The sequence below is a fragment of the Lactuca saligna genome, chromosome 8 (assembly GCF_052625555.1).
Source record: "Lactuca saligna cultivar CGN05327 chromosome 8, ASM5262555v1, whole genome shotgun sequence".
NCBI classification, from domain to species: Eukaryota; Viridiplantae; Streptophyta; class Magnoliopsida; order Asterales; family Asteraceae; genus Lactuca; species Lactuca saligna.
In genome coordinates, this window is record NC_136424.1 from 17,711,554 (window position 1) to 17,783,642 (window position 72,089).

At 38.4% G+C, this 72,089-nt stretch overlaps 1 protein-coding gene and 1 pseudogene across 1 annotated transcript; one reads left to right on the forward strand and one right to left on the reverse strand.

Moving 5' to 3' along the window:
* Positions 1–24,984: 24,984 nt before the first annotated feature.
* On the forward strand, positions 24,985–25,802 carry LOC145011533 (uncharacterized). Its single transcript, XM_078970270.1, has 3 exons — positions 24,985–25,114; positions 25,191–25,296; positions 25,457–25,802. The coding sequence occupies exons 1-3, from the start codon at positions 25,082–25,084 to the stop codon at positions 25,621–25,623; spliced, it is 306 nt and encodes a 101-aa protein (XP_078826396.1). The 5' UTR covers positions 24,985–25,081; the 3' UTR covers positions 25,624–25,802.
* A 4,666-nt stretch (positions 25,803–30,468) lies between these two features.
* LOC145008449 (mitochondrial import inner membrane translocase subunit TIM23-1 pseudogene) lies at positions 30,469–31,022 on the reverse strand (annotated as a pseudogene).
* Positions 31,023–72,089: the final 41,067 nt, after the last annotated feature.

Consider the following 72,089-nt stretch of genomic DNA (forward strand, 5'->3'; position numbering starts at 1 on the left):
ATTAATGTAAATAACAGGTTCTTCTCTCATGTTGTGCCAAAAGACGGGTCTACCCAGGCCTCAAGAATGTTGTTGTAATGGGAAATTTATAAGGAAAAAGGTTCATTTGCATACTGTAAAAGCATGCAATCATAAAACATAAACTTCACAGAGACAAAAAAAAAGTACCAGAAGCTCCTATTCGATTTAAATAGATCAATGTGGCAATGACCATCCCCGTGGTAATACGCCCATGCCCCATTTGGCAGTTAAAGATTATTTCTGTCTTAAGATCAGCTCTTGAAATTCTATCAACCTATAAAGATCATAAAACACAAATCATATATAAAGTATAATCTAAGTTAAATATTTTCATTTTGTTAAATGAAAATAACACTCACTAACGTATCAAAATCATGTTCCTTGGGTGATTTTTCATCTGTTGCTGGAATGCGTTCGTAGTCAACAAGGAATTTTCTTGTTTGGATTTCTAAATAGACCTACAATAGTGAAAGGAATTATGAAACAGATATTCAAAATGAACATTTAATTTCATAGTATGGTGAACCTGTAGTGATGTTTTGACAGAGTCGGTGTGACTGGCTCCCATTGATCCACTATTTGACCATCTGGTAGTTCATCAGTTACTAGGATCTTATTTCCATATCTGTAATCGAGATAGGTATTGAGATGATAAGAAAATGGATATCAAACACAGAAACATGTTAAAAAGAATACCTTGCAGCTTCTAGCAATATGTCTTCCTTTAACCGGTCTTCCATTTGCTCCACCCTAGCCCTATTGATACCCTATTCATAACTTTCCTTCAACCGGTCTTCCATTTGCTCCACCCTAGCCCTATTGATACCCTATTCATAACATCAAAGTTTAGGTATAGAATGGGATAAATCAGCATGTTTATGAAGAAAAAAATATAGAAAAATACTGTAAATCTGAAGTGGAAGTTGGGATTTGAGCAGAAAAAATAAGCACACACCGTGTACTCAAGATTGAAGAAGGGCAGAAAATCGTTGAAGACTGGGACGACTGGTCAGCGTGGATCAGAAACCACGGTGGAATCGGTGTTCCGGCGAACAAAAGCTGGGAATCGTGGTGGGAGGAAGAGCAGGACCACCTCCGATCCACCGGTACAGTCGGTCGTCTGACGAAAATCCTCCTTTCTCTCCGATTCTTCATTTACCAATACAGTATCGTTTACCACCTCAAAGTCGTCCAAAACGATAAATCAATCTTAGTGTACGCTCTCTCATGGCTCGTAATCGTTTTTGTTATCGCATTATTGAAAATCATGTCCATGGGTAGAAAGAAATTCAGCGCGGATTTCCAATTAATGAGAGCCCAATCTAGTGGAGTGTATAATTAGGGCTTTTTCTAACAATTTCAACATCGAGTGGGAGATATGGTGGTTCCAGTAGGTAGAAGTGAGGGAAGAAGTAGGCAGCAATGTCGGGAGGGGGACGGAAGGAGCGTCCATAATTTGGGCAAGAGGGAAAGGAGAAAAAAAAAGGAAGGCGGGATTTTTAATTTTTTCAGAATTTCATTTCCCCCTACTGTTAAAGGATGGAACGCGCATTCCATTAAAAATTATAAAGTGACATCCTTAGACGACGCGCATTTTATTATAGGTGCCCTCCGTGTTTTTTTTAGACACTAATTTAAGGGCGCGCAATAATGCGTGTCTTCTATCCTTAAATTTTTTTGAAGAGATGACATTTTTCTAATGTCACTCTCCTTTGCGTAACATAGATCAATGAGCGTCGTATTTTGCGCGTCGTAAAAGGCCTTTTTTCTAGTAGTGCGTACTTTTCACCCCATGACAATGTTGGATGGCTTGAAGCAGAGTCCAATGATGAGCATCAAATCCCTTTGGATGATCATCACACAGAAGGCTTCTCGGATGGATCTGACTTCAAGCCAGAACTCAACAACCTACCCCAAGTAGGTTAAGCCCCAATTAATAACCCCCGACCAACGTTTCAGGGTCCCACACCCTTGTGGGCAACAAACTTGAATCGCTGGAGTAACGAAAAAGGTTAACCCTTACCCTACAACGGGGACCGAAGCTTCTACAACATAAGCGAGGGTGGCTTGGCTGATCGAGCCCTACCCATCTTGGTTCGTTGGATTGCTCGGAATGTAGAGCAAGGTCGGGCAACCATCGACCGAGTAGTGGAGATTGATGCCAACACTGGTGTCAACACGGTCCGCATTCGCCATCTCGAAGAGACAATGGAAAGGACCAGAAGGACTAATGAGACTCTGTAGCAACAGGTAGATGCCTCCCGCGTTGAAGTCATAGAACTCCTAGTTCGCTAGAGGGCTCATGAACGACACCTCCAAGAAGTGGTTCATCAGATGGAAGACCTTAGGGTTCGCTCGAGGAATTCCCATCGCCATTAAAAGATGTCTAGCACATCTTTTCTTTTGATTAAGGAATAGCCTTTCATATCTATGCTCTATGAAGCACTTGTCTGTAAAATATTCCTATCTTTCACTACAGTATCTAGCCTTCTAAGTTGTCAAACATTTTCCCTCATATGGTTTGATGTAAGACCTACTGTTAGGTCGTTTTTCCCGAACTCGTTTACATCAGTAATAACAATAATATTGGCAGTTATCTAATCTGTTGGAAAAATCTGTACTCTTGTGTTTTTCCTACTCTTCCACTCTACTGTTATTTCAAAACATACACTCATTCAACTGTTGGACTATGGCGATTTAGCCCATGGAACACTCTCACCATGCTTACAATTGATTTTAACCACCATGTACATATTTCCTTTAAACTTATAGTTGAACGATGCCTCCTCGCAAATCAACAAGGCGCAATCCTTCGAGTACTCCAACTCCAATACCACCTCCTCCATAATTCGGTGTGGCAGCTCTGAATGCTACAGTGGCTGCGGCTGTGGCTACGGCCATGGAACAATATCACTCCACTGATGCCAACAGAGGTGGAACCCCTATTAACTCTACTCAAGGTGAATTCCTTGTGCGCTCGAGACAGTGGTCCTACAAGGACTTCACTAACTGCAAGCCAAAGTCCTTCAAGGGGACTGGCGGAGTCATTGCCCTCTCGCAATGGTTCGAGAAGACGAAGTCGGTCTTCGAGATTTGTTCCTGCCCGGTCATGAGTAAGGTCAAGTTTGCCGCTTGCACCTTTGAGGAGAAAGCCCTGACATGGTGGAACAGCCATGTCAAGTCACTCACTCTTGTAGTGGCAAACGACATGGGCTGGGAAACTATGAAAGACCTCATGATTGAGGAGTACTTCCCGACGGGCGAGATCCAGAAGTAGGACCAGGAGCTGTGGAGCCTAACCCAAGGGGCAAGATCCAGTTGTGCCTTGGTAGAAGGCTACTTTTAGTAGAAAATATAGGATTTTCTAGGGGTTACAAACTTTTACAAACACTTACAAACATTCACATACTTTTACTACAAACTTGTACTTCAAACAACGGTTCAAACATTTTGATACAAACATAGACATTAAATACTTATGAACTCACCAGCTTTAATGCCGATCTACGCTTTCAAAATAACTTGTATTCTCAGGTCACCAGTAGACAGGTAGCGATGACAACTTTTGGGAAGATGGAGCGCATTCAAGACTCATCCTATATTTTGATTTATGTTTTGGTGTCTTATATACTACAGAACACACTTGTATTAAAATTATCTATTTAATGTAATGGATGATGTTGTTTACTTGCTTACTATTATACTGTGTTGTGATACTGTACAGGACGTCCTCCGCCCCAGAACGTTTCCGCCGTTCTTGGTTTTGGGGTGTGACACAATGTGCCGGTTAACCACATTGGCTCCATTGATCTATGATTAACATCAAGTTACCCTTTGCCATACATTGTCAGTCCCAGATTAGTGTGTCGGTTAACTACACACGCTCCATTAATACTTAACAAAGTGCAAAGTGCAATTTCATGGATTAGCACCATTTTCACATTTTTCCTAAAGTAACTAAGATTGGGAATTTAATAAAAGTTTAGTTACTATATATTTATCATTATAATTTTAATGATGGAGAATTAGTGTCATATCCTACCTGTTCAGCTAACGACCCTCCACCAGTCAATGAAGCGGTGGATGAGAGTGGACACCCATTAAACCACCATTTTATATGCAGTAACCTTATACCCCCCCTTATCGACCGACTTTGTGAATGAGGCCTACTAATGGTAAGACGGACTGGCTTATATATATATATATATATATATATATATATATATATATATATATATTATTAAATTTATAATACTATAAAGTATAAGGGTTGAAATTTAACTTTTAAAATTCTAGGGATTGGAATTAAATTTTTATTTAATGAGACTTTGCTAATTCCAAAACTTGAGGTCAAGACTTTGAAACTTGTTAGAGTCTTCACATTCATAACCTATGAGTTTAATTTGATTTAATGATGAGACATTTCATTTTCCATAACTTGAGGACAAGTTATCGAGGTCTTTAAACATCAATTAGATCATTTTTCTAACAACTAAATTATCACATAATTCATGATCTAAATAAACTCATAAAAAAGACAATTATAAATCAACAATTTTAAAACAATTTGATTTATCATATAAAACAACAATTATTTTAAAAAGTTTGACAATTATCTTGTGGTTGGATAAGTACAAGCACTAGCATATCATAAAAAACATTTCTAATGATCCAAAACAGTTTGTGGTAGTGTTCCTAATCCAAACCAGGCTAAGAAACTCGAAATTCTGCAAACAGGGCCTTCAACTCGTCAAGTGCATGAACTGATTGGCCGAGTTGCCCTGTTTACTGAGTGGACGCGTCGAGTCTGTTTATGTATTCGGCTAGTTCACCAGTCAGATGTAAAATTTTGACCTTTTTTCAGCTTTGAAAAACGAGTAAGCATCAAATATAATAGAAAACAATCCTAGGCTCTGATATCACTATTGGGTTTTGAGCACTATAACACTCCTATGGTGCACATGCAACCCTAAATGCTTTGGATGTATGTTTTCTCTAATTATACACGCATTTTGTTTTTCCAAAGCATTCTCCCTATCTAGCATACAATTGAAGTTATATAACATAAAACTTTGGTTTGGATGCTTACCTCTTGAGTAGGGTAGAGTTCTTGACCTTTGAAAGCTTGGGCACCTTAAGTCTAATGCCTCTAATGGTTCACAAACACCAATATGCAAGAGGAAGCTTTACAAGAATATGTTACTTGACTCCAAAGAGGGTGTATCTGATTTTCACTTATAGGGTTACTATTTATAATGTGGCAAATGCTGGGGTTACACTTTCTAAACCCTAATAACCCATAACTTTCCACATTCTCATGCTCCATGGGTTTAACCTCTATAGACTATCCATGGATTAGTTTATTGGTTTAGCCCAACTATAAATTCATGGATCATTAGCCCACATTACAAGAATCATTAATTACATGATCAATCCTCATATATTTAATTAGTATCTTTTGATCACAAAATTAATTCCAAATTAATTCTTGATCAATAGTAATTAAATAATATTAATATATTAGTCTTGTAATATATTAATAAATCACAAATAACCTTCTTCACAAAAATCCATCCTATCAAATTGCACCGGCGAAGGCAACCCAAAAGAGTCATGCTACTATCGGGTCAAGTACATCCCAATTATAGTTACGGGCTTAGACACCAAATCCAACACTTGCCTCTTTATTCGACCACCTCAAAGCTCAGGCTCCAACTGCTGAAGCATATGATGCTCTCACTCTGTAGATAAACACCAGTTTTCAGAAGGTGTTTGATCGACTCTCGACATTTCAACCTTCAGCTTTACTTGCCTCGGTTGAAGGACAATCCGATGCAAGACGGGGAGAAGGCCCAAGCAAAAGAGATCAATAAATCTATTGGAAGCCTACCTCAGAGTTCAAACTCCGAGATGAATCTGAAGATGACTCTATTCAAGTTGTTTTCACAGATACCATATCTGATGATGATGATGAAGACGTCGAGTACATTACAAATGTTGTGGCAGGTATTCAAGCTCCAAAGAAACTTCTAGTGAAAGTTATTTCTGAGGAAGAGAAAAGGATATGGTACGCTGTCTCATAGCCATCATTCTTAGCTGATGTTCTACAAAGAAGCAGTAAAATGGCTAAGGCAAAGACTAAGCTTGTAATTGAAGCATTTCGAGCTACTCAGTCGATGTTGCCTCTAATTCTGTCATCAAGAATAGCTCCAATTGATGAAGGTTCTCCACTTCGGAAACCCGACAACATACCAGAAGAGCCTCTGATTCCTCCACCTCCAGAGTTCACTATTGATGAGAACATGCAGCATGTTATTTCTGTTCTCCACAAAAAAACAAGACAAAGGCAAAAAGCCTATCTCGAACTTCCACAGCTCCGAACAGACCACCCAAAAGTCCGAAGGTTGGTCTCAAGCTCAAATAGATCAAGCTCTTGAAGAAAACATTCGAGATCCAAGCTCTCAAAGATAACCCCAATCCAATGCTAGGGCTTTCCCCACTCCATCGAGAAGGAATAATCCATGACTTGGACATTATGCCATTCATGTATTATGATCTACCAACTCAAGATTCAGACCAACTCGATCGTCCCATCTCTACCTACGGAAGGTTCTACATCAAATTTGCTCCTCTCCACCCAGAAGATGATCCTCAAATGATCATCATAAATGAAAAAGAACAATTAAAGACATTCTACTCGTTGAACACACGTCCCCCAAAAGAAGTGTGGTCTCGGAAGAGGATTACAAAAATATATGGGTTCGAAAGAAAAGTCTTAATAAAGTTTGACTTAGACTGATTGTTAGATCGCTACAACGTTTATCGGAACAAGTCGAAACAACTCACCATCACGGACGCTGACTTCCCCTTGATTAATCCAAACGACATCTTGACCAATACTGCACATTTGCGAACTCGTCAAGACAGTTAGATGAGCATTACTGCCTACAATGTTGCAATGAATTTCCTGAAGAATAATGTTGCAGAATTTTGTAGATGTGACTTTGAATTAGCTCATTTGTTCGGAACTGAAAAGTTCTTGGCAAAAATTGATTACAAGTTGCCTGTAGCTGAAATTTTAGCAGAAGGACCAATTGATGAACGTATGTTACGGTATGTCTACTTTCAAAAAAAGACAAACAAAAAGGACATCTTCCGAGTCATTGGCAAGCATCTCGTCCCCTCCAAATCTCTTCAAAAGTTCATAAAAAAGGCAGCCAAGTCAGAAGCCCTAGAGCATGTGAAGTCTAAGTTCATAAGTCAACTTTAATGGTATCTTAAAGTCCGAGATTAATTCAGAGCTTATATGTTCATCTAAGAAGAATCCAACTAAGTTGACTAGATTGCTAAGATCACTTAGGGGGAGATTGTTTGAACCTGAAAAGTGAACCTCTGGCAATCACAAGTAATGAAGATCCGAAGTCAGCAGTTTCCGATATGAGTGAAGTCCGAAATAGAGATAGAGTACGAGATGGATACTATTATGAGATGCACTGAAGATTCGAGATCGGATTGTTTGTTTGAACATTTATTATTTCTTTTCTTATTTGTGATGTAACAGTCCATAGGACTTATCTTTTGTATATCTTTTAGATGATAAGTTGTCAGTGACTTATTATTAACCAGTCCTAAGAATATATCCAAGTTTGTATGATGTTCCTCCTTAGCCTACTTAGGGAGTGATTTGAATGAAATGAATACCAAGATTGTTACTCTAAAGATAGCAAAAATTCTCTTTGTTTTATTTTCACTTTTCCCTAAGGTCAAGATTTTGCTCAAAAATTCTTCTTGTTCATTTATTTTCTTCACATTAATTGTACTCCCAATTTCATTTAATATTGCGTACTTTGTTTAATATTTCATTCAATTCCTAATTTGTATTACTAGATTCGACTGGAACCATTTATTGAGAGCGGACATTGATCTTAAAGATTAACTGAAGGTTTGAGTTTTCAAACCTTGTCCTTGCGCATTAATTACTTGTATTCACACCCTTCCCTTTCGAATTGGAAGTACCTGAAACCATAAAGCACAAACTGTAAGCATAAAGCTTAGTGAGTTCCCCAAAATACCACCTACCATACATATCGTGCATATCATACATATCATACATATCATAATATCATAGAGGGTGCTATGTGCCAACCATAGTCTTTCCATTATGCCACAAGCAGTATCATGGTCTTTCCTTGTCAAGCAAGGGGCCAAAACCATGTGTCTTATATATAAGTTCTAGGAGCCACCTTTGGATCTTCCATGCAAGCATCACCAATAAAACTAACATACAATCTACAACTAACTATTAACTTAACTTCTAGGGTCCAAACCCTGGCTTTCATAAAGATTTGCCAAGAGCCACCTCCGAGTCTTTCTTACAAATGTCAAGGGCCACACCCTAGTCTTCCAATAAGATAAGCCACATGAGCCAAAATTGGTGCCTTCTACCCATAGTACACTGAAGAGACTCACCTCAATCCAAGATAACCAAATACTTGAGTCATTGCTGCCGGAATCCTTGCAATTATATCCAAAGACCTACCCACTTGCATCATAATCCCAATCCATTGAATGAAAATACAAGGCCCAATAAGGCCCAAAATAATCAAAGTTTAACCTTGTTAAACTCTTGGTCAATGATCCATGGTTAACAAGTAAACATTAAGAAAAAAGTCTAACAGGCTGAGTACGCCCTGTGTACTCAGCTGGTATGTCCAGAGTACTACCTTTGGGGTTAGTACGCACAACATACTAGATGGGTACGCCCAACGTACTCCCCTGAACCTGATCTGCTTCATTAAGCACTTAATCACTTAAGCCAAAATGTATAATGCTCAGATCTAGCTCCAAAACATGTCTTAATCCATAAAGTTGCTAATTTTGAGCTTTTACATGGCCCAATGAGTCCAAAATCCAAGTTCTTACTTTACAACATCATCAAACAGGCTAAAAAACATGCATGGGTTGATATTACCATCAAGATGACATTTTTATGCATTTGGGACACCTAAAACGTCCAAATCAAGTGTCCAAACCCTTGTGACAAGCTTATGGATCTACAAGCTCCCCTCCAAGTGATGATTCTTCAAAAAGCTCCAAACTTTTCAAAGTGTACAAAATACTCCAAGATTCTTCACAATGGCTTATATTCGGGTTTCATGGGTGAAGGGAGTACACCCTGCGTACCCTTAGTACACTCGGCATACTCGGGAGACATCTGCGATCTGGCCAGGCGCTACGCCCCACGTACATGACGAGTACTCTCCGCGTACACGACGAGTACGCCCCGTATACTTGATGAACCTTCTACACCACTTAACTTCAATTAGCCATAACTCCTTCGTTCTAAGTCCATTTCCAATGAAATTTATATCCATGGAAAGGTGACGAGAAACCCTTCACTTCTAACAACTTACCCCTGACTTAAAACATCCCGAACAAAAACCCAAAATTCATAAAGGACCGAGTTATCAAATTACGATTATACCCTTGGGCTCTGAAACACAATCGAACTCTTGGATCATCTAATCTATAATATCCACATCCAAAAAGGGCCAAATCCTTTCATCCCTAAGGCCCTAAGCCTTATTATAACTGATGTTTGGGCCACAACCCCGAATAATGAAGTGATTTAAAACCAAGTGTTACATAACGGGTGTTGATGACCATCCCCGGTTTAACTGTCTTGCGGTGTTATTGAATTATACTGAACGGATCATATGTTCATTTGAGCAGTTCATTCCAATCATTTATTGTATTTTTTATCCTCGTTTGCTGCCAAGGAATCCCCGAAGCAACTTGTTGTTCCCAGTTATCCTTTTGGTAAAACCCGTGTGGTCGTTTCGTAGGGTTAGTATGTGAGGATCAACAAGATGGCTAACTAAGGATATATTATCTTATAAGACATATAGGTTATATGATATGGTTTTCATAATAGTTTGTTTTGCACGTTTGATAATTATATATTATTATCATAATAATATTGTAAGATTGAAAACCTTATGTATCTCATCAGGTTTCCTAGCCTAACCCACTTCGTTTACATTCATCACATGTAGCGGTGTTAAGACTGATTTGAAAGGGATGATGAATGATTAAAGAGAAGAATTGCAATAGAGCTCAAGATCGTAGGTATTTATGTTGTAACTATGTTGTGTATTGATTCGGGCATCCTTATATTTTTTTATCTTGAAACAATATCTTTATTCAAAGATAGATTTTTTTATAAAAGGAAATAGTTTCCACAAAATATTTTATTATATTGAGATTTTCGGAAAACAAAGATGTTATGGTTTCTCAAAGTGTAAAGAAAAAGTTCTTTTTTTTTTTGTTCTGGGAACTAGGGGATGTCACATAATTACTGTGAAAAACATGAAAAAAAGACTTGGTCTTCGAGATTTTCAGGATAGAGAAGACACGATCAACAAGAATTTCGAGGCAGAAGATTATGTTGATATTATAGGAATTCAACTTATAGTCGTTAGTGTTTTATGTATAAATAGGTAGATTATGTCTCAAAATCATGCACACAATCTCTCTTTTATCACTTGTATTCTACAACTAAAAACATGCTACTTGTACTAATTAGACTCAATTAATAAAAAATTATCAAAGCGGTCCATATATTTCGGCTCTTGAGGTTTTGTATCGGCGATCTCATCCAAGTCAAGGGTTTTCCTTGTAATTCTTGTGTCCAGCACCTCGAAATCTTGGTTAACACCCCGAATGCAACACCACAACTTTTACTATTTCGGATGTTTTTTTTTTTTGCATTTTTTTGTCCAAAACAAAATGAATGATCGAAAATGAACAATTTCGTCTATATCCTTGTAAATTTCATAAATATGCATATATCCTTATAAAACTTCAAATTATATATATATATATATAACTCACATATATACCCTAATGCTTAATTTAACAAAACCAATTTATTTAAAAGTTAAAAACATTATCTTTAAATTATATTATAACTATTACTAAAATACTCATTTGCAATCCCTCCTTTAATCGATGTCCTTATTCGTGATATGATTATTTCGACCTAATCCTTTGTCACTTTGTATTTTATATAATCGATTAGCAAAACCTGGTAATTGCATATTCCTAATTGATTGTAGCGGCGAAACGTAGTGACTACATATTCGATAAATTAGCAAAACCAGAATAAAACCTAATGGTTGCAAATTCGATTAATAAAACCCAGAAATTGTAAATTCCTAATCAATTAGCAAAACCATTATCAGGTCGTAAATAATTATATGTATAAAGATATCGATTATGTGAAGGATTGTGTATGGGTATTTGAGTAATTTAGTTATAGTCTATTTTAAAGATAATGATTTTAATTGACAAATAGATTAATTATCATTAAATTAAGTAATTGAATGTATATATGAGTTATTTCTAAGGAGATAGGTATATTTATAAAGATATAGAAGTAAATATAAAAGTTTATAAGGACGAAATTCTCTAAAAAATAATAATAATAAAAATAATAAAATAATGAAAAAAGAAAAAACTACGAGTGAAAATGTATTGTTTGTAGCTTTTCATAAGGAATCCTAAAATTCTAAAACTTCTAAATAAAAGAAAATAATTTATGAAATTACTAAACTTGGAAATTAATAACTCCGCAAGCAATGGATGTTTGGCTACACAACCATAATTCAAAAAATGTTACTTTTACATAAAATTAACTCTAGGTCAAACATCACTTCTACCAAAATAACATGTTCACTACAAGAAAAATGGGTAATAGCGGCGACAAAAACCGTCAGTAAAAACTATCAAAGTCACCGGTAAAGGTAATAGCAGCGACATGTCACCGGTAAATGGTTGTCGCTACCGCCCTGTCACTATTGATCAAAACGTCACCGGTAATAAGACTTGTCGCCGCTAATTCTGTTGTCGCCGGTAATAACCGTTGTCACTACTAATGCTCCAATCGCCTGTAATTCATCCTGTCACCGGTAATAACATTTTTCAGTTTTAAATTTTTTTAATCAACGATTTTGATGCAAAAAACCTGATACAAGTTTTATAATTACAATAAGCTAGTACCAAAGGGTCACGACAAGTCTAACATATAAAACGCAAACTAATTATCCGACGAACCATCATCTCCGTTGCCGTTGTTTCCTCCATGATCTTTCCCCAATTGAAAAAATACATAAAGCTCATCCCTACACACCGGTTTATTGAGCATTGTCCGAAGATTTTACAACTAAATAATAAATAACAACATATATAAACTTATAAGTTCAATTATCAAACCAAATGAACATACATTTATTGATGCCAAAGTACATTGCAAATTTTAAACTATGGACAAAAAAACAAAGTGAATTGCTATTTCTTGCACTAAAACATACATACAATTACAAACACAATTACCAAATCAACATGTGTTTATTGATGCCAAAGTACATTGCTATTTTTAAACTACGGACAAAAAACCAAAGTATATTGCTATTTCTTGTACTTGGGGCAAAAAACCACTTACCAATGCTTTTAGCAAATAATCACCACACACCCAAATTACCAAATCAACTTACACTTATTAAAATTAAATAATCTTGTTTTACCTGTGGTTACTGTGTTAACTGTGGTGGTGGCTGCGATGGTTATGCAATTGGAGGGATACCACAAGGTGTTCGGCTGATGTCTCTGATATGGCCATGTCGTTCACCTAATATTCTCTCAAAAGTAGCTCTTTCTTGATTGGTTGTTAACTCTCTTTCATATTCCGACCATTGTGTTTGTTCTAATAGCTCTTCCACTAATTAATTATGTGTTTTCCAAAGGGAAAATGACTTGATAGGGTAAGATATTTTTTGAAATGTACACATTTAGTCCTTATTCTTTTTTTCTTGAAAAATAAACCCTTATACTTTATTTTTTGTAACAATGCAATCCTTGTGACCGGCTATACCTGGTATACCGGTCATATACATATTTTCTTTTAGGGAAAATGACTTGATAGGGTAAGATACTTTTTGAATTGTACACATTTAGTCATTATTGTTTTTTTTTTTGTAAAATAAACCCTTATACTTTATTAATATGTACACATTAGGTCATTTTCACCGAATTCTACAGGTTTTGCTGGTGTGGAAGCACAAGTAGCACTAAATAGCAATTAATTAGCTTAGTCACCAGAGGTGGGTGATCCTCCAGCAACAAGAAAAAGGGCGTCGACCCTTCTCTTCCTCGTCTCTTATCCTTCCGGTCGAACAGCAACAGCCAAACACCATTTACATGTTGTGTTTCTCCGATCTGTCTCTCTTTGCCTCCAACTTTGAGATATGCTGCCAGAAAAAGAAGAAAGAATCGATGAGGGGGCTACCAGAGCAGCTCCTCGCCGCCAACTACCGTCTGTACTTCCTCCTGCCTCCCCCTTCAATTGTAACATCCTGAAATAGAAAGAGTTGAGTTGAAGGGCAAAAAGTGTAATTTGGGAAGGGGTGGAGAAAACCCTAAATCTCGGCGTTGAGCCCTATATAAAGAGCATTATGTTTCCTCCCCAGCCTCTTTACCACCCCCTTGAGTCCCAGAAACCCTAAAATCATGGAGAAGCACCATTGTTGAGTGGATTGGAGCTTGGAGAAGTAATTGTTGAAGAAAGTTTGGGGTTTTGAAGGTGTGGAGCAAGGGGCTTTGCTTAGACCTGAGTTTCCTTGCAGATTGGGGCGTTCCTTTAAGGTAATATCTCGTTCTTAGGCCGTTGTTATCTTGTCTCTTCATTTTGGGGTTTGAGGGAAGCTTATCTTGGGTGATATTGGAGTCTAGAGGTTAGATCTGAGGTTGCTACCTCAGATCTGGAATGGAGGAGAGTTGGAATGCAGGAAAATCCTTGTGTTGAGTGTTGGATGGAGCTATCTTGTCCCAAACCTTAGCCCTAATGTGCAAAATGCATAGATCTCTTTGGATTCACGTAAAGTTTGCCACTTTACGTGATGGATGAGTTGTAGGAGGCTAGATCTATGTTTTGGATCAATTGCATGGTCTGGAACGCTTCTGTATGGATTCAGACCGGTGGTACTCAGCGAGTCACATGGGTGGACTCGACGAGTTGCTTGAAGATGAGCTGAGACTCGACGAGTTGGAAGAACAACTCGGAGAGTTGGATGAAGATGGCCTGAAACTCGGCGAGTTGTATGAACAACTCGACGAGTAAGTTGATGATAGCCTTAGACTCGGCAAGTCTGTTTTTGGACTCGGCGAGTCTTGTCGAAGAGTCCAAATATTTTCTGGTTGAGTCGAGAACCGGCGAGTCAAGGGATGACTCGGTGAGTTGTGTGCGAGTGGACTCAGAGTTGTTGGACTCGGCGAGTTAGGTCGCGGATTGAGTGAAGTTTTGAGTATGGGAACTCGGCGAGTCATAGGGTTGACTCGGCGAGTAGGGTCAGTCAGGGGTTGACATTGACCTAGTATTTGACCAAGGGTTAACCAGTGGTTTCCAGGGGTACTTTGGTAATTATTGATTATGGTTTTGAGTTTAGTGCATTGGTGGCTATCCAGTGGTGGAGATCGTATCAGTGATCGGAGCAGCTTGAGTTATCTGTTCGGTCGGCAGTTTCAAGGTGAGTTATCCTCACTATATCTATAGGGTTTAAGGCACCAAGGCTGACCCTTTTATCGGATGGAAATCTGGGTAATTGTCTGTTGTATGATATTGCGGGATATGGGCCGGAAGGCGTTACGTTATGGGCTGGAAGGCATTACATGTTGTGGGTCGGAAGGCAATGCGATGTGGACCGAAAGGTCATGGCCTGGAAAGGTGTATGTGCGTAATTATTATGTTGGTTGAGTCGTAGGGTGATGTTATGCTAGTGATCGGCTAGGCTAGTATCTTGGTTAGGGTAATGATATGTTATGTGATCTGTTGATCGATTTGCTAACTGTGAACTGTTATATGAGTATATGTTATGTGCATGGTTGTCTGGTCTGGATTGTAACCCGGTATGCATGGTTGTCTATGTTCTTTCATGATATGTATGCTTTTTATGTTGCGGGCCGGAAGGCGATATGTTATGGGCCGGAAGGCAATGTGTTATGGGCCGGAAGGCATTATGCTATGGGTCGGAAGGCGATATGTTTTGGACCGGAAGGTTGTGGCCTGGAAGGGCGTATATGTGGTTGGTATTTTGGGGGTATCTCACTATGCTTTCGCGCTTACACTTGTGGTTTTTATGTTTTCAGGTTCTCAGGAGTCTGTGGCAAGGCAAAGGCGTGGTCGTACCGTTCCTCGCATTGGTGTTTTATGAAATGGACCTGGGAAATACTCTGTTTAAATAATGTATTGAAAACCTTTTTGTAACAACGTTATTTAAATGGGTTGTTTTTGAAAAGTTTTAATTGTTTTGAAATTTCGGTCGTTACAAGTTGGTATCAGAGCCTTCGGTTGAGCGAATTGGAGGAACACTCGTGTGACTCCAGTCTCAAATCGAGGAGGGTTTTAAAAAGAGGAAATAAAATGTTTTTTTTTTAATTAAGTAAAAGGAGGACGCGGAGGTACGATCAGTCGGAGCCAGTAAGTAACCCCAAATTACCATTCATGACATTTGTTTTATTGAGCTTTGATAGAACAGCGTGCTAGTGTTAGGCTAGGGATCTTCAGGATTTCATGATAATGTTGCATGTTTTATGATGCATGCTAGCCTATGGTTTTCCTCTGTTGAGATTTCCAGTGTTCCTCTAGGAGTGAGGATCGAGCGCTTGCTATGAACATTTGTCGCTAGGGTGTTGTGGTAGTACTTCATACAAATATGGGTAGGTGTGGAAGGTAGTATGGGCCCGTACTACTGAAAGCACAAGACCCATACACGTATCGGGGAAACCATGACCTCTAGGGTTGGGTTGAGAGTTGGTTCCCGGGATAGTGGGAAGAGGCTGAGGTTTCCTAGTATATTTTCAGTATGGAGATTTCGAGGCATGCTGGAAGCGGATCTGGGTCAGGATAGGGTGCAGGAGGCGGAGTTGCGGATGGGTCAGTACCGCCCGAGGTCATCGGTCAGATGAGTACGCATGAGTTGGATGCGAGGAATCGGGAGAGCCTGCATGATGAGGTTGCTGCATTGTTCAGGGCCGAGCTGCCGGAACTGTTTGGGTCGATCAAGACCGCCATGGTGGAGTATTTTGATGAGTGCTATGCGGCTCTCACGGAGACAGCTGCCGCGACGGCTACAGTGGCTGTAGCAGCGGCAGGGGGAGGAGCTAATAGGGATTTTCAGTATCGGGACTTCGATAATACGAAGCCTCCCACCTTCGATGGATTTCAGGACCCGATTGTTGCTATGAGGTGGTTATCGGACGTGGAGGGGTGTTTCTTCACGTGTTCGTGCCCTGCTGATCTGAGGGTGAGGTGTGCTCTGAACCTGTTAAGGCTCGAGGCGAAGGATTGGTGGTGATTTACCACGGGGTCATACTCGGATGCACAGAGGGTTGCGGTTTCATGGGATCAGCTCAGAGAAATGTTCAGCACTCGCTATGTTCCGCAAGATGAGAGGGAAAGATTGGCTTAGGAGTTCCTTGAGCTGAAGCAGGATTCGGAGTCGGTGACTGAGATCACTAGGATGTGCTCTGAGAGGGCGATGTTTTGCCCTGAGTTCGCTTCAGAGCAGGCTCAGATGTCCCGATATCTGAGTATGCTCAGGGGGGGGGGGGATATCAGACAGTTTGTGTCTGCGCAGAGGTGCGAGACCTTGTTGGAGTTGCAGGAGGCCGCCAGACGGCGTGAGTTAGAGATTGAGTTGTAGTTGCGTGAGCCGAGGCAGGCTCCGGTGCAGTCGCTGCCGGTGCCGAAACAGTCCAAGACCGTTGATGTCAGAGTGGGGGATCTGAGCAGCCACACTTGTGGGAAGTGTAGGGAGAGTCACACCGGAGTGTGCAATTCCAGTGGTGCATGCTGCAAGTGCGGAAAGGAGGGGCACTATGCGAGGGATTGTCGGCGGTCAGCGCCGGTTCGGGATTTGAGGATTTGCTATCATTGTCGTCAGGTTGGACATATGAGGGTCAACTGTCTACAGCTTTCCACAGGTCCGGTGCAGGCTCCAGCACCGGCCACTTTGAGGATTTCAGGAGGAGGTCAGGATGGAGCGGAGCCCCCAAGGGCTCAGGGTTGTGCTTATCAGCTTGCGGCAGAGGAGGTCAGGGTAGTGCCGGATGCAGCTGCGGGTATGTTTCTTCTTGATGTCTCGTTATCTTGCGATTATTGTGGTGTATTATTTGTGCTGGTATCTTTGTGTGGATTTCGATGCGGTATTCGTCGTTTTGCAGGTTGAGGTTATGGTTATGGATTCGTGTTTCGGGTTTTCGTCTTGGTATCCGTTATTCCTTGAGGGTTTGGCATGGTTATGGATTCGTGTTTCGGGTTTTCGTCTTGGTATCCGTTATTCCTTGAGGGTTTGGCATGGTTATGGATTCATGTTTCGGGATTTCGTCTTGGTATCCGTTGTTCCCTGAGGGTTTGGTATGATTATAGTTTGGTGTTTTGTGCTATCGTTGGTTATCATTCGTGAGGGTTATTAGTGGAGATGCGGCATTGGGTTGAATGTCGGGTAGCATCTGCAGTCGTGGAATGGATAATTTGAGATCAGATTCTTTTTTTTTAGCGGATTGATCAGTGAGGAGATGTGTTTTGTTGAGGGTTGTTTATGCTTGTGGGAAGCAGTCAGTGTGTAAGTGTTTTCTTTGTGCAGGGTTGTTCTGGAAGGTCGTTGATGGCGACCGGTGGTTGTTAGTCAGTGCTATAAGTAGGGGAAGAATTAGAGAATTCGCCGGGAGATCGATGAGTACTTGAGGGTGCTTAGCTGTTGGGATTCAGCAGTGTTCTGTCAGCCCAGAGTATAGGCTGATAGGAGCGAGTGTCGGGCTTACGGGGTGGAAATCAGACCTAGGGCATTTGGTTATGGAGGCCTGGGAGCAGGCCGGGATCAAGTATGTTTGATGGAGCTAGAGTTCGGAACCCCTAGAGGGCTAGAACGGTATGCATGGGGGGATTTTCGGGGGTGATAACTCGGAATGTCGAATGCTAGTTGGGCGGAAGGCCTAGTGAGGCGGTCCAGTCATGCTGAAGACCCTGTAGGTATTGTTGAATCAGTTTGAGGATATGGATTGTGTAGGTTGCAGTGTGATTACATTGGGAGGTCTGGCCCCGGGTAGTGATCTTGTTTAGTTGAGGTAGTGCATGGGCTCGAGAGTCCCTGCGAGGAGAGTCAGAGTGAGTGTGTTGGATGGATAGCGGACACGCTAAAGGGTGGTGTAGCGTTGGGCGAGCACCGTGGCAATTGTTGGAGTGACAGTGTGGCCGAGTGGATTCCTTGGTAAGGGAAAAGAGAGAGGTAAGAAGTGTGTAACTCCGAGAGGGAGTATAAGTTCACGGAAGTAAAAGTGGCAGAGCAGAGTTATGAATGGAGTACTTCGAGTATGGTTTGAGCAGCATGTTTGCGGCAGTGGAATAGAAGCTCATCCAGTTTGGGATGCTTGCTGAGGTTGCGAAGGGAATCCCACAGGTGTAGAGCCAAGAGGCTCGGAAAGGATGCAGGGAGAGAGTCTTGAACTCTCAGTGTGATTCTGATCAGGGTATGGGGTATGTATTAGTGGCTTATCCTGGGGAATGTTTGAGGATATTATCAGTGTATCAGGTTTTCCCAACCTGAGGATGTTAGAGCTAGTTCAACATGTGTATGCGGTTGCAAGGGGAGAACTTGTGAGAGTTGCTCTGAGATTGAGAATGGGTCTCTCAGTCATCCCGGAATGGATAGAGTGGGATTCGGATCGGGGATCCGATGGTTCAAGGTTTTCTGACCCTTATGGGTCGAGTGATTATTGAGATTTGGGGTAGTGATGCATCTTGGGTAATTCTCGGTTTTTGAGTGTGATTATCAGAGCGTACAGTCGGTGCCCGGTTCGAGACGGTGGTAAGGACACCGTAAAGGAAGGGAGAGTGCGTTCGAGTTTTGATGTGTATGCCTTGAGGGACCTGGTCCGGTTAAGGCCAGGTGGCGCGTTGTGGGGGTATCTTCGGAGTTGAGTTGTTGTAGGCTTCGAGGGCGAAGCCTAATTTAAGTGGGGGAGAATTGTAACATCCCGAAATAGCAAGAGTTGAGTTGAAGGGCTAAAAGTGTAATTTGGGAAAGAGTGACTCGGCGAGTCCATGGATGGACTCGGCGAGTAGAGTCGCGACTTGGTCGCGTGTTAAATAGCCGACTCGGCGAGTCAATGAGATGGACTCGGCGAGTAGGCGCTGGGTGGAGAAAACCCTAAATCTCGGGGTTGAGCCCTATATAAAGAGCATTATGTTTCCTCCCCAGCCTCTTTACCACCCCCTTGAGTCCCAGAAACCCTAAAATCATGGAGAAGCACCATTGTTGAGTGGATTGGAGCTTGGAGAAGTAATTGTTGAAGAAAGTTTGGGGTTTTGAAGGTGTGGAGCAAAGGGCTTTGCTTGGACCCAAGTTTCCTTGCAGATTGGGGCGTTCCTTTAAGGTAATATCTCGTTCTTAGGCTGTTGTTATCTTGTCTCTTCATTTTGGGGTTTGAGGGAAGCTTATCTTGGGTGATATTGGAGTCTAGAGGTTAGATCTGAGGTTGCTACCTCAGATCTGGATTGGAGGAGAGTTGGAATACAGGAAAGTCCCTATGTTGAGTGTTGGATGAAGCTATCTTGTCCCAAACCTTAGCCCTAATGTGCAAAATGCATAGATCTCTTTGGATTCACGTAAAGTTTGCCACTTTACGTGATGGATGAGTTGTAGGAGGCTAGATCTATGTTTTGGATCAATTGCATGGTCTAGAACGCTTTTGTATGGATTCAGACCGGTGGTACTCGGCGAGTCACATGGGTGGACTCGACGAGTTGCTTGAAGATGAGCTGAGACTCGACGAGTTGGAAGAACAACTCGGCGAGTTGGACGAAGATGGCCTGAAACTCGGTGAGTTGTATGAACAACTCGACGAGTAGGTTGATGATAGCCTTAGACTCGGCGAGTCTGTTTTTGGACTCGGCGAGTCTTGTCGAAGAGTCCAAATATTTTTTGGTTGAGTCGAGAACCAGCGAGTCAAGGGATGACTCGGTGAGTTGTGTGCGAGTGGACTCGGAGTTGTTAGACTCGGTGAGTCTCGGGGTGACTCGGCGAGTTAGGTCGCGGATTGAGTGAAGTTTTGAGTATGGGAACTCGGCGAGTCATAGGGTTGACTCGGCGAGTAGGGTCACTCAGGGGTTGACTTTGACCTAGTATTTGACCAAGGGTTAACCAGTGGTTTCCAGGGGTACTTTGGTAATTGTTGATTATGGTTTTGAGTTCAGTGCATTGGTGGCTATCCAGTGGTGGAGATCGTATCAGTGATCGGAGCAGCTTGAGTTATCTGTTCGGTCGGCAGTTTCAAGGTGAGTTATCCTCACTATATCTATAGGGTTTAAGGCACCAAGGCCGACCCTTTTATCGGATGGAAATCTGGGTAATTGTTTGTTGTATGATATTGTGGGATATGGGCCGGAAGGCGTTACGTTATGAGCCAGAAGGCATTGCATGTTGTGGGCCGGAAGGCAATGCGATGTGGACCAAAAGGTCATGGCCTGGAAAGGCGTATGTGCGTAATTATTATGTTGGCTGAGTCGTAGGGTGATGTTATGCTAGTGATCGGCTAGGCTGGTATCTTGGTTAGGGTAATGATATGTTATGTGATCTGTTGATCGATTTGCTAACTGTGAACTGTTATATGAGTATATGTTATTTGCATGGTTGTCTGGTCTGGAGTGTAACCCGGTATGCAAGGTTGTTCTATGTTCTTTCATGATATGTATGCTTTTTATGTTGCGGGCCGGAAGGCGATATGTTATGGGCCGGAAGGCAATGTGTTATGGGCCGGAAGGCATTATGCTATGGGCCGGAAGGCGATATGTTTTGGACCGGAAGGTTGTGGCCTGGAAGGGCGTATATGTGGTTGGTATTTTGGGGGTATCTTATTAAGCTTTCGGGCTTACAGTTGTGGTTTTTATGTTTTCAGGTTCTCAGGAGTCTGTGGCAAGGCAAAGGTGTGATCGTACCGTTCCTCGCGTTGGTGTTTTATGAAATGGACCTGGTAAATACTCTGTTTAAATAATGTATTGAAAACCTTTTTGTAACAACGTTATTTAAATGGGTTGTTTTTGAAAAGTTTTAATTGTTTCGAAATTTCGGTCGTTACACCCTTCGACCTTGCTATTTTTGCCATCATTCCTCCTTGCTACCAGTAATATGTAGGAACACACAAAGGAGTCGCCGAAGATCGGGGTTCTCCTTCTTTTTCATGATGAATAAAAGTTGAAAAAATCTCGTTGTAGATATGTGGATGCCACCTGGGTATTTAATTTCAACAAAATAAAAGAAAGGGAAAATAACTTGATAGGGTAAGATACTTTTTGAAATGTGCACATTTAGTCCTTATTCTTTTTTTTTTTGTAAAATAAACCCTCCACGTCAGCAAAACCTGTAGAATCCGGTGAAAAGGACCTAATGTGTACATATTATTAAAGTATAAGGGTTTATTTTACAAAGAAAAAAGAATAAGAACTAAATGTGTATATTTCAAAAAGTATCTTACCCTATCAAGTCATTATCCCTTTTCCAAAAGTGATTAACAATTAAGTATAAATTAACACTTAATTATATGATAAAATTATAATTAAATACTTACGTATTGTTGTTCTGCCTCAAAACTAACAAATACACCATTCCCGCCGATATGAGCCTTGTGAAAGGTTTCTACTCTCTTCAGGTTCTGTTTAATATTAAAAATTATATTATATTATAAATAAATAATTACAAATATCATACGTTACCTTCTTATAACAAGTATTGCTATACGAGCTCGACCCCCTACGGTTCATGATTGTTTGCATTTCACAGACTTTTTTGTTCTTTTCTGAAACAACTATGTGTGGGGGTTAACTAATGCTCTCGGGGGTTAACAAGTACTTGCAAGTATCGACCTCCATATCATCTGAGGGTTAACTAATGCTCTCGGGGTATCCTCATACCTTCTAACTTGCAAAAATTATTCTTTTGCATCAGCTTGATGATCTCGATAACCTTTTAATAAAACAACTTCAAAACTCTCTAACAGCATAGCAACGTTTGGATCTCGAGACATCCCATCCAAATCAAACTTTGTCTACAAAAAAAGTTACCTAGTAAAAACCAGTCATAAGTAACCATATAAACTATTCTTATAAAAATAATTTACCTCAAAATGTTATTTTACTGTATCCTCTATCGTAGGGGAATTTTTTTCCAAGTCCATTTATCAAAAGGGACTATCTCCCACATTATTTTTCCAACTTCGCATGCAAACATGTCATTCGGCTCTCCTACATGATCATACGTCATATCCCTATCATAGTCCATGTCAATCGGTTTGCCTTTATTCTTTAAGAGTGCTCTTTCGAGCTTAAGGTTCTACGCTTTCCCGGGACTCTCCTGTGTGGCAAAACTACAAATATAATTAAAAATTATTAAAAACGATATTTTATAATAACTGAATAAAAATAGTAAATAAAATATCATAATAAGAACTATCATCTTACTCATGATGACCATCACTTCTACCGTCTGGGAAATGTAGGTCCTTGGCTCCATCACCCTATGTCCATGGCCTATAATAGCAACTATGATGTATAAAAACAGGAGCCATACCGATACCATTTCCTACAAAAGTATACGATATATAGTTATATTTTCTATTACAAATACACAATACATAGAATCCTACTTTATTTATTTTTTTACAATCCTAATTTATTTGTTTTTTTATACAAAAAATAGCATTCTCAATAATAATATCCTACTTTATTTGTTTATTTTTTTTCAATAATAACATTCTCAATAATAGCATCCTATAAAAAATACACATTATAAACACATACAATCCACATTACATATATATACACATATCCTTAGAAATATACATTATACACACACATACAAACAAATACACATATACACACATATACATGTACTATACATCCATACAATATTCCACATTGATGTTGTCATAAATACAAATACACATTATATACATTCACATACATATATCATGCAAATACACAAATATACACCAAATATACATCATTGCTAATTTCACATAATAAACACAAATACACAAATTTCTCAAATAATCTCGAAATTAAGGAAGAAATGAACCTGTGGTGGCCAGAAAATCAACAAGCGAGTGCAGTGGTAGAGGTGATCGATCTAGTGACATCAACAACTGAAAAAAAACTGAAATCGATGTTATTTTGCAATTAACTCGACAGTAAGGTAGAAAGAAAAATTAGTTGCCGGAGAAGATGCGTCGTCGATGATGAAAAGGCGTTGCTGGTAAATGGAGATGGAACCGGTGGAAATCCAAAGTCAAACCAGTGATGGAAAGGTGTCGCAGATCGTTGGAATCAGAAGAGGGAAGATGAAATCGATCAAGAGAGAATGGAAGCGGAAAAGGGAAGAAAAAAAGTTGCAAAGGAATATATGTGCGATGCCTTTTACCAGGGACACCTACCAACGACGCGAAAGAAATAGCGGTGATTATTGGTTATTAGCGGTGACACCTTGGAGGGAATTTTTTTTCACGGTCCTTATTTTCGAGCATTATCGGCAACAAGTGTCACCACTATTAATGTTGCCGGTACCGATACTTAACAACATGCGTTTTCAGTCGTCGGATGTAAGGACCAATCAACGGTTATGGTTACGAGATCAAAAGTCACACAGATCGCTACCAAATATTTTTAGCGGCGACAGCATTATTACCGGCGACATAAACTCATGTCGCATGTAATAGTGGTTGTCGACGCTATTAACGGTTTTTCTTGCAGTGGTTGTAAATAAAGGTATTAAGAGAAGAAACTTCCAATGACAGAATTTAGATCATGCTCCAAACAACCGCTATAAAAGGGAAGGAATACTGGTTCCGTTTGTTGCTCTCGTGTAAAAAAGTGAAAATAAAAGTAAAATATTGTTGGCACGTCCACACCATATAAGATCCCAACATATGAAATATCACTCCCACAAAAAGAGTACAATGGTACCGTGTAACTAAAGAAAAGCTGTATACTCAATAAAGTTGTACATGATTCCATATACATTGTTTGTTTATTGTGCATTCATACATATTTACTTGTTAACTATTGTCCCTTAGGAGGGGCAATATGATCAACATGTAAATACTGTGTGGATGCACACACACTGAATAGGCAAACAAGATATACGGAATAAAACAAGACAATGATGAAGAGATCGCATCAAAAAACTGCAATCTGTCCGGAAATGGAAACCCAACTTCCTTTAAATTCACTCTCTAGTCTCCACCTAGCTTGTAGGACTAAATGCTGTGAGGCCGTAGTCCAAAAACCACACAATCGGGCCTTTCAATCCCCCAAACGTAAGATTAGTTTGCTGGTTTATGTGAAATTCGCAAATATTTCTTTGCATGTCGGTCTTGTGTACAAAGTACTGTATGTTCATTACTCTTTTTATGTTGCCGATCATGTGATTTTCTTTTCCCCATGAATCTGGTAACTCATTGAGGATCGAGTGTTCGTGATTGGAGTGTATTTCCTTTTGAGGACTGGTTCCCAACGTCCAGCTCTTTTGGAGGCCTTCCCTACTTTTTGTTTCCTTTGCACTCTAGGCTTTGTCCAGTATGGTTGCTTTGTATACTAGTATCAGTTAGAAATAAGTAGCACTTTACAAATGTACTGGTAGTCAGTAAATTCACACTAGAATGGCAACTTGGATTAAGCCTTCGGTCGGGGTGTGGATTCTTTAATCAAAAGTGTTTGAAATTATTGTTTGAAAGCAAGTCAGGACCCACAGGGATCACATGTGGGGTATGGTGCCAAATGGGAGTCCTACAAGACAGAAATGCTACTCCACAAAATCTTATGTAATCCCTTCTCCACCAATCATCGTCCATCTTCCACATCGTATATTTCTTGGCTCATCTCTATATAAATTGATCAATACTTCCATGGTTTCACTCTAATCATTCATTTTTCTGAAGATCAAATAGATATTTGGAAATGGGTGACTCTTCGTCTTCATACATACACATGGTAATAGGCATATGTAGAACCATGTGTAATTATTCATTTTACATGTTGATCATGAAAAAATTGTTGACTATTGTAGGTACAACATCTTATAGAAAAATGTCTGCTCTTCGGCATGACCAAAGAAGAGTGCATGGAAGCCCTTTGTAAACATGCAAATATAAAACCAGTCATCACCTCAACGGGTTAGTTCCACATCATCTCTCCGCCTAGATACCATATAACTTGCACAAGATAGAACCTTCTACTATGTTAATGACACAAAAAGTGCAAGTATTTATCCCACCTAAAAGAAACATAACTCATTTTCAGTTTGTTGATAATTATTGAGGATCATAATTGCAGTGTGGACCGAATTAGAGAAAGAGAACATGGAGTTCTTCGAGTCCTACTCGTCGCAATTTCAGTATTTGAGAAAAGCTGATCAGACTTCAGAACCTGTGACGAATGAACAGATTCAAAAGACGGTGTTTGATCTTAAATCAAAAAGTTCAAAACGGAAGGATGATTGAGTAGCATGCATAAATGAAAAACCTATATGACGTAGGCATGTTATATGGTCCAAGGGTGAACCTACAACCGTGGTCCGTGGGTGCATGTATTATATATAGGGTGGGGGATGGATGATCGATGCACCCAAAATGTAAATGTGTCCTACTATTATGCAAATAAGTCACTTTGTGTCTTTCTATATGTGATGTGTGTTGTTGTCATGTGAAAATTAAAGGCAAACTACGTACGTACACAAATGGTCCATAAATTGTTACTCAACAATCCCTTTATACAAATAAATAAATAAATAAATAAATAAACTTTTATTGCTTTTGGTATGTAGATCGAAGTGATTATCTGATTATATGATTCACGTGGTGTTAAAGCTAAAACATCTATAGACATTGTATCGTATCTACAACCCTTTGCAACAAAAGATGTAGACCAAACGTTTGCAAATTGTAATAAAAATTATGTTTGTTTTTTAAGGCTTTCGAACTACTTAAATAAAATGAAATTAATCATTCAATAGTTAAAAATAATTATAAATCAAATTTTTATTTAGTTTTAGTCATATACAAATTGCATATAAACGTCATGATGATATGATTATTAAAAATAATAATAATAAATAATAATAAATAAATTATTAATTTTACAAACAATATGTTCATTTTTATTAAATTTTACAAGAGGATGGTTATTTCTTCGGTTAGCTTCAATATATTTGATAATTTTAGTTATTAACTTTATAATTTATTAATATTCGGCTAAAGACAATTTAACAAAAAAATAATTATTTATATGAAATTTACCGAAATGGTTTTGAATTATATAAAATATACTTTGATTTCTTTAAGAAAAAATACTTGAATTATTTAAAATATCCTTCATATTATTATTAAAATAAAATGCATGTTGAAATTTTTAAACAAATCGAATAATATAATTTAAAGTAAAGTGTGAAATCCCTTAAAAATAAAAAGTACTGCTATGCACAACAATTTTTAAATCATAAATTTTTTGAAAAGCAAACAATGATGAAAGTCCAAGTGTTGCATGTGTTCTACACAAATAATAGTTAGAAGTATTCTTTAAATAAATAAATAATTAAAACAAACTCGCTTTCACTTTCGACATATTTAATGTACTATTAAAGATGTGTTGGTTATAATAGTCCTTGTATATATGGCTATGCAATTTGATAGAGACAGTGCTTTTTGTAAGCAATAATAGTCCTTGCATATATGATTGTGGTGGGGTTGTCTTTGTTGCTTTACTTTGACGTATTGTACTATATATATATATATATATATAGGTGTTAGTATCTTATATATCCCCTAATCTTAAATGGCGAATGATCAGTTTCATATATAACTTCTTTTTTACATGGATCATGCAGGTTTGTAATTTGGATGCCAGTTGATTGCTTAGATGATGGTGGAAGCTCACCTATTAGATTTGTAAAAGGGAGAATAACGTGATATATATATATATATATATATATATATATATATATATATATATATATATATATATATATATATATATATATATATATATATATATATATATATATATATATACACGCAATTTATGGGATATGTAGATGAGTTGGAACGTGGAAGTCTATCTATCTCCAGATTTGTATGTTTACCATGCCCCTCACCAAGTTTTGGAGTAATCAATTTTTTTTATGTTTTCCATATCTTTTCTTAGCTTTGTATTTAAACACCCCAATTGATCGAATGAATTCAAGTTTTGGAGTAATCAATTTTTTAATGGTATCAGAGATTGTTAAGGGTGAGCTAAAGCCGAACCGCAAACCGAAAAACCGCATAAACCGAAATGAAAACCGACGGTGCAGTTTTTAGTTGCAAAAACCGAAAATGTTCGGTGCGGTACGGTTTCTAGTCTAGCAAAACCACAAAAAACCGAAGAACTCGTGACAATACAATTTTCTATAAATATAAATATTTACCTTATCAGAAGATGATTGTATATTTTTAAGCATATATTTTGTGATATTTATAAGAACAAATAATATTTATGATATTTTTTACCATTTAAATTTGAAGAGTACTATCAATAATAGTATCATTTTTATGAATTCATTAATTAACTAGTTTATATCCCGTGGGAACCACGAGTTATAAAATTAATTAAACTTTTATAATAAAAAATTATAATTATTAATCGATTATTTTAAATAAATCATTATAAATAAATTATTAATTAAGAGATATATCAAAATTTTAAAGTTATTATAACTTCAAATTTAACATATAATTAGAAAATATAAAGGGGTTAGTTTTCATATTACTACAGAAGGGGATACATATATTAGTGATAGTACACTAATAAATCTAAATGAACCTAACAGCTATAAGGAAGTCATGGCAAACCCGGAGTCTGCAAAATGGAAAGAGGCGAAGGACAGCGAGATTCAATCCATGTACGACAACCAAGTTTGGAATTTGGTTGACCATGTGCCCGGACGTAAGACGGTTGGGTGCAAGTGGATCTTCAAGAAGAAGACCGACATGGATGGGAATGTGCACACGTATAAGACACGATTGGTTGTGAAGGGCTTTACTCAAACTCCCAGAGTTGACTATGATGAGACCTTCTCACCAGTTGCCAAAATAAAGTTTATTAGGGTGATGCTAGCCATTGTTGCATTTCATGATTATGAAATATGGAAAATGGATGTCAAAACCGCTTTCCTTAATGGGAAGTTGGTTGAGGATGTTTACATGACTAAACCAGAGGGTTTTGTCAATGCGAAGAATCCTAATAGCGTGTGAAAGCTTGAGAAGTCCATTTATGGACTTAAGCAAGCATCTCGTAGATGGAATCTTTGCTTCGATGAGAATCTTTGTACGAAGCGAAGATGAATCGTGTGTATATGTCAAAGTCAGTGGGAGTATAGTTAGCTTCCTTGTATTGTATGTCGATGACATACTACTCATAGGAAACGACATCCCGACACTGCAGGAAGTTAAGTCCTGGTTCGGGAAGTGCTTCGCTATGAAGGACCTCGGAGAGGCTTCCTATATTTTAGGAATGAGGATAGTGAGAGACCAAAGTAAGAGACTAATAGGACTTAGTCAGAATACTTACTTGGACAAGGTACTAAAACGTTTTAGTATGGAAAGAAGGGAGAATTACCAATCCAAAGTAATGCCAAGTTGAGTAAGACTCAAAGTCCGAGCACCGAAGCCAAGATAACAGAGATGAGCTGAGTTCCTTACGCTTCCACAGTTGGCTTGATCATGTATGTTATGACTTGTACTCGCCCTGATGTGGCCTTCGCTTTGAGCATGGTCAGTAGATATCAAGGGAACCCTGGCAAAGCACATTGGACCGCAGTCAAGAATATTCTTAAGTACCTTCGGAGGATAAAGGAATGGTTTCTAGTCCTCGGAGGGAGTGATGACTTAAAGGTGCGAGGGTAGAGTGACGCCAGTTTCGAGACCGACAGGGACACTTATCGTTCACAGTCGGGTTGGGTCTTTACCTTAATGGAGGAGTAGTGGGTTGGAAAAGTTCGAAGCAAGAAACCGTAGTTGATTCAACGTGCGAATCAAAGTACATTGCAACGAGCGAAGCGTCAAAGGAGGCGATATGGTTGAAGAACTTCATTGGAGATCTTGGAGTTGTACCTGCCATAAAAGAGCCTACGCAAATTTTTTGTGATAATAAATGAGCAGTTGCCTTGACCAAGGAACTGAGAGATCATGGTAGATCTCGACATATCGACATAAAATATCACTTTATTAGACATCGTGTAGAAGAAGGAATCAATAAATGACAGTGGGAATGTATGAAAAATCAATAAGCTTGCATATATTTATTAAAACAAAGAATTAGATAATCTTCCTCTCCCAAGTTCTCATTGAACTCAACTGGTTCAAAGTCTTTTCCATTTCCATTTTGTTGTTCTTTGCTCTAGATTTCTACCACGTGTATAGTTGTCTGATAAAACATTTATTTCTCATCATTTCCCATGGCAGAGAGCAAAGCAGGAAGAACTATTGAAAGATGGACATTTAGACCAGCACCTGCAACATCCGCAACAGCTCCTATAGCATGTGCATTGAAAGCACTATAAACCATATAATTAAAGTGTCTATGTAACATATAATTAAAGTGTCTAAGTAAAAGCTCCTATAGCATGTGTATTCACCTGAACGTATTTTGAAGCTACGATACCAAAGATGGATACAATGAGAACTTGCCATGTCACTAAGGCCATAATAAAAATCATAACAAGTAATTCAATACCAGCAGCAATCGAATACACAAACGCAAACGGTGTGTCAAAATCAATTACACTCATATCAGATGAGGCCTGATAGGAGATAGTAAATATGTTACCAAAAGGGTAGAAATTAGTTAATTGAATTTAGTTATCAAAGAACTCTTACCCTTGTCAGAATTTGTAGAAATTAGTTAACTAAACATCCAATTCTCAAATAAGGGCAAAATGGTCACATCACCATTCTCACAAAAACACTTACCCAACTTATCCTTCCCAGGCAGGTCACCCCAAATGACTAAAGATTTAGAACAAGAAACTAAAATCTTCCCACCTCCAGTTTTCAATTGATGCATCCAATTATATACTCCCGAGGGCGAAAATGGAATTTTGAAATACAACACATTTCTCATTATTTCAATTGGCCAATAACTTGCTGCTGCCTGAAGAGAAACAATCACACATTTCATTCCATGCAAAATTATGTCAATCATCTTAAATATTGTAAAATACTAAAATATTGTAAAAGACTACAGATGAATCACCTTTAGAGATCTCAAAATACCAAAACTTTTAGTAAGATGAAATTGAATACAGATCGAGCTCAGATTGGTATGTATCTCTTCAAAATCTGCTTCCCCATCACGGCTAATCCCACCGCTATTCAACCAATAGCTCCGGCAACAGCCCCCGCCTCCGTCTTGTAAAGCACTCCAGTCGCTAAGCCAGCCACCACGCTCCAGTCGCTAATCCAGCCACCATGCATTTCATTCCGATTAACCCTAAGTTTCATAGTGTCTCTAGCCTCAGAAGCCTTCACGCCCTCTACTAAACCTTTCCGGGCGCCAACTATTGCGTCGTTGAGGTAACCGATGCCGATGTAGTATGTCAGGTTTTCGCCCCATGAACACCGTTGAGCAATGGATTCCTCTTGAAAGATGTATTCAGGAGATGTGGGAAGTTTATATAGGGTTTGTGTGGGGATTCTATAAGATCTTGGTAAGGGTTGTATAGCCGACGGTTGTCGTGGTGGTCGTCGCTTTCGTTTTGATTTGAAGATCACGGTTGGTAAGACATGTCGTAGTTAGGGCTACGATTAGGGTTAGGATCTTTCAAGAATCTGATTCCAAAGGAGAGAGAGAAAGAGAGAGAGAGAGAGAGAGAGAGAGAGAGAGATAGAGAGATTGAGTGCAGAGGTAGAGGAAGACGAACTGCTTAAAGGATTATTAGGGTTTTTTGGTAAAGGATTTTAGAGGCTGGGTGTTTAATTTTTTTGGTATTTCATCCCCCCCCCCCCCCTCCATGGGCTATTAAAAATCAGAGATCACGCCTTCCTTAAAAAAATATAAAGCGACACATTTACACGACGCACTTTTTATGATAGGTGCTCTCCGTGTTTTTAATTTTTTTCTTGGACACTAATTTTAAGGCACGCACAAATGCGTGTTCTCTATCCTTGAAATTTTGCAAAACTAACATTTTTTTTAGGGTACGCATAAATACACGTCCTCTATCAGCGAGTGTCATTATTTGCACGCCATTAAAGGGCTGTTTTCTAGTAGTGATTTACTCGGCGTTTGTCCTCGTACACCATAAATGAATCTTTCCCTAGTGGGTTTACTTTTACTATCTTCTTTCTGCACAATATTTCGGCATCATTGGCGGTAAGCCAACCCATTCCTAGAACGATGTCAAAACCATTTAGTTCTATAGGCAATAATTCCTCGTGGAACTTATTCCTATTCAAGTCAATGAAAATATTTATCATGCAATGGCTAACAGGTACAAACTTGCCACTAGCAACTTTGACTAATAAGGCGTTATATAGTCTATCAACAGGCAAAGCTAGTTTTCTAACAAATTCATGCGAAATAAAGGAATAGTTGGCTCCAGAATCAAATAAAATTTGAGCAGGCAATTCGTTTACGAGAAAGGTACCTGAAGCGACATCAACTTCAACTTTCGCAGCCTCAAGTGTCATCTGAAAGGCTCTCGCCTTCGGTTTTAGTGGAATGTTGGTCTTAGCTGCCTCCTTCTTCTTCGGACAGTCTTTAAAAATGTGCCCTTCCTCGTTACAACCAAAGCACATCCTTTTGTTGGACCAACACTCATTGGCAAAATTCCCAATTTTTTCACACTTGTAGCAAGTTACATCCTCACTACATTTCCCAAAGTGCTTTTTATTTCACTTCTCACACCATCTCGCTTCGCCTCCTTTTCCTCCTAACTTTTTCGAATCAGACTTCGAAAATTTTCCTTTTTTATTGGAACATGAAGTTCCTTCAAACATTCTCTTCTAGCCAACTTCAACCATGCTGGCAATTCTTCCCTTGATCATGTCCTCAACAGACTTGGCAGCCCAAATAGCTGCCTCTAGAGTAGGTGCCTGACGCACTGGCACTGCGTACTCTCATGGGAGCCCCTTTGCGTACCGGTCTACTTTTGTCAGCTTATCTGGAACGATGCGCAAAGCAGACTCCATCTTGTCTGCAAAGCAAACTCCATCTTGTCTATAAAGTTATTATCTGGAATGGATCCACCTCAGAACCGACGCACTGCAAAGGTAGTCTGCAACTTGCCTCTCCAGCCACAAGTCATGAAGGCTAACTCCATTTCGGAGATCCAATCCATCACTCTGATCGGGTCCTCCTTTCTAGTGAAGGACGATGGTTTGCAAGTCAAAAAGTCCTTGTACTTGCATCCCATTCCATTATGTCCTCCACCTTGGTTGTTTTGTCGAACTATCGGTGGGTTGTCTTGACCAATCATCCCACTGAAGTTCTCTCCTTCAGACTGCCCAACATTAACTTCGGGCTCTTCCACATGAATTGACAGTTCTTCATGATTCTGTCAAAGCAGATGCCTCGTTTCTTCCATTTGGCGATCCAACATAGTTTGAATCATCATTTGCACACTAGCCATAGTCATCGGCTCAGGTGCTGCTGCTGCAACAACTACTTGTTGTATCGTGTATTTGATTCTTGTTTTCATCAGCATTTCCAACTCCACTCCTCGTTCTCACCATTTTTGATCTATACACCAAATAAGGTGAAATTAGATCCTCATTCACGATAGATATTCAAATCATCCTTATCACTCCAAACAACTACATGTTATTTCTAATATCGTATACATACGCTTAGAATCCTACTCACATAAGGTTTCAAGATCCGATCGGCACCAGACCATAGATCCGAACAAATAATATCATATATGGCAAACATATAACATTTAGCACATAAAAGCATTTTAGGCAACTTTCTTAAAATAAGCTAGTGCTCGTGTCTAAAATATAACAGACACACATCATAATTTCACTTGGCATTCTAAGTTTAAGTTTAGAAATCCCACAATTCCTAGTTCGCTTAAACTAATGCTCTGATACCAACTGTAACATCCCCAAAATCACGGTCAGAAAAGACCTGTTTAATTTATGCTTTTAAAATGATTTCAGAGTAATCCTTTGATTAAAAGAGTTGCGGAATTTGTTCCCAAAACAAAATATGATAAAGATAAGATTTACCAAAGCATTTCTTAAAGAAATGTATTTTTCATTGTATTACAATACTCGGGATGTCATGTTCCGATAAACAGACCAAAAGCATAAACATTTCAATACAGACCTTACAACAATTGTTTACAACAACAGGTCTATAATCCAAAAATAACTTGACAAGTCATCCAACTTATGCTCTGGCACCACTACCTGTAATACAAAGAAAATTGAGTGGGTCAGGCTTGGGAGCCTGGTGAGCATATAGGGTTTTCAACCCACAATAAATAATTAATTTAATTTCATCAACCAACAATAACCCAAATACTCATTCCCATTATTCTTACTTTACGTCCCTAAGACAACTAACACTAGGGACCTAGTCTAAGAATATTTAATCGGGGCGACAACATATGCATTCGGGGGTTTCCCAGCAATATATGTCAAATAAGGCAACCATGAGGGGGATGGAGTATAGTGAATGAACACCCAAGTTCATTAACACTTACAGGTGGCGAACCTGCTAGCGTTCCACAAGACTGTCTAGAAAAGTCTGTGGTCGTCATCTAAACTCCGCTAGATGACTGAATTAAAAACAACATCGAGGCCTCTCATCTGTTTATCACACATCAACTATCTACCCATGTGCTACCCAACATATTAGTAGATAAAAATATATATTTTTATGCATAGTTTAAAACCTGTATAGAATTCTCATTCAATACATATTCCAAACAACATATGAGGCACATACACATAACACGTATTTCATAGAGAATAAATCATATCTATGAGATAGAAGAAAGTGAATATACATTCACACATATAACAAAAAAAATATACACATAACATGTATTTAGTATAAAATACTTCTTAATTATGCGTTAGAAGAAAGTGACTACACACTCACTTGATCAGAAGATGATTAGACAGCACTACGACTAGTAGAAGTAGTATTCTTCGATGAAACTGTGTTCACTTCACTCACCGGGCTTCTTGCGGGCAGAGCTTCGGCTCAGAAACTCTTTTCTTCGCAGGATCATCAAGCTTCGGGACTTGCTTCGGGTCTCGGGATGATAACGGGGCTTCGGGGGGGTACTTCTTTGCACGTAAATCGAGGTAGTATAAGTGAGAGGAGAGAATTTGAGCAACCAAACTCGATTGGCCCTTCAAATCTATTTATAGGGCAAAATTTACCTTTTCCACGTCGTGGTACGGTTTACCATGTCGTGGTGGCTGGGTCGTCACTGCATGCGTCATTGCAAGTGGGTCTGACAAATTTCATAAATTTATAACTTTCGCATACGAACTCCGTTTTCGACGTTCTTTATATCGACGCGTAGGTGAGTATACGCTCTACAACTCTCATTTAGACTCTGTTAGCTAATTTTGATTTTATTTTTAATATATTATAAATATATTACTTTTTTGTTATTTTTAGTAGGCCGGGACATGAAAACTCCGTTATAAATTCATAACTTCTTCATCTGACGTCCGTTTTTGCCTATCTTTTTATCGTTTACTACTATTAACGAGATGTTCAATTCTCGTTTAGATTGTTTCGGCTAAAAATCACTCGATCTCAAATTGAGGATTCGGGCTGCATACTACTAAGTCAAAACTTCGGAAAAATCATAATTTCCTCATACGAAGTCAGATTTTGGCGTTTTTTATGCACGCTCTCGGTTTAACGAACTCTACCACTTTCGTTTACTTCACTAAGGCTAGATATCTCTCTATTTTAATTTCATGTTTTACGTCATTCAGCGTCCTACCGGTTCTGTCGCGAAACTTCGACAGATCATACTTCTTCGTTATAAATCGGATTTCGGCATTCATTATATCTCCGGAATCCTGGTTTCGACCACTACAACTTTGTGTAAAAATATCGGATTTATCTCACACTTAAATTTTGATGCTTATTTTATCCGTAATTTAATTATATCTTTATAAACAATTAATTAAGCATATAATTCACATAATACTCAAATAATTCATCTTCATTACTTCAAAAAGAGTTACAAAGGTTAACCTAGACTATTACATCAACAATAATGCCTAGCCTGGAAATGCGGGCGTTACAAGAAACTTGTAATAGATAAATGTAATTGACATTTAATGATTAAATAAATGAGTATTATTTATAAGTATAGTCACTGTCTTATGTTGATTGTTTAACTATTATTTTGCTTTGCATGTTTTGACTTCTTGAATAATTGAGTTAATTAAGAATAATCGAATTATTCAAACGGTCCACAGTCGTTCATATGTTGGAAGTAGGTATGAATGAAGACTGTCATGAATTGGTGTGTAGATTGTCTGAAAGGTATTAGACATAAAAAAGGTTTGTTACAACGTTCATGACTACTTATCAATAAGTTTTGTGCATTGGAATGAACCCGCGCTTGTTGGAGTCACTTCAAGGAATTTATCACGAGTGATCGCAAGATGATAATATCATATGGTCTTAAAACCAAGATATATGGTTTGTTGTTTGCTAATTGATTGTGCATTGATAATGTGAAAACCCTTTAGTAACTTGATGTCATAAAACGCATTGTTGTGTATAATTTGATTAGTGAATAGTAAATGCATATATGTCGAAGTTTATCTGTTCATTTTATCCTAAGAGGGTAAAAGCGATATCAAGGCCCCTCGATGATTTGATTTGACTTATGTGTCGGGCCCAGTCAGGACTAAATTGATGTGTTCAATTAAGTTCTATGTCAAATGAATCTGAGATCAAGAAACAAACTGCTGGAAAATAAGTATGACTATGTTCCATGAGATTGTCCGCACGATATCTAAAATAGAGGACTATACAATCCCTTATGTAACACCGTAAATTTCAAAACAAAATTTTCAAATTTTTATAAAACATAATTCATTTAATATTCAGAAAACAACCATTTTCAATCGTTCAATCCAAGTAATACAAAATCCCAAGATCTCAAAATCATAAATTCCATGCGTGTGTACTGATCAAGCCGGTGCCTTCCCGCGGTCGTCACTAGTACCTGCAACAAATAACATCAAACACTGTAAGCACAAAGCTTAGTGAGTTCCCCAAAATAACACATATAACACATATTAGCCACTCGAGGCTATAACTCTGTGGGTCCGTGCACCCAAACTCTGCGAACCCTCAGGTTCTAACTCTGTAAACATGCACATCATAAATCACATAGAAATGATGCACTACAACACATAACATACATAGCATACAAATACTTTGTCACATAACTCTGGTTACCCACTCAAGGTAAAGTATAGTGAGAAGACTCACCTCGCGTGTCTCGGTAATTCGTAAGTCCCTGAAATCACTAGTGCTCGATCTCCCGAGCTATAGTCCTCCTATAACACAATACATCTCTAATTAACACTTTCCCAACTAAGTTTGACTACCCCTTAACAAGTCAATATAGGTCAACACTGGTCAATGGTCAATGGTCAACTTTGACCGGACTCGGCGAGTGCACTATAGCGACTCGGCGAGTCTAAGCGCATACACTGATTTCCCTGGGATCCTCTCTTGACACGTCGAGTATTCTCATAACTCGATGAGTTCCACCTGGCATGAGTTGTGGGGCCACCACGACTCAACTCGCCGAGTCTCAAGAACAACACGACAAGTCCAGCTTGACTCAGTCCACCTGTCAACCCACTCTGACTCTCCCTGACTCACTGAGTCAAACCCTCAACTCGGCAAGACCACTCGCTGTGTGGTCTGGGCAATATTCATGCTACTCGCCGAGTCTGTTCTTCGTACTCGGCGAGTCCATGCCATGTAATGACTCAAAATTGCTCCTAAGGTCAGATCCGGTCCATTAACTCATAGATCCAGTCCTTCCAAGCTTATTAAGCACGTAAAGTCACTATCTTGATGTACATACAACATCTATATGACCATATATGATGATTTAGTCCCCAAATACCACAACTCAAGGTCATAATCTCCATTGCTCTTCATAAAGCTTGATGAGTGAGGCTCTCTGGACCTCTATGGATCCAGATCCAAAGCCTCAACATTAGATAGGGACTATTTGGCATCAAATCAACCCAATAAGGGCCACAAGAAACCCTAAATTCAAATATACTTCATAAGACAGAATATGAGCTGAAGTAATACCTCAAGTTCGAAGATATGAGCTTCAAATCCACAGTATAGTAATCTCCTATGTTTCCTCTTGGTTATGACCTCCTTCTCCTTGCTAAATAACACCACAAAGGTCAAGAATGGCTTCCTTTCTCTCTCAAAACGCTCAAGCACTCTAGGGTTTCTCTCTATGGATTGGTGAGCACAAATGACGGCCATAAGGCCCCTTAAATAGGTCTCAAACCCCGGGAATTAGGGTTTCTCCACACAACGTGGACTCGCCGAGTCCACTCTTGGACTCGCCGATTCTGGACGCGAACCCATGCCCAATACCGCGATCCTACTCGGCGAGTTTGAGCTCCAACTCGCCGAGTCCACTCACAATTTCCAAAAATAAACCAATAATAAATACCTGGAAATTCCGGGCTGCTACAATTCTCCCCCACTAGAACTAGACTTCGCCCTCGAAGTCTCACTCTGCAAATAACTTCGGATGCTGCTCTCGCATCTCACGCTCCGGTTCCCACGTCATCTCGGACCCCTTCCGATGCTGCCATTGAACCAAAACCAAAGGTACCTCCTTGTTCCTCAGAACCTTGATTTTCCGATCTCTGATGGCCACTGGTCTCTCAGCATAATTCAGGCTCACATCCACCTGAATATCCTCTAATGGAACCACTGCCGACTCATCGGCTATACATTTCCACAATTGCGACACATGGAAAGTGTCGTGAATATGCCCCAACTCTGCTGGCAAATCTAAACGATAGGCTACCTTGCCTACCCTCGCGACTACCCGAAATGGTCCGATATATCGGGGCCCCAACTTGCCCCTCTTCCTGAATCGGATCACTCCCTTCCAAGGAGAGACCTTCAGGAGCACAAAATCACCGACCTGGAACTCAAGTTCGGATCGACGTCTGTCCGCATAACTCTTTTGACGACTATGGGCAGTCGGTAACCTTTGTCTGACCTGATGGATCTGCTGTGTCGTCTGAAGCACTATCTCAGTGTTGCCCATAACGCGCTGCCCGACTTCTCCCCAACAAATGGGGGTCCGACACCTCCTTCCGTACAACAGCTCAAAGGGTGGCATACCGATGTTCGAATGATGGTTGTTGTTGTAAGAAAACTCGGCCAAAGGCAAATACGTATCCCAACTTCCCCCGAAATCCAATACACATGCTCGGAGCATATCCTCGAGGGTCTGAATCGTCCGCTCACTCTGTCCGTCTGTCTGGGAGTGATATGCGGTACTAAAATGCAGCCTAGTACCCAACTCCTCATGAAACTTCTTCCAGAATCTGGAAGTGAAACGCACATCCCGGTCGGAGACAATCGAGATCGGCACCCCATGCCGAGATACCACTTCCCCCACATATATCTCTGCTAACTTCTCTGCGGAAGAACTCTCGCTGATGGCAAGGAAGTGAGCGCTCTTCGTCAACCTGTCCACAATCACCCAAATTGCATCAACTCCCCGAGCAGTCCTTGGCAATTTGGTGATGAAATCCATGGTGATCTATTCCCACTTCCATTCGGGAACCTCCAATGGCTGCAACTTACCATGCGGTCTCTGATGTTCGGCCTTAACCTTACGGCAGGTTAAGCACCTCTCAACGAACCACACAACATCTCTCTTCATACAGGGCCACCAATACTCCCTCCTCAAATCCAAATACATCTTAGTGGCCCCAGGATGGATCGAGAATTTCGACCGATGAGCCTCTTCCATCAAAATGGCACGCGTACCTCCCACGAACGGTACCCAAATACACCCCTGAAAAGTCATAAGCCCCCGACCATCGGTAACGAACTCCGATACCAACCCAACAACTCGCTCTTTCTTCTGTTTTTCCGGCCTCACTACCTCAACCTGTGCTCCTCGAATGGTGTCCAACACCGGAGTCATCACGGTCAATCGCAAACATACATCCTGCAACGGGGCGCTCTCCGCCCGACGGCTCAGGGCGTCGGCTACCACATTAGCCTTGCCCGGATGGTACAGAATCTCACAATCGTAATCCTTAACCACATCCAACCACCTCCTCTGCCGCATATTTAGGTTGGGCTGATCCATCAAATACTTCAGACTCTTATGGTCCGTGTATATCGTAAACCGAACCCCATACAAATAATGGCGCCAAATCTTGAGAGCGAACACCACTGCCCCCAACTCTAGGTCATGGGTGGGATACCTCGACTCATGAGGCTTCAACTGCCTCGATGCATACGATATCACATGCCCTCTCTACATCAGCACCGCTCCCAACCCCAAAATCGATGCATCACAGTATACAACAAAGTCCTCCATTCCCTCTGGGAGGGCTAACACCGGGGCCTCGCATAACCTTTGGCGAAGCGTCTCAAAGGAGGCCTGCTACTCGGGGCCCCATGAAAAAGCAACACCCTTCCGGGTTAACCTAGTGAGTGGCACTGCGATCTTGGAGAAATCCCTGATAAATCTCCGATAATAACCAGCCAACCCTAGAAAACTCCTGATCTCGGAGGGTGACCTCAGCACCTCCCAACTCATCACTGCCTCGACTTTTGCTGGATCAACCAATATCCCATCCTGGTTAACAAGATGTCCTAGGAACTGGACCTCTCGCAACCAAAAATCACACTTGGAAAATTTGGCATAAAGCCTCTCCGATCTCAGAACTCCGAGGATCTCCCTCAAATGCTCCTCATGCTGCTCCCTAGATCTCGAATATACCAAAATGTCATCAATAAATACGATCACCGACCGATCCAACATCGGCCTGCACACCCGGTTCATTAGATCCATGAACACTGCCGGAGCATTGGTGAGTCCGAAAGGCATCACCACAAACTCATAATGCCCATAACGCGTCCTAAACGCTGTCTTCTGGACGTCCTCATCTCGCACCCTCACATGATGGTATCCATACCTCAAATCGATCTTGGAGAACCAAGATGCTCCCTGCAACTGGTCGAACAACTATGCAGTGTATATGTTCACTGGTACTAATTGTGAAAATTATTATTAATATTATTAGATGATGAATAAGTTGCATATTTAATTTAAATTTATTTATTGTTTTAATGTAATTATAAAAACATTCCATAAATTTATTTCATATTTTTTACACGAATGTTAATAAAAGTATTTACATAATTCAATCGGTATATTTTCCATATAGTTACGAAAGAATTTTCTAATTTAAAAAATATTCTATAACATAAAATTAATTTGTCACATTTATTTAACCATATCTTAAAATGTAATTCTATATGTTTTCCTTTACCACTCATTAATTATGAATTTGTATCGGTGTGTTAATTTTTTTATAACATTTTTTATTTATTAATTGAAAAACATATTTTATTCTTATAACATATTTTATTTTTTAATTATAAAACACATTTTATTCTAAATTTTTATTTGTAATTTATTATATGTTTTCATATATGTCTCAATATACAATTTTCATATAATAATTGTATTTCCATGACTCTTGTTGTTTTTTTTATACTATTCAAATTTATATTTCCCTATAAAATATCATCATTTTTATTTATTAATTTACACATACAGAATATCCATTCAAAACATTTTACATATTAATTTGAATCAATTTTTGTAAGGTTATATATCTGAATTAATAACTGCTTCAAAATAATTGATTAATGATTACGATTTTGAACTATCAATATCCGTTTAAGTAGTAATCGTGGTTTCCACGGGTTATAACCTAGTGTATGTGTGTGTGTGTGTATGTATATATATATATATATATATATATATATATATATATATATATATATATATATATATATATATATATATATATATATATGAGTTTAGGGAATATGTGGTTGTTATATACCTAATATTAAGTATAAAACCATCAAAAAAATACATACTTTTAACAAAATGCAATCAAATCTCTCTACCATTCTTCTTGTATCCTCTATAAGATTAGATGATAGGCTTTGTATATATTTTTATGGAGTTTTAAATATTTAATTTTGCACCACAAACCTTGTACAAGAATACATTATCAATTACATATAAGTATTCGTATTCAAATTTAATATAGAAAACTATAGTGAAAGATTGAAATTTCATTTACATTCTAATAAACTTCTTCCCATAACACATCAAAAAAGAACCATGCAAATATACATAAGGTATGTGTCAAAGAAAGTTATGAAGCCTACTAGAGGTCTAATATAAACAACACATTCAAAATACATAAATATTGTGGATAAATTATGAAATCAGAAATAATATAAGTTTAAAAGCAATATAAAGAAGCTAACAATGAAAAACATTGTATTTTTTTAATCAAAATGAAATCAGTTCTGATGGTTTATATTTAATATTACATACATGACAATCATATATATATATATATATATATATATATATATATATATATATATTAGTTTATAACCTGTGATAACCACGGTTATAAAATTAATTAAACTTTCGTATTAAAAATCAAAATTATTAATCAATTATTTTAAATAAATTATTACTTAAAATATATTTTTTTAGTTATATAAAATTATAATCGTTGATGTAAATAAATACGTAGAGTTATATCATTTTATAATTTATATTAATTTTATTTTATTTTTTAATCTAATGTTATTAATTTAATATAATTACAGGAATAAATTTTAAATTTTGAAATTTAAAATGAAGAATCAATTATTAATTTAATAAAATTAAAGTGAGAAATTTAAAATTTAAAATTTAAAATGAATAATTAATAGGTTGACAAGTGACATGATAAATGATATATAACATTAATGAAGGATTGTAATTGAATGACACTTATCAATATGAGATTAAACATATTCTTTTATTAGAATATATATATATATATATATATATATATATATATATATATATATATATATATATATATATATATATATATATATATATTTCAATCTTTTATTCCTAACCAAGTACCTATCAATCAAGAATTTAGTTCAATATCAATATCTATATCTAAGATATAGATAGGCCGATAAACGTCCGTTGGTGCTCCCTCAATCAATCAAGAATTTGGGTCCCACATCACTATTTTATGTCATGTGTTTCTTTGTTCGATTTAGTTTTTTGAGTAAATTACACGAATGGTCCCTATGGTTTGGGGTAATTTGCACGTTTGGTCCCTAACTTATTTTTTTAACTCGGAAGGTCCCTAGTGTTTGTTATTGCTACACGTTTGATCCCTATTGTTTGTTTTTGTTACGCGTTTGGTCCCTATCTTACCTAAAAAGATAATTATTTAAATAGAGAAAAATGATAGAGTAGGTAAGGTAAGGAGAGAGGATGAGATTGAGGGTGTGTTTATTTAAATAAATTAAAAAATCAAGGGAAAAATAGACTTTTTATGTAAGACAGGGACCAAGCGTGTAACAAAAACAAACAGTAGGAACCTTCTGAGTTAGAAAAATAAGTTAGGAACCAAACGCGCAAGTTACCCTAAACCATAGGGATCATTCGTGTAATTTACCCTAGTTTTTTTCAACCCACGGTTCCATCAAGCCACATTACGTGACATTTAAATGGATTGAATCTCGTTTAAAAATCAATTTTATTCATATTACTATGTGTTCGTGAGAAAAAAAATCAAATTATCTTTTTTTTTTTTTTAACGTTATCAAAGGATTAAGGATATATTTCTTAGGGTTTCCTACTAATAAGGCCAAATTCTTGAAAAATGTAGTTTTCTTGTGATAGTTTTTTTTATTTATTTACGACATGTGAGTCTGGAATATTTTTGTTGGATAGCCGTTTTATAGTATGTTGCGTGGAATTTTATTGCATAGCCTTTTTATAGTATGTTGCATGGGGGGAACTGAATTTCCTCTTCAGGGGTTGTTTAATTGGTTTACAAGTTATAAAATTTTATGATTATTTATGATTATTTATTCCCTATTAGATATGAGCATAGACTTTTAGAATTCTTTGTAAAAAACTATTTATTTTCAACATACTCAAGCTACTTACATCAGTTTTACATCAGTATTTCAATCTCATCTCTTTTTCATAACCAAAAACACATGAAAATTGATATTTTCATGTGTTTTAAAGTATAATATACACACTAACTAAAATCATTCAAAATTAATTAACAAAAACATTAAAAACATACAAAACTAATTTACAAACTAATTAAATATATACACAACATATTTTGGTATAAGTTTTAAAGTATAATATACAATCAAACTAATACATGGAAGAATATAAAAGAATAGAGAGAAAAAACTGGAGAGAAAGAAAAAGAAAGTGGGTTCGTAAACGTCTTAAGATGGATTGTAACTTCCTACCGACTTGATCTGCGTATTGAAGAAATGATTGCTCGGAGGGCCCAACTTATCATGACTCCATGTTCCCTTATATTAGATTTTTTTTACACAACATTCTTATATATGCCTTGTGATTTTCCACCCAAGCATTTCCACTTAATATTTTAGTCATTTTATTAGTTTGTTTGCTTTTAGTATAATCAAAATTATAAAAAGTTGTATCAAACCAAGTTTTCTAAACCTTTCAAAGGTTTTCAATCAATATATATATATATATATATATATATATATATATATATATATATATATATATATATATATATATATATATAGAATAAAGTGAATATACCTAACAACCTTATATAAGCTTAGGTACATAACTACATCATACTACGTAATTTTGTATCATATTTGCATTGTAATCACCCAAAGTTCTTAAAATTCAAACTCATAACTTGATTGCTTCCAAAATCTTTGGACGTTCACCATTATCTTCCTTCAAATGACGTCTTTCTATCAGAGACCACCTGGTGGGCTTCATTTACTACCGTTATAAATCAAATGGTGTAGGAGGAATATAGTGGTGAATGTATGAAAATCTTGGAAGTAAATCAAGTTAAGGGTTGAAGTTTAAAAACCTTAGACGATTGCAATGGAAATATAATGCAAAACAATGTAGTATAATGTGGTTAGGTACCTAAGCTTATGTAAGATTGTTAGGTATATTCACTTTACCCATATATATATATATATATATATATATATATATATATATATATATATATATATATATATATATATATATATATATATATTCCTCTTTCTCTTTCTCTTTCTCGTCTTATATAAGCTTTTAAGTACCCTAACCAATTTTATCCCTACACTTCTTAAAGTCCTAATCGATTTTATTCCATAAAATTGCAAGGTTATTATTATTTTTTTCTTCCACAAACTTATAAACATGTTTTAATCAATTTCTTTCTCATGGATTCAATAAAGCATGATCTTCTATTGTTAGATCGTGATATCGGATTTTCCGTATGAATTTAAATATGTGATCTCTATTGGCTCAATAGATACATTACTATAACTTATTATTACACGAACACATGTCAAAATGTTAAGTTAGACTGAAAGCCTAGTCATAACGAACTCCACTTATTTTCCCTTGCTATGTAGTTGTGTTAGGGCACTAAGCTCTACTGATGTAAAACCATGTTGCATGGGTATGAACATGGAGGAGTTCGCTCTTTCTAAATATATGACTTTAGATAGGAGTGTTTATAGGATGGTTTGGAGGGTAAATCTTAAGGTGGGTGAGTAGGCTAGCACCATTGTCAATTTTTTATTTTCTATCGATTATTAATGTTGATATATGCTTCCTCTAGTATATTTGTCTTCTATTTTATTTTTATATTTTGTTTATTGCTTATATTTACTTACTACCTTCTTGTTTTCTCAATTAAAGATTCTCGAAATCTTTGAATTTATTATGATTTATCTTTGCACCTATCATAACACTTGTACTTTCTTCTTCTTGTTCTCATTTTTCCTCATTTACATGTCCTTAATTTGCACATGCGAGAGATCATCTTCATTACACAATCACTCTTCTTCCTATGAGACATGACTATTGATATATGTTGATGATTTGTTATCATCAATGTTATTTAAGTGTAATAGGGATTACTTTGTTGACTAAAAATGATATTGAAAAATAGTAAACAAGTAAGGAAGGTGTGAAGTACACACTTGTTTAAATTTGATCAAGTATTAAAGTATACTGTCATTTAGGGGGCGAAGCACCTGAACGAATGGGGTCCGGCGGCAGCGCCCCTGGGAGCGGGATCTAAGGGGCGGCAGCCCCTGGCTGGGTTATATTGTTGTTTTAAAACTGCATCAGAAAATCCAAATTTTGAATATTTGATCCAGTTTTGACTTTGAATTAATCTTTATACAAAACCCGGTTTTATGATAGTTTTTACGGTTGAGAAAAACTGTTATATGACAGTTTTGACAGTTTTTCAGATAAGGAAGGTTTATAACCAATTTTAGTCACTTTTCTGGTACTCACGAAATTACACCATCTCACTCTCTCTTTCTTTTCTCTCTGATTTTATCTGAATCTTATCCAATTGAGGATTTGGGAGTACCACCCAAATACTTCGATTTGAAAGTGATTATCACGATTCTCATATTTCCAAGTACCACTAAACCATATTTCTAACAATATCTACCTTCCCTTATTCCATTATAATGAGATTCACGAGGTCTATTTTTGTTGTTGGATTGTTGCTAACACAACTAATCATGGCTCAAGAGGACAACAACCATGAAGAGGTTTTTGGAATTAACTTATTAGACGTTTTGTAATTTCCTTGAATCCAAAAGGTGAATCCTAAAATGTAGGTTTCCAAAAGGTGCCTTATGACAAGACTTCATAAGGCTCTGAAACCATGTGGCTATGACTTAGTTTGTTTCTACACTTAAGCATCTATGTTACGTTTGGCCAGATTTTTTTTACTATGTAAGCATTTATTGTACTTGTAAAATGTACATTATGAAATCATGAAAACTTCTCTAGTGTATATGTGTATCGTGTATGATTATCCTGGTCGTGTGAAATATATATATATATATATATATATATATATATATATATATATATATATATATATATATATATATATATATATATATATATATATATATATATGTATATAAAACTTATTATGCAAATTTGGTCAAAAGCTGAAAATTAAGAGGTACAAACCATTAGTGCATCATATACAATGACTCTATGCATTAAAAGAATACTAAATCTTATCCGGTCAATATTTACGAAAAAATCAAATAAGATGATGATAAGATTTTGAATTGGTAAAAGTTTGACCAAGTGTTCCTCATTTCCAATTGAATTGGTAAATACTAAATCTTATCCGGTCAACATTTATGAAAAAGTCAAATAAGATGATGATAAAATTTTGAATGGGTCAAACTTTGACCAATTGTTCCTCATATCCATTTGCATCGGTAAATATTGAATCTTATCCGGTCAACATTAATGTAAAGTCAAATAAGCTGATGATAAGATTTTGAATGACTCAAAGTTTGACCAAGTGTTCTTCATATCCATTTGAATCGGTCTAATACGATGTACACGTTATAAAGCATTTCATATAAACAGGAAGAGGCACATTCATCTAGCATTCGTCTATCATGAATGCCTAGCCATTGACTGCAAAACCTTGGTTCTCTCTCATGCTCGTTGTCTCCTCCTTTGGTTTTTCTTTCTACTAAAATCGAATGAGCCAAAAATGTCTTACGTTTAATCCTATCTCAGGTAAGAAATCTATATCTGTTTGTCATTTTGTTTAACAAATTTTTTTGTCATTTTGTTGATCTACACCCATCGCTTTACGCGGGTAAACTGCTAGTATATATATACATATATATATATATATATATATATATATGTGTGTGTGTGTGTGTGTGTGTGTATTTTTGTTAACCTTTAAAAATATGTTAAAATAGGTATGCAATACTTTTGACTTAATCACTTTAAACCTAGCCTAAATTCCATTTTCTACAAAACAAACTAACTTGTTTCTATTTTGTTTTAATGCTAAAGATGATTATTCATAATCATAATTGTAGTGTGGGTCGAATTCACGGAAAGAGAACGGGGAATTCTTTCAGACCCATTGACAGTCGTAGATAAAGATAAATGCCCATTTTCATAAAGTTATAATCGATATAAAACCATTTGGTCAAGAACCATAAACCAAATAAAAGTTATAATAAAACATCGTAGAATCTCAAATAAAAAAATTATTGATGTGTGTGTAAAGTGATACCAATGGTTTAATCATAGTCTCATCTTGAATCCAAGCTCTCGCTCTATTAATGACATGTAAGTACCTAATAGACCATCCAAGATAGCTACCATAAACCATGATTCGAAGCTCTGAAACCTTACCCAACATCGGTAGCCAAACTTCTAATAAACAACCCTCAAAAGTAGAGATCCACGAATACAGGCTCTGAAAAATTGACTTCTGATGCGTAACTATAAATTTTCCAACAAGTTAATGAAACATCCCAAAAATACGACCCAAAAATTTTTGTTTAATAATTACTAAAAACACCATGATAATATCATAAGGTAAAACTCGTACGTCAGTATCTCAAAAACAATAGTAAAGAGTTATGAGTAAACTGTACCAACACTGTATCAAATCCCATCTATGAAAAACTAAAAACAACTCCCAGGACAACTGAAGCTGTGGTGTGTGCGATGCCATCAACCCGAGCTCTTCCCTTTGCTTGCGGAAGTACCTGAAACCAAAACTGAAACTGTAAGCACGAAGCTTAGTGAGCTCCCCCAAACTACCACATACCATACAATACATATAACCACATACTGGGCCTTGCCCACTGCATCGGACCGAAGTCCGAAAACTGCATCGGACCAAAGTCCGGAACTAACCAGGGCCTTGCCCTCTGCATCGGATCGAAATCCGGAACTACTAAGGCCTTGCCTCCTGTATTGGACCAAAGTCCGGAACTAATTGCATCGGACCGAAGTCCGGAACTGACTGCATCGGACAGAAGTCTGGAACTACTGAACATAGCATAACATAAGCATATCAACTAACATGGGCACATAATTAGCATACTACATCGGGCTGTAACCCGGAACACATAACACAGCAATCCTGTCTGAGCCACGAAGGCATCAAACACACTAAAATCTGCATCGGACCGAAGTCCGGAAACTACTACTAGCTAAACGGGCCGGCATTGTGGCCTTAGACCCGTTCCTACTGAAAGGAAACTCACCTCGTGATCTGGCTGCTGAGTGTGTGGCTCTGGAAACTATCTGTTGCTGCTCCGGTACCTCCCTGGCTACAATTCCAAAAATATACTCAATCAAATACTAATAACTGCATTGGGGTAAAATAACTCTTTTACCCCTGGCTAAAGTCAACTCTCCTGGTCAAAGTCAACTTTCAGTTGACCTGACTCGCCGAGTTGGGCCGCCAACTCGCCGAGTCTCTACTCTCATTTATCAACCCTACTCGCTGATACTCGTCGAGTATGGCATATACTCGACGAGTTCCCATTCTATTCCAACACTCAGGTCATCTGCATCCGACTCGCCGAGTTGTATGAACAACTCGATGAGTTGTTCTTGAATCTTAAGAAGATTGCCTTGGACTCGCCGAGTTGTATGAACAACTCGTCGAGTCCTTCCATTACTGAGTCTAACCTCTAACTCACTGAGTCCATTCCACTATTCACTGGTTCCCACTAGGAATCACTAAAAGGGAAGAATCGGGGACTCGCGACCCGACTCGCCGAGTCCGAAGAACGACTCGCCGAGTCCCATGCATGAAATCATTAAAAACTCGATTCTTCTCAAAACCACTGCATACAATATATAGATCTGAGTTCCTAAGGCTGGTTTACCACGTAAAGTTCCCAACTTTACGTGTACAAATGCATACAAAAAGATATAAAGGCTAAAAAGGCACTTGGAAGAGTAGATCTAGGGCTGACATGCAAAATGGCTCCATAAAGTTAATAGATCTACGTTTTTGGAACTAAAACATGGCTAGATTTGGAAGTTAACCCATCCAACAAGGTTTCTCTACTATGAACAAGCTAAAGAATGGGCTAAATATGCTTATAAAGGAGAATCAATCATCAAAACAGGAAGAAACCGATTATTACCTCAAAATACTCTGAAATGGGTGCAAAGACTTGGATATTCTTCTTCTTCTTTGAATCTAGCCTTCTCCTTCTCTTCAAAACTTCAAGATTACACAAAGAATGCCCAAATACTCAATGGAATGATTAGGGTTTGCTAAATGGTGCTTTGAGGGTGAAGGAGACGAGTTTGGGGCTCATAAGATGGTTTAAATAGGGTGCAAACCCGGGGATTTAGGGTTTCTACCTGGAAGGCCGACTCGCCGAGTCCCGAATATGGACTCGCCGAGTCGCCGATCTATTAGCTGATCAAGATCACGACCCTACTCGATGAGTCAGTACATAAACTCGTCGAGTCCCTCTACAAACTTCTAAAATAAATACTATAAAAGCAACATACCAGAGACGGGTCGTTACAATTTTCCCCCACTTGACTCAGACTTCGTCCTCGAAGTCCGCTACTGCTGAATCTGCAAATAACTCGGGGTAGTGCGCTCTCATCTCATCTTCAGCCTCCCACGTCCACTCAGACCCTTTCTGGTGCTCCCACTGCACCTTCACTAGCTGAATTACCTTGTTCCTCAAGGTCTTTGCCTTCCGATCCATAATCGTGACCGGCCTCTCAATATAATTCAAGCTACTATCAACCTGAATATCCTCTAAAGGAACAACGGCTGACTCATCCACCAAACAATTCCTCAACTGAGACACATGAAAAGTGTTGTGGATCTGGCTAAGCTCTACTAGAAGATCCAACCGATAAGCAACCTGACCCACCCGGGCCAAAACCCTGAAAGGACCAATGAACCTGGGGCCCAGCTTGCCCCTCTTCCGAAACCTGATGACACCTTTCCAAGGTGAGACCTTCAGAAGGACCATGTCTCCTACCCGGAACTCTAAATCTAAACGCCTCCTATCGGCGCAGCTCTTCTGCCGACTCTGTGCAGTCTACAATCTACTACGAACCTGCTGAATCAACTCAGTCGTCTTGAGCACCATCTCCGTGCTCCCAATGACCCGTTGATCGACCTCGCCCCAACAAATCGTGGTCCTACACTTACTCCCATAGAGCATCTCAAAGGGAGGTCGATCAATGCTCGCATGATAACTGTTGTTATACGAAAATTCCGCTAACGGAAGATATGTATCCCAACCGCCCCCGAAGTCTAGAACACATGCTCGGAGCATGTCCTCGAGAGTCTGAATTGTCCTCTCACTCTGCCCGTCCGTCTGCGGGTGGAAAGCGGTGCTGAAATGGAGATGAGTACCCATCTCGTCATGAAACCGCTTCCAGAATCTGGATGTAAAACGGACGTCTCGGTCTGACACCACCGATATCGGCACTCCATGACGTGCAACTATCTCCCGCACATAGATATCGGCTAACTTTTCCGCTGATATGCTCTCCTGGATCGGTATGAAATGGGCACTCTTCGTCAACCGATCCACTACCACCCAAATCGAATCCACCCCACGTGCGATCCTGGGAAGCTTAGTGATAAAATCCATGGTGATGTCCTCCCATTTCCAAACGGTAATGTCTAACGGATGCATCTTTCCGTGAGGCCTCTGGTGTTCTGCCTTGACCTTCCTGCAGGTCAGACACCTCTCTACATACCAAGCAACATCCCGCTTCATGCAGGCCCACCAATAATCGGGTCGAAGATCTCTATACATCTTCGTTGCCCCTGGATGGATAGAAAATCGAGACTTATGAGCCTCGTCCATCAACACCTGTCGTACTCCGCCTCCGTACGGTACCCACACTCTCCCATGAAGGGTCAACAACCCCCGACTATCATAATCAAACGAAGCTACTCGGCCCACTATCCTCTCACACTTCTGCCTCTCCTCCTTGAGGCCCTCAACCTGAGCCTCCCTGATCCGTTCCAACAACGGAGTAAACACTGTCATCCTCAAACATAAGTCTCTGATAGGGGCTGCTGTCACCTTTCGGCTCAAGGCATCGACCACTACGTTGGCCTTCCCTGGATGGTAAAGGATTTCACAATCATAATCCTTCAGCACATCCAACCATCTCCTCTGCCTCATGTTTAGACTCGACTGATCCATAAGGTATCTCAAACTCTTGTGATCCGTGTAGATGGTACAACGGACCCCATAAAGATAATGTCTCCAAATCTTGAGGGAAAACACCACTGCCCCCAGCTCTAAATCGTGTGTAGGATAGTTAGCCTCGTGAGGCTTCAACTGTCTCGAGGCGTAAGCTATCACATGTCCCCGCTAAATCAACACTGCTCTGATACCTGTGATTGAGGCATCACAGTAGACTACAAAATCCTCTATTCCCTCAGGCAGGGAAAGAATCGGAGCCTCGCATAGCCTTTGCCTGAGGGTCTCAAATGCCGCCTGCTGCTCAGGTCCCCAACGAAACACCACCGACTTCTTAGTCAGTCGGGTGAGCGGTACTGTAACGCCCGTAGATCCGGGCTAGTCAATTAGAGACGTTAAGCATCAAAAATGACTTTTTGATGGAACATTATTTTGAAGGAATAATCTTAATTAAGTTATAGTATATGTTACAAGGTTTCCGTGCATATAAAGAATGCCGAAATCCGAGTTATAACGAAGAAGTTATGACCTGTCGAAGTTTCGCGATATCGAAGTTTCGCGATAGAACCGGCACGACACAGCGTGACGTAAAAAGTGAAATTTACGTTAGAGCGGTATTTAGCCTTAGTGATCTAAATGAGAATCGAAGATCTCGTTGTTAGTATCAAAGCGATAAAATGTTAGGCGAGAACGGACGTCAAACGAAGAAGTTATGAATTTATAACGAAATTTTCTGTCCCGGCCTATTAAAAATAAATAATAAAAATAAATTCAAAATTATCCGACGGAGTCTAAATGAAAGTTGTAGAGCGTAGTCTCACCTTCACGTGGATATAAAGAACGTTGAAAACGGAGTTCGTATGAAGAAGATATAAATTTCCAAAGTTTATTAAATAATTAATAATTAAATTTAATTATTAAATCCGGCCTTATCTGAAGGCGAGTCACCGGGCTCATCCGGAGTACGCCCCGCTTACAGCGAAGAGTGTCGACACTTCGGATGACGCATGCAGTGACGATTTCGGAGGCATGTACGCCCCGCGTACTGGGAGGTTCCAGCCTCCTATAAATAGGATGCGAGGGGTCCGGGCATAGTTGCTTATTTCTCATTCATTTTGTGCCGAAGCTCTGCGTTTTTACCCCCGAAGCCACCCCGAAGTCCTGGTAATATTCCCGAGTCCCGAAGCAAGTCCCGAGATCCCGAAGATCCCGAGAAGTGCGGTTTCCGAGCCGAAGCTCTGCCCGTGAGAAATTCGATTTTTGTAGAGATCTTCTAGATCTGCTGAGGATTGCTACTTTTGCAAGTCGTAGTGTTGTTTGATCATCTTTTGATCAGGTGAGTGTATACTACCTTTCATAAACACAATAATAATACAAGTATGATTTGAGTGTACTAAGTATATTGTTGGTTATATGTGTGAGTGTGTGGTTACTTTCTTCTAACGCATAATTATTAAGTATTTAATATAAAATACGTGTTATGTGTGTATTTTGCTGTTATATGCGTGAATGTATATTCACTTTCTTCTATCTCATAGATCTGATTTATTCTCTATGAAATACGTGTTATGTGGGTGTGCCTCATCTGTTATGTGGAATAGGTATTAAATGAGAATGCTATACAGGTTTTAAACTATGTATATATATATATATATATATATATATATATATATATATATATATATATATATAACACTACTAATATGTTGGGTAGAACATGGGTAGATAGTTGATGTGTGATAAACAGATGAGAGGCTCCGATGTTGATGTTATTGATCTAGTTATTCAGCGAGTATGGATTAGACCAAGAGGTTAGTTTTAGATCCGGGAGTATGGATCAGGTAAAGAGATAAAACTTGTTATTAGTCCGGGAGTATGGATTAAGACTAAGTTAATTGTCCCTAGTCCGGGAGTATGGATTGGGCACAGTTATTGATCCGGGAGTATGGATCAGATCAAGATTAGGGTATAGTTAATTGTCCTTATTCCGGGAGTATGGATTGGGTACAATTATTGATCCGGGAGTATGGATCAGATCAGGATTAGGGTATAGTTACTTTTCCTTATTCTGAGAGTATGGATTGGGTATCCGGGAGTATGGATCAGATCAGGAGGTTAGTTTTAGATCCATGAGTATGGATCAGCTAGTTTTAGATCCGTGAGTATGGATCAGGTGAAAAAGGTTAGTTTTAGATCCGTGAGTAGGGATCAGGTTAAGAGGAAAATTTTAGATACGAGAGTTTAGATCGTGTCGTTGTGAGGATCGATGGGGTGGGATAAGAGTTGACTTTATATGGTGAAATTGTACAAGTTTGAATGTTCTATATTTATAAATATATGATATAACATTGTGGGATGAAAACCCCATATGCTCACCAGGCTCCCAAGCCTGACCCACTCAGTTTTCTTTGTATCACAGGTATCGATACGAAGACGTATTTCACAGAGAGATTTAAAGGAGATATAAATCATTAGTGTAATTGAATGTAAGTTCTGTTTATGCTTATATGTCTGTATCGGAACATGACATCTCGAGGTTTTATTATTAAATGAAAATACATTCTCTTGGAGAAATGTTTTGATATGTTATTATCATATCTTGTTTTGGGAACAAATTCCGCAACCATTTTCTTTAAAAGATTACTCTGATTTTATAAAACAAAACATAAACAAATCGGTCTTTTCTGGCCGTGAAAATGGGGATGTCACAGTTGGTATCAATAGTTTAAGCGAACTAGGAATTTGTAGGAAATTTCTAGACTTAAACTTATAATGCTAAGTAATGATTGTGAGGAGTGTGTCTAAAATATGTTAGGTAGTACACCTAAATTGACACAAGTACTAGTTTATTTTAGGAATGATGCCTAAAAAGCTTTTATGTGCTAAATGTTTTGTGTGATAGCTATATTGATGTTATTATTTGTTCGGATCAATGGTCTGTTGCCGACCGGATCTGGAAACCTTATGTGTTTAGGATTCTAAACGTATGGCTACGATATTAGAACTAGCATGTAAACGTTTCGGGGTAATAAGGAGATTTATACGTTTATCGTAATTAAAGCTTTCTTATCTTAAAATTCTCGCTTGGTACACCGAATGTCTGCTTGGATGTACAAGGGGTCATGGTGAAGACTCGTAGAGAAATTGAGTAAATGGAGGAAATGAAGAAGGCTTATGATAGTGGATGAAACCTATCAGAAGATATCGTAAGAGTGGTATCTTGTCTTTAGAGTATGTCTTATGAAATAAAAGTACGTTTAGAAGAGTACGGTACGTATGAAGTACACTTTCGATTGGCAGGATGATGGAACGATTGATGCAATTCTTGAAGTTGTTTTATCGTCTGGTATTTCCATCACCAATCAAGTTGAAGTAGAGTTGATGATTGAAGATTGAGCAATGAAGAAGTCCTAGTAGAGTCTAGGGAAATTGGTTATGATTATTTGGACACATTCGTATGTGTTAAATTGTTTTGTGATTTTCTTGTATGGTGACTTGGTCGACTGCGGGACAATACTTGGGACGAGTATGAGTAAGTGTGAAAGGTAGTAGATGCATATACTACCGGAAGCACAAGACTCACACTTGGATCAGGGAAATTCACAAGGTTACCAAGAAGCTAGTGATTGATTCCATTTTATTCTGGTATGTCATTACCATTGTTTCGGTAATGACTAGTAAGATGGTTCTTGTTCCGACCCTAGTGGTCATGTTTAAATTTGAGTTCGACTACGAGGAGTATGTTACGTGGTCTAGAGGACCAAGTTAGATGTAACATCTGACTTAAGTCAGAAGGTTGAAGTTAATGCGATTGATAGTGTTGCGCTCGTTGTTAAAAGAAGTTTGCAGGTAGAAATGCTACATGCTGAAATGTGATTATATCACATTAGAATATGAAGAAAGGTATATTCCATCTTGGAATTTAACTTCATTAAAGACCGAGTCTAAGCGTCGCATCGTGCGATGAGAGGTCAATAGAGCACGACCCATCGATTTGTTACAATAGATAAATGAAAGTAATTATCTTGAGAAGAAGAAGGAGTCCACAATAAGGACTTATTTGGTAACTTGAAGGTTACGATTGAAAGTACAACATAGTACGATAAGCAGATGCAAGATTGGGCATCTTCTGCGATCAAGAAAGCCCTAGAGTTAAATACTATTTCGAGGAAACACAAAAGTTACGGTTATTACCTAGGATGAATAAATAACGTGTGGAATCATTATGCAAGTCCTATTTCATTGATGATTCCGGGACGTAATCATCCTGAGGGGGAGATAATTGTAACGCCCGTAGATACGGGCTAGTCAATTAGAAACGTTAAGCGTCAAAAATGACTTTTTGATGGAACATTATTTTGAAGGAATAATCTTAATTAAGTTATAGTATATGTTACAAGGTTTCCGTGCATATAAAGAACGTCGAAATCCGAGTTATAACGAAGAAGTTATGACCTGTCGAACTTTCGCGATAGAACCGGCACGACACAGCGTGACGTAAAAAGTGAAATTTACGTTAGAGCGATAGTTAGCCTTGTGATCTAAACGAGAATCGAAGATCTCGTTGTTAGTATCAAAGCGATAAAAAGTTAGGCGAGAACGGACGTCAAACGAAGAAGTTATGAATTTATAACGAAATTTTCTGTCCCGGCCTATTAAAAATAAATAATAAAAATAAATTCAAAATTAGCCGACAGAGTCTAAACGAAAGTTGTAGAGGGTAGTCTCACCTTCGCGTGGATATAAAGAACGTCGAAAACGAAGTTCGTATGAAGAAGATATGAATTTCCGAAGTTTATTAAATAATTAATAATTAAATTTAATTATTAAATCCGGCCTTATCTGAAGGCTAGTCACCGGGCTCATCCGGAGTACGCCCCGCTTACAGCGAAGAGTGTCGACACTTCGGATGACGCATGCAGTGACGATTTCGGAGGCATGTACGCCCCGCGTACTGGGAGGTTCCAGCCTCCTATAAATAGGATGCGAGGGGTCCGGGCATAGTTGCTCATTTCTCCTCCATTTCATGCCGAAGCCACCCCGAAGTCCCAGTAATATTCCCGAGTCCCGAAGCAAGTCCCGAGATTCCAAAGATCCCGAGAAGTGCGGTTTCCGAGCCAAAGCTCTGCCCGCGAGAAGTTCAATTTTTGTAGATATCTTCCGGATCTGCTGAGGATTACTACTTTTGCAAGTCGTAGTGCTGTCCGATCATCTTCTGATCAGGTGAGTGTATACTACCTTTCATAAACACGATAATAATACAAGTATGATTTGAGTGTACTAAGTATATTATTGGTTATATGTGTGAGTGTGTGGTTACTTTCTTCTAACGCATAATTATTAAGTATTTAATATAAAATACGTGTTATGTGTATATTTTGTTGTTATATGAGTGAATGTATATTCACTTTCTTCTATCTCATAGATCTGATTTATTCTCTATGAAATACGTGTTATGTGGGTGTGCCTCATCTGTTATGTGGAATAGGTATTAAATGAGAATGCTATACAGGTTTTAAACTATGTATAAAAATATATATATATATAACACTACTAATATGTTGGGTAGAACATGGGTAGATAGTTGATGTGTGATAAACAGATGAAAGGCTCCGATGTTGATGTTATTGATCTAGTTATTCAGCGAGTATGGATTAGACCAAGAGGTTAGTTTTAGATCCGGGAGTATGGATCAGGTAAAGAGATAAAACTTGTTATTAGTCCGGGAGTATGGATTAAGACTAAGTTAATTGTCCCTAGTCCGGGAGTATGGATTGGGCACAGTTATTGATCCGGGAGTATGGATCAGATCTGGATTAGGGTATAGTTAATTGTCCTTATTCCGAGAGTATGGATTGGGTACAATTATTGATCCGGGAGTATGGATCAGATCAGGATTAGGGTATAGTTAATTGTCCTTATTCCGAGAGTATGGATTGGGTACATATATTGATCCGGGAGTATGGATCAGATCAGGAGGTTAGTTTTAGATCCGTGAGTATGGATCAGGTAGTTTTAGATCCGTGAGTATGGATCAGGTGAAAAAGGTTAGTTTTAGATCCGTGAGTAGGGATCAGGTTAAGAGGAAAATTTTAGATACGAGAGTTTAGATCGTGTCGTTGTAAGTATCGAGATGGGGTGGGATAAGAGTTGACTTTATATGGTGAAATTGTACAAGTTTGAATGTTCTATATTTATAAATATATGATATAACATTGTGGGATGAAAACCCTATATGCTCACCAGGCTCCCAAGCCTGACCCACTCAGTTTTCTTTGTATCACAGGTATCGATACGAAGACGTATTTCATAGAGAGATTTAAAGGAGATATAAATCATTAGTGTAATTGAATGTAAGTTCTGTTTATGCTTATATGTCTGTATCGGAACATGACATCCCGAGGTTTTATTATTAAATGAAAATACATTCTCTTGGAGAAATGTTTTGATAAGTTATTATCATATCTTGTTTTGGGAACAAATTCCACAACCATTTTCTTTAAAAGATTACTCTGATTTTATAAAACAAAGCATAAACAAATCGGTCTTTTCTGGCCGTGAAAATGGGGATGTCATAGGTACTGCTATCTTGGAGAAATCCTGAATTAATCTCCTCTAATACCCTGCCAAACCTAGGAGGCTTCGAATCTCGGATGGAGACTTCGGGACCTCCCATTGCATCACGGCCTCTATCTTGGCCGGATCTACCAAGATACCCTTCTGGTTGATGAGGTGACCAAGGAACTGAACCTCACGCAACCAGAACTCGCACTTGGAGAACTTTGCGAAAAGTCTCTCCCTTTTTAAAACTTCTAGCACCTCCCTCAGGTGCTCCTCGTGCTGCTCCTGAGTCTTGGAATACACCAAGATTGATGGGTCTTATACAAACAATCCTATGTGTGCATGCAACCCTAGTATTGGATCTATGTTTTCACTATTAGTTATACAACTTTATGAACACAAAAAGAAACCTGGAATGCTACTATAATTTTCGAAATTCATATATAAAGCTAGAATACATACCTTTTGTTGTTATATAGCAATAACAACTAGTTCCTTGAATTTCCTTAACTCTTGAAATCAAGTACCACAAGTGTAGTACCTCTAATGGAGTCACAAACACCATATACAACTTGGATGAAGAGGAGAAGTAAGGAGGCTGCCCAAAAACGACTAGAAACCCTAGAGAATCAGTTGTCCACGTTTTTGGGGCCTAAGGGGTCCTTTATATACTTGTGTGGGCTGCTAGGGTTTCAGTCAAAACCCTAATGGACAGCTTAAACTCTAAGCAGCCCATGGAACCTTCTGGACAAGGCTATGGACGAAAATATGATGGGCTTCCATCATAATTTCGTTCACCCCTTATTCCTTTAGCATTCCTTAGCCCAATAACTCAATTATCCAATAATTGCAGTCCAGCTCCCTATATTTAATTAATCTCTTTTAGTCACAAAACTAATTCTTAATTAATTATTGACTAATATTAATTAAACAATATGATTTCTCCTTTAATATATTATTCTCATAATATATTAATAAATCATATTTAAACCTTTCTCTCCTTAAATCATCCTGCATATTGCTATGGTGAAGGCAACCCAAAAGGACCATGCTCATAATCGGGTCAAGTACATACCAAAATAGTTATGGACTTAGACACTAATCCAACAGTCTCCCACTTGGATAAGTCTAATAACTATTTTCCGTATGACTTCAGAACCTGATCAGCAATCGTAGCTTTCAAAAGCCGCTAGCGCGTCCTCTAGATAAGGGATTATATATTCCTCCATTCTCAAGATATCGTATAGACATAAGACATGAATTTCAATCATTCTCTCTATACTGTTTCCCGACTTCCGATTTATGACGACTAACAACAGACTACAATTGAACACATCAACTTAGTCCCGGCTTGGCCAAGCGCTTAGGTGTCATCACTAAATCATCGAGAGGCCCACATATATCGCTTTTATCCCACTTTGGGTAAAAGGAATGGATAAACTTCGACTCAAATGCTCGCTTGCATTTACTGATCGAATCACACACAACAATAAGTTTTATAACACCAAGTTACTGGTGCGTTTACTTATTATCAATGTGCAACCGACCAACAAATAACAACTCACATGTCTCGGTTTCAAGAATATACAATATTATCGTCTCACTAATCACTCGTGATAAAACCATGAAGTGATCCAAGTGAGTGTGGGTTTAATCCAATACTCTAATCTTATCAAAGCACTCATGAACTCTGCAGCAAACTTGTGCCATGTCTAAACACTTCAGACAATCTACAGACACATTCATGACAGTCTTTCTTCATACCTACTCCCAACGTATAACCGACTGTGGATGTTTGAATAACCTAGTTATTCTGGAAGTCAAAATATGCAAAGTGAAACATAACAACAATACTTAATCCTATATGGCCCCAAACTTGTGAGAGTAAATAAAACCCTTCTATTTATCCACCATATTGATTACTCATTATTTATCATTTAATGTTTCGGATAATCAACTCATTACTTGAATTATACCAACAATTGTCCCATGCTATAAACATGCACACTTTGTTTCCTATGGTCCATGCTTTGTGAAATAGATCACCTGAAAACTTTTCCAATGATGCTCATTTCACAATTCCTTAATCCTAATTATTAGTGTAAGAACACAAGGTTCTTGCCACTACTAGAATATGCTAGATTCTAATATTTTATGCAACGATCCCTTTGCAAAATCATAGCACAAAAGTCACCAAGACGTAGCTAATGAAATTACAAAGTACTTTCTTAGAAATTGTTACAAGACAATTCCATAGATGTGAAGTCTCACATTCAAAGTACATTCCTTTGAACATCCTTCTTGCATAAAAGTTTCTAATCTAGGCATATACTTTGGATCGTCCTTTGATAGTTGTTAAATTCTTTCAGTCAAAACCAATTCTAGTCCTTTTTCCCTCTTAATGTGCTAGACATTTGGAAAATTTTAGAATGGTAAAATACTATAGCATTTACAATCGATCCTATACCCGAAGCGTATGGGACACGATGCATAATGTCTTACATAAAGATATGATACTTTACCAATCTTTTGCCATAATATTTTATGTGTCATGTTCTCACAATTCGAGCTATGAAGAGGGATGCCGTAATCATAATCGAATTTTAAGAACACACAATGTATCCTTTGACTGAAAATATTAAAATTTCTTAATCTAAGCTTTAGATTTTGAAACGGAGTATAATATTCTCTCCCTTAATTATAGCAAAACAACTTTTCAACCCATGCAACTTTGCAAATTGAATCTTTGTTTTTCTATAATTAATATTGCTAACTTGCAATACTTTCCATAATAATCATACAATCATAACTTTTATGCTCCCACTATCATGATGATTACTATAAAACATAACACTTATGCTCCCACTAGCTTCGACATGTATTCATAAACATCTTAACTTTCAGAAAGACAATAACTATTGAATTTCTTAAGTCCATGTTTCTAATACTTAGTGCTTTGATAATCTTTTATCAAGGCTTCTTGAACTTAGACAATTCAAATTATGGAAAGGGATACCGTAACCATGATCGAATTCGAGAATGCAATTTTACAATCACTATCTTCTTAAAATCTTTCTCAGTGAAAGCATTTCCTCACAATCATTTTCATGAAGGAGGAAATCTTATGACACTTAGATTTAAATGGTGTATTTGTTCCTATCCATGTGAATTTGTTAAAACCAAAGTTTATGACAAATTCAAACTCATATGGACTGACCTTTCTTAATCTTGATTTCTTACCTTATGGTAGCACAGCTGCCCACCACGTCTACCAAGTAGTTAAGCAACTCACCCTTTCTTATCAATGTACTTTCATTGATCAAGGTCCTTGCTTTTTATGCATTCAAATGAGAATTCATAGAACTCACATGCATAATTAACTCGACTGGATTGGCACAGAATCAAAATAATGTCAACACGATAGGTTGTAAACCTCAACTCGTGCGCTAGTGATGATCGATAAGGTTTATTTGATTTGTTCTTGAAACTTTTTCAAAACATTAAAACTCCCACTGACCTCTTGACATATATGATTCTCTTTGTCAAGAAACATTTCTTGACAATCAAATATTCAAGAGTCAGTGCAGTTATTATCAAGACAAGAACACTTCACAAGTTGGTCCTAGTTGGTCTTTGTCTTATCCAAGACATCACAACTTACCAATCTCAAATGTACAAGAATAAGAAAACTTTTCCAAGTTCCATATTTGATGAGTGTTATAAACCTACATAAAACTTTTCACTCAATGTCACAATCTTGACTTTAAGACTTGATATTGGAACGAAGTGTGATTGACTTCTTGATTTAACCATTTCTACAATACTTGATTCCTCTTCTTAGACATGCAATTGCACTAAGACTCACTTAGAGGATCTGTTGAGACATGGTTCTTAATCTTTAAGACTTATCATAAAACACAATAAAAGGTACTCTCCCTTCTTCCTAGAAAAGAGAAACTTTTATCTTTCTGCCTACTCGATTCTTCTTTATTCGTTCTATTATTCATTGAAACTCTTTCAATCAATCTCAGAATTACACTTAATCTTATAAGTATAATCACATTTACTAAACTTTAGTAAATCATGACGAATATCTTTGTCACTCTTGTGGTGGACTTGATCAATGCACAACCTAGTGTACTTGATCTCCTAGTCCTTCAACTGACACTTTGCCAAAGAATTAGTCTAAGTTTCCCAAATGTGAAAGTTTTCCATTCATCATACAATACACATTGCATGATTCCAAGTTTCTGTCCACTTGAAACTTGGGCGATGAGAAAGTCTCCCTATTTGGTACACTTTTGACATTTCCATAATTAAGAATCAAATCCATTTTGCTAATAATAGAAGTACATGAACATCAATTTTTCATATATTTCATTGTAAGGATAAATAAATAAGACAAAATCAAAATTTATTTTATTGCGGAAAAAACTTGTCCTTACAATGCAATTCAACTGAAAAACTATGTTAACAATCTATTCTAACTCCAAGTTGTAGCTCAAGAATCCATTCTTCAAGTAATGCGATCGAAATCCATTTCTTCATGATCAGATTCAACTCACTTCTTTTCTCAAGCTTCCTTTCTTTTCTTCGATCCTACAAAACATCAAAATGTAATCTTATCACATCATGTATTAAGAATCTAGAATAGGAACTTAAAAGAGTTAGTTAATGGATTTTACCTGAAGCAGAGCCATACGTCTTGACTCTCCCATCTCTTAGATCTCTCAGGTAATAAGGGCAGCTTCGTCTCCAATGCCCCTTCTCTTGGCAATAAAAGCAAATAGACTCCTTTGGCACAATACATCGGACAATCACAGACTTAGTTCTTTCTGGACTTCCAATGTTGCCAGTGTCCATTGAAGTTTGGGAGTTTGATTCACTAGACAAATTTGCTTGACCAGCACGCCAAATCATTGCTGATTCAGCAGCTATAAGCAAATAGGTGAGATCAATTAGGGTCACGTCGTGGTCCATCATATAGTACTCTCTAACGAACTCACTATATGATTCAGGAAGTGACTGAATAACCCAGTCAACAGCCAACTCACTTGAAATCTCGACACCCAACATGTTTAACCTATCAATGTATGACTTCATCTCTAAGATGTGCGCACACACAGCTTTCCCATCTTTGTGTTTACTTGCCAAAAGGGCTTGAGTGAGCTTGAACTTCTCAAGCCTTTGAACTTGTAGGTCAGGGAGAATAATTGGAGGAGGTGGAGGAAGTGAAGCATGACTCTCATTTCCTTGATCGTATCTCGGAACGTCATCTTCATTTGGAAAGCTTGTTCCAAAGGATTTGGGAAGACCATTGTAAGATTCAGACATCTACAAAACGGGAGAAAATTCAAGTTAAGTTGATTAGAATTCTTGATGCAACACCCAAATGAAACATCAAGCTAGGATCCAACACAATACTCTACAACCTAGAAGAGGGATGTCGTAATCTAGTTGCAGAATATTTGAAGGTAGGTAAATGACGATTTACCAATTTCCACCATGAAAAACGAAAAAGAAGTTTAAGTTTTAAATGAATTGAAACTCCTAGATCTTTTGAGACTCATTGAACTCTTCAATGGCATGTTTAATCTCGATTATACCCTACTATTTGTGACTGGGATGCCGAGGATCACAAACAAGGTGTAAATAAGCATACGAATCACGTGGTGCACCCAATGCTACTATCACCTAATCAATGTGCCAGTTAGCCACACACGCTCCATTGATCTATGATAAGCATCGAGCCACCCTTTGCCACCAATGTCATCCCCAAATTAGTGTGCCGGTTAACCACACACGCTCCACTAACGTTTGACAAGGGTACGAAGTGTAATTCCATGGGTTAGCATACAATTTCACATTTTGCCTAAAGTAACTATGATTTGGGAATTTGAAAAAGCATTTAGTTACTTTGTACTTCATTATACTTATAATGGAAGGTTTCTGTCCTATCCTACCCGTTCGGCTAACGACCCTCCACTAGTCAAGAGTGCGGTGGGTAAGAGTGGATACCCATTCAATCGCCATTTTATAGGCAATTTCCTTAAACACCCCTTATAGACTAGCTTCGTGAATGAGGCCTACTAACGGTAAGACTGAATTTTTAGTTATACATATATAATATTAAGGTTTTAATGTTATATATAGTATAAGGGTGTATTTTACACTTTTAAAATACTAGGTGGTTTAAATTATACTTTTAATTAACCAAAATCATTATGGATTTATTAAATCTCTTTTAATTATACACTTAATTAATTTAATAAAACCATAAGGGTTTAATTTGAACTTTTCAAAATCAGGGTTTTGGAATTTAGACTTTCAAAATTAACTTTTAATCAACAATTTAAATTCCAAAACTTGAGGGCAAGTTTTGAAACTCTTCAAAACAATTAGGTTTTAATCTCACTTAAAATTTTCGAATTTAAGACATTTAAATTAAAATTTTAAATATTAAAACTCTGGATTTAATAATTACCATAAATTAAACAATTAATTCAAATTATTAAATCACAAGGGATTATCTAGATCATGAGGATAATTACCAATTATACATCTAAGATATCCTAATCCCTTGAATCCCTCTCTAAATCTCGAAAATAAGGGATGGGATAATTCAAGATCTTTAATTACCATATTTAACAATTAAAAGATAATTACAAGATATGGGATTATCCAAATCCCTAAAATTTAGGATCTAACCTTGGGGAAGGAGGTAATTTCGAAATCCAAGGGTTGGATAACCCTAGATTTCAAAATCTTGGAGGCTAAGGAAAGGATTTGGGAAACCCCAGCAAAAATCGCCATCTAGGGTTTTGCAACCCTAATTGCGAAAATTACCTAGCCTTTAGGGTTTATTAGCCATAAACCCTAATATGTCAAGTTCACAAATTTGAATAAAAGCTAATTGAAAACAAAAACCAATGGCTCTGATACCACTGATGGGTCTTATACAAACAATCCTATGTGTGCATGCAACCCTAGTATTGGATCTATGTTTTCACTATTAGTTATACAACTTTATGAACACAAAAAGAAACCTGGCATGCTACTATAATTTTCAAAATTCATATATAAAGCTAGAATACATACCTTTTGTTGTTATATAGCAATAACAACTAGTTCCTTGAATTTCCTTAGCTCTTGAAAGCAAGTACCACAAGTGTAGTACCTCTAATGGAGTCACAAACACCATATACAACTTGGATGAAGAGGAGAAGTAAGGAGGCTGCCCAAAAACGACTAGAAACCCTAGAGAATCAGTTGTCCACGTTTTTGGGGCCTAAGGGGTCATTTATATACTTGTGTGGGCTGCTAGGGTTTCAGTCAAAACCCTAATGGACAGCTTAAACTCTAAGCAGCCCATGGAACCTTCTGGACAAGGCTATGGACGAAAATATGATGGGCTTCCATCATAATTTCGTTCACCCCTTATTCCTTTAGCATTCCTTAGCCCAATAACTCAATTATCCAATAATTGCAGTCCAGTTCCCTATATTTAATTAATCTCTTTTAGTCACAAAATTAATTCTTAATTAATTATTGACTAATATTAATTAAACAATATGATTTCTCCTTTAATATATTATTCTCATAATATATTAATAAATCATATTTAAACCTTTCTCTCCTTAAATCATCCTACATATTGCTATGGTGAAGGCAACCCAAAAGGACCATGCTCATAATCGGGTCAAGTATATACCAAAATAGTTATGGACTTAGACACTAATCCAACAAAGATATCATCTATGAATACTATCACAGACCGATCCAGCATCGGTCTGCATACGCGATTCATGAGATCCATGAATGCGGCTGGAGCATTAGTGAGCCCAAAAGGCATCACTACAAACTCATAATGACCATATCGGGTCCTGAAAGTAGTCTTCTGCACATCTTCGCCTCTAACTCGCATCTGGTGATATCCGGAGCGTAAATCGATCTTGGAGAACCAAGACACCCCCTGAAGCTGATCAAACAAATCATCTATCCTCGGGAGGGGGTAACGGTTCTTCACCGTTACCTTATTCAGCTCCCGGTAGTCAATGCACATACGGTGCGACCCATCCTTCTTCTTCACAAACAGGATCGACGCTCCCCAAGGTGAACTACTCGGCCGAATAAAACCCTTGTCTAACAACTCCTGCAGCTACGTAGACAACTCCTCCATCTCAGGGGGAGCTAACCGGTACAGTGCCTTGGCTATCGGAGCCACACCAGGAATTAGGTCGATCCCAAACTCGACCTGCCTCTCAGGAGGTATTCCCAGTAAATCCTCCGGGAATACATCCGGAAAGTCTTGCACTACCGGAACATCGTCAGCTGTCGTCTTGCCCTTCTCCCGGGCATCCATAACATAAGCTACATAACCGGCGCAACCCTGCTGAAAATAGCGCCTCGCCCTCGCGACTGAACAAAGAACTGGTCCACGCTGTGGCCTCTCGCCCTGAATCACTAACTCTCCCCCACTGGGAGTGCGAACCCTCAGTAGCTGTAACTCGCAATCAATCACTGCCCCGTTGGGACTCAACCAATCCATGCCCACTATAACGTTATTCCCTCGCAGGGGAATAGGGACCAAATCCACCAAAAACTGTTCATCGAACAACTGAAGAGAACATCCTCTATGTACCTTGGCGACCCTCACGGTCCTGTCATCTGCTATCTCGACCTCTAGTGGACAATCCAACTCCCCTGGAGCTCTACTAAATCTCTTGCTAGGCGCTAGCGATACAAACGATCGGGTAGCCCCCGAATCAAATAATATTGTAGCAGAGATGCCGTTCACAGAGAACGACCCTATACAGAACATATAACCATAAGCAATATTCAATAATAATAATAAAGAGATGAAGGGAAAAATACATACTCGCAACCACATCAGGTCGCTCACGCCTCCTTTGTTGTCATCTGAAAAGCTCGACTCCTTGCCACTGGTGCCTCTGCTCGGCCCTGCCGGCCATCTGTAATCCTCAAAGTAGCAGGGGCAGGTGCAACCACCTTCCCTGCTGCAGCTAAACTCGGATACTGGGACTTTTTATGTCCCCTCGGATTGCACTGAAAGCAAATCAGATCTGATGCTGCAATAGCGGTAGCAGGAGCCGTACAATCCCTACTCAAATGCCCAGTCCGACCGCACTTGTAGCAGCCAGAACTCCCTGCCTTGCACACCCCGTCGTGCAATCCCCCACACTTGCCACATCGACCGTGGCTCTGCTGACTCCTGGATCTGTGATCTGAAACCTTGGGCTTTTTGCCCGAACTGCCTGTACCCGAAACCGCCTCCAGTTTCCTCTTCTTCTCCATCTCAAGGTCAATCTCCCTCTCTCGAGCCCTAGCAATCATGTCATCCAGCGTTTTACAGCTGGACCGGCTCACAAACTGGAGGATATCGCTCCGCAGCATCTCATGATAACGGGTCTTCTTCATTCCTCATCAGCTGCATACTGAGGAACGAGAAGAGCCCTCTCCCTGAACTTGGCGGTGATCTCCGCCACCGTCTCTGTAGTCTGGGTGAGGTCCTGAAACTCCCTGGCTAACTGTTTCACCTCAATAACCGGTGCAAACTCCGCCTTGAACCTGGTGGAGAAATCAGTCCAGGTCATGGCATCTAACGCTGCATCATCTCCAATAGTATGTCCGACCTCCTCCCACCAATCCCGTGCCCTGTCCTTCAGAAGATAGGACGCCAATCTAACCTTTTCCCCCTCGGGACACCTGCTCGTGCGGAAAGTGTCACACCCCCAAACCAAGGATGGCGGAAACGTCCGGGGGTGGAGGACTTCATGTAGACTATCACAACAATGAGTATAATAGTGCTCAAAGTAAATACAACCATCACAATTATAATTGAAAAGGTTACATCAAAGTACATGTTGACATGATTCACATCAATTACATTATGATACAAAATGAACTGTTTGACGATTTATCGTCCCATCCTCAAAACGTTGTTGATTTCCTATTTTCACTGAATTCCTGAGAATACAAGTAGTTTTGAAAAAGTGTCAACACAAAAGTTGGTGAGTTCATAAGAGATTTCGTTAGAAAAGTAAACCGTTTTCCTTGTAAAAGCGTTAGAATATGTATCCAGAAAATCCAATATTTTCTTTAAAATCTGTGTAATGTAGTCTTATGACCGAAGACCAAAATGTATAAGTAACCTTGCTTACTAATAGAAAATGTTATGTGTTTAAATGGACATGGACGCGTTTGAATTAAATGAAATTTTCGTATGTTCCTATGTTTGTTAATACTTTATGTATATGTTGTAATGCCTGTGGGGATGTCACATATGTAGTCCTAAATCCGAGGACAGAGAAATAACAAGTATTGGCCATACTTAAATGTATGAATGTGGTTTCAAATGATGTGTAGGCATAATTTACCAAAACCGAAAGTGTACAGTAATATTTGTACTCATTGAGATAAAAAGTGATTTTAAATCGACATAAAACCCATTTAGGTTTTATAAATAAAATCCCGTAAACTTTATGGATTGTTATATCCCTATGTGAGTCGCTATAATCATACTATGACTATGTGAACCTGCCACGACGTTTCTCAGGCGTCGCGAAAACTAAAATGACATTTGTCACCCGTAGACCTGCAGGTCCCACTGTAGCTAGCAGCAAGGTGTGGGGTGTCAAACCCAATATAGATCTATATACAAGTATCACGTTCTCCCTCCAGGAGACTCTGATTATAACTACCAGGAATTATATTCCGCACTCGGACGTACGGAAAGAGAGAATGTCTCACAATTTAGGGTAACAAGTTTACGTATAATGTGTGTGAGTGTAAACCTTTTCTGTATGAATGTACTCTTTTAGTACGAGTGTGTTATGCAATATATCATAAACTATACCTATTATAGTTTATCTAAAATGTTTGTAATATGTAAGAACTCTTTTATGGAAATGTATTAGTGTTATGAATTTATTAAACTATACTTTTTATAGTTTAATATACATGTTCTAAAATGAATGATTAATATTTATTATGAATGACTTAGGTTCGGTTCATGATGATAAACTAACAAAGAAATATATTCAATAATTATAACTTATGATTATATACTTTGCTCAACATAATACAAAGTGTTATGATATTTACATGTTGTTCGCTAACTTTAGCCATTCTGCACTGTTTTGGAAAAATCATAGAAAAATCATACGAAGTCAAAAACTAGATCCGTAAATTCTGAGAGTTCAAAAAATGTGTCTAGTTTACTCATAATTTTTATTACGATTTTTAATGACCTCCAACTTGGGTGAATAAGTCCAAAATCACAGACTGGTCCGGATTGTTGTTTGAAATGATAGGCAGTTTTGTAAAAATCACCATAAATTGTAGAAAAATCGTATGGAGATGTGCAGGTAGTCATTTTAAAGCTAATAACTTGAACTATTTTCACCTTATACAGTTTTGAAAACAAAAAAGGTTTAAGTTGCCCAAAACAGTCTATGAATGGAGTTGAACTTATCTGATGAAGGCTGTTAGAAAAACTTAGTTATGTTCTTGGTGTTTTAACTTGTATCCCCCCCCCCCCCTAAAAACTTGAGAAAACATGAAAACGTAGGGGTATGAACTTACCTTGAGTGATTGCAGTAGATAAGTGTTGAAGAAGATAAGTGTTCAACCCAAGAACACTTGAAGAATCACTTGAAGATTCGAAGCTCTAACACAATTATGATGGAGTTTGTGTAAGATATCCATGATTTGAGTGGAAATAAGTGAGATATTCATAAGGAGAACGGATTATGCTTACCAAATGTGGAAGAACACTTGAAAATCAGCCTTGAATCTCAAATTTGGTGGAGAAAAAGTTTGAGAGAAAAGTGGTGTTTGATACTTAGTAAATTGGGAGCAAATGAAAGAAATGAGGAGAGAGGGTGTTTTGTTCCAACTCTAAAAACATGGGAATGAGTGGAAATTGAGTGTAAGGGACATTGATGTGACCTAGGTAAGGTGGGGAGGTGTGGCTGGCCATAGAGTGGGTGTGGGAGTGGTTGCTTGTGTCATAAGGTAAAGCAAAGTCAACACTCCACCTCTTTGTACTTTACCCACTTGCCTTTATTATTTAAATAAAGATTTTTATGAAAATATGATTAAATTGTGAATATTTAGGGTTTATTATGTTAAAATATGATTTTGGGTGGAAAATCCCGCGTTAAAATAATTAAAAACGGGCCTTAAACGCAAAACTACGCGAAAACCGGGAGAAAATGGGTTCCCAGCGAGACCTCTCGGTCCTAGGCCGAGGTTCGGTCCTTGCTATAGCCGAATCCGAAATGAAGCGAAACAAAGGGAAACGAAGGGGGGCGAGGAAGCGAGAGGAGGCGAGGAAGCGAAGGGAGGCTCGGTCCGACGATAAGAGGCGAAGGTGGTCAGACCCGAAATGAGCCGAATGAGTAGTAGCCTTCGGGTTCGGTTCCTCCTGGGCTCGGGTTTGGTTCCTCCTGGGCGAGGTTCAGTTCCTATAGGGACCTTAGGGTCCTAAGAGGCTTCGCCCCTTTAAAGCAGGTTTCGGGTCCTTAAGCCTATTTTACTCGTTTTTACCCTGTTTTAAGCCGTTTTTAACCCGGTTAAGGGTCGGAATGACCCAAATGACTTCAAAAAGTTACGGAAACTTTTGAGAGAGATTTGGGAGAGATTTCACATACTTGGAGAGATTTCTCATACAAAGAGATATTTGGGAGAGATTTCACATACTTGGAGAGATTTCTCATACAAAGAGATATTTGGGAGAGATTTCACATACTTGGGGAGATTTCTCATACAAAAAGATATTTGGGAGAGATTTCACATACTTGGAGAGATTTGGGAGAGATTTGACATTCTTAGAGAGACTTCTCATACAAAGAGATATTTGGGAGAGATTTCACATACTTGGAGAGATTTCTCATACAAAGAGATATTTGGGAGAGATTTCACATACTTGGAGAGATTTGGGAGAGATTTGACATTCTTAGAGAGATTTGGGGGAGATTTGAAATTCTTAGAGAGATTTAGGAGAGATTTGACATTCTTAGAGAGATTTAGGAGATATTCTTGACAAGAAGAGATAGAGTGAAAACGATTGAGAGAGGTTTCATGTGTGGCATTTGTGAGTGTCCGGCTTCGCAATGCAAGGTTCGTAACCCTGTTAAGCCTTGTTTAAGGATCTTACACACTCCCGATGAGTATGCAACATTGTTTTATCGGTTTGGCTCGCCACGTACCACAGTTTTAGGTTAAGGAGATCTAGATGTTCGCACTTTTTGATTTATGATCTCTCATTAGAATAGAGAGTTGTGTAGAAATTTCATAATGTAAATTCTAGTACCCAAGGGCAAATTGAGTCAAACGGTTTGACTTGTTGACTTCGGTTGACTTTGACTTGCTCGGAAATTGACGGTTGTCACACAAAAAGCGTTTGCCACATCCGCCAACCATCTAGTACTCGCTATGGGGTCCCGCGCCCCATGGTAATCTGGAGCTCCACATGCCTTGAACTCCCTGAACGTAAGTGTGCGCGACCCCATCATGGCCGTCATCTCGGCACGGAAGGTGCCCAATCTCTCATCCATCAGCTCTAGAATACCCTCCTTGATCGAACCGAAGATCATATGAGTCTGCTCCAGTATGATGCGGGTAACCTCAGAAGAAAGAAACTCTCTGGTCTGCTCATCCAACTGCCCGGCCTCTGGGCCTGATCCTGATCCTGATCCCCCTCCGGCACCTGAACTGCCGACGGCTGGCCTCGCATGCAAAACTACCATTCTGAAACAAATCATAGCAACATCAGAAAACTGAAATATCTCAAGGGATCACTGATACCAATACTAGTTTCCTGGTCTTGTTTCGGCCTTCCTTGATTCGAGTACGGATCCTCTGCTTTCAGTAGTATTGGCCCATACTACCTTCCACATCTATCCATACTTTCCTCAAGAACTGCCTTGACTCCACCAAGTCACTTCTACTACTACTGATCTTTGCT

Excerpts from the sequence above, each read along its gene's own strand:
- LOC145011533 (XM_078970270.1), top strand. The coding sequence starts at position 25,082 with ATGGGTGACTCTTCGTCTTCATACATACACATG. Across the intron at positions 25,115-25,190 it reads CGTCTTCATACATACACATG|GTACAACATCTTATAGAAAA; the intron begins GTAATAGGCATA and ends TGACTATTGTAG. Across the intron at positions 25,297-25,456 it reads ACCAGTCATCACCTCAACGG|TGTGGACCGAATTAGAGAAA; the intron begins GTTAGTTCCACA and ends TCATAATTGCAG.